At 40.7% G+C, this 72,089-nt stretch overlaps 1 protein-coding gene and 1 long non-coding RNA gene across 6 annotated transcripts; both read right to left on the bottom strand.

Moving 5' to 3' along the window:
• Positions 1–40,070: 40,070 nt before the first annotated feature.
• Positions 40,071–41,602, bottom strand: sox1b (SRY-box transcription factor 1b). The gene has a single exon (XM_044047818.1). It carries the CDS (start codon positions 41,241–41,243, stop codon positions 40,188–40,190), a length of 1,056 nt encoding a protein of 351 aa, XP_043903753.1. The 5' UTR covers positions 41,244–41,602; the 3' UTR covers positions 40,071–40,187.
• Positions 41,603–46,250: 4,648 nt separating this feature from the next.
• Positions 46,251–61,806, bottom strand: LOC122765621. 5 transcript variants are annotated; one of them, XR_006359983.1, is made up of 4 exons: positions 61,309–61,806; positions 47,758–48,089; positions 47,119–47,607; positions 46,251–47,054 (listed from the first exon to the last, which is right to left on the bottom strand). It is a non-coding gene; the product is annotated as an uncharacterized LOC122765621 (long non-coding RNA). The 5 variants fall into 5 exon arrangements; XR_006359986.1 differs by having other exon boundaries at positions 47,475–47,607; XR_006359984.1 differs by having other exon boundaries at positions 47,758–48,007.
• Between the last annotated feature and the right edge of the window lie 10,283 nt (positions 61,807–72,089).

Raw genomic sequence — 72,089 nt, 5'->3', positions numbered from 1 at the left:
CACTTGCCACTATGACCAACCAAGGGCGCCAGAGCCGATGAACCGTCTTTAAAAAAAGAAGAAAAAAGTCAGAATACTGCAAACTGATAATTGCCACATTGGTCTGATGACAGGAAATATACCTATGATTGATTATTCTTTGGAAAAATTTATATCAATTGCAAACTGTAACAACCATTTCAGGCACATGAGTAACGGTTTCAGAAAGGTTATATCCATTAAAAAGGCAGTTTTCAGAAGGACCTTCATCAGACAAGCATCAAGAATCAATTGAAAATTACACAAGTAGTACACTAAGCTCAGCGCTATTGTATGTTACAGAGGTGGTTGAAATAACTTTGAGGCCTATTGGATGACTGTAAGAGGAGTTACATTACATGTCATTTCACAGATACTTTTATCCAAAGTGACTTACAAGGGAACTGAGTACAACCTGCAAGGGGTGGAGTCGGACCAGTGACCATGATGTCTCTGCACCCAGGGTACCAGTCCGGTCTTAACCACTGAGCTACCCCACCACTATGTTTCCACTCTATATTGTGCAAAAAACTATTGATAATCAGATGTACAAAATCACGCTCAAAACAGTTTAATTGTGTGTCACAGAAAACATGAGGTCATCCTATCATTAATCCATGTCATTTAAAATGGATTAAACTGTTTGACTGGAAACATAGAACAGTGCTCCAAATTCAGACCTCTTGGGGAAGGGAATCAAGGTTGCAGATCAAGAAAGTTTCTTTACTTGTGCTTGTAATGGAGAGAATCTTTTAAATTCCAAAACAAAAGCATTCAGAAAAGTTGTGAGTTACTTCTTTGAATTATTTTGGAACTGTAAAGCTACTCCCATCTAATGCATTTAGAGGAATATTTGTCTTTCCAGTCTACCATTTTAATCCACTTGCTATCCCATAGATTAAAGAGGACATAGCCCAGAAGTGCCAATTAACGCTTCGTTTTTGTGTGTATCTGCGTCATTACCCGTTTATGAAGCCCTAAAAGTCCATAACAATCAGTTCAGCCACTGCTGAGAGCGCAGGGTTTGATTGTTTTCCTGAGCTCTAAAAAGCGGAACAGCACTTCCGTTGACTAGTTACATCACTGGCGAATTTCACCACTCTAAACAGCAGCGCCTCCTAGTCCGGGCACATCTGGTGACGTACTTTCAACCGTAGAAGAAGAAGAACTACTCTTGTTGTAGCTGCTGAGCTCCGTACAACCGATACGCTCAGCAGCTACAACAAGAGTAGTTCTTCTTCTTCTTTTACGGTTGAAAGTAGCAATATAAAGCAGGACACAGCACCAAACTTCACCTAAAGGAAGGAGAAGTGCCAACAATATCTATATTACAATTTTTACAAACCGTAAAACTGTCTTTGTGTGCTTGTTTTGTCATTTATGGCGAGGGGTCGTGACAACGGCATTACTCAATGTTTTGATAATTGTTAGCGGTGCATCCGACTTTCCAGAGGGGGAGCTGCGGGTGTGAGACCTGACGTGCCAATTATGTCACTTCCAGGTAACTGGCCAATCACAAGACAGTCCTTTTTCTGCGGGTGTGGTTTTGGTTCGAAACAGCACGGCTGACGAGAGTGTCAGTGATGAGACATTTACATCGGCTTGTTGTAGCAACTAGGACGTTTCTGACCATTAAAGCGACTTCATGTTTGTAAGTACACCTCCATATCTCACATGTAAGTGAGATAGGACCATGCTATGGCCTCTTTAATGATAGGATAACCTGATGTTTTCTCTGACACTGAAGTTTCTTTTACAAAATTGGATTCTTGTTTTGAGCATGATTTTGTCAGTCTCATTGTAGATATTTTTTTTTGTGTATGAGCCCGTTTGTCTTGGGCACATTTCCTATGAAATATAGAGTGGAATACAGAGTGTTAAATTAGATAGTATCTATATTTCCAGAAATATTTTTTAACTTCTTCTTAATCATTTTGATGGAAGTCTTCAGTACCAGAAGAATTATCTGCCAGCTTTTCAATTCTATTGCAGTAATGTCAGTTTAGTGTGAGCAAAACGTATTAATATAATGAATGAATGAATGAATGAATGAATTAAATAAAAATGATCTCACTGTTTTTCAATATGACGTGCCATTACACTGATAGAAATGGAATATGCACAAACACGTTATATCGTTAACTCATTGTCATTAGAAAATAAAGTACTTTCAAAGTGTAGGCCTGCACCAAAATACATACCAAGCAAAATAAGCTGAGAAGTTGCTGGTAGAGTGAAGTTTCTCTCAATGTCAACCTGAAAAGTTAAGAGAAAGTAGAACAAAATGGTAATGTTATTATATGTGTATAACAATAATTGATCAATACTCACATCAGTATAACAATAATAATAATAATAATACATTTTATCAAGCGCTTTTCTGAATACTCAAAGACACCTTACAGAACAGAAAAGCAGCTAAAACAACATAAAGCGGTAAAAAGACAATGGCAATTTTAAAAAGGTAAGTTTTTGTCAGTGACAAAATTGGACATTGGAAGGAGTGAGTTCCAGAGGGAAGGGTGTGGCAACAGAGAAGGCTCTGCCGCCCCAGGTTTGGTGCTTGGTCCTGGGAGGTGGAGTCAGTAGGTTAGCATTGGATGAGTGGAGGCTGTGGGATGGGTTGTGGCAGTGGAGCATGTCAGTGAGGTAGAAAGGGACCTGGTTATGGAGTGCTTTGTGAGTCCCACGTTGTGGGACCGGGAGCCAGTGGAGGTTCTGGAGGGCGGGGGTGATGTGGTCACGGGTGCGGGTGTGGGTGAGCAGACGGGCAGCAGCGTTCTGGATGTACTGGAGTTTATTTAAGGTTTTGGATGGTGAGCCGTACAGGATGCTGTTGGAGTAGTCGATTCTGGAGGTGATGAAGGCGTGGATGAGGGTGTCTGCAGCGGAAAAAGAGAGTGATGGGCGGAGTCGGGCGATGTTTTTGAGGTGAAAAAGGCAGTTTTGGTGATTTGTTTTATGTGGTGTTCAAAGGAGAAGTTATTGTCAAATATGACTCAGAGGTTGCGACTGTGAAGGGATGGAGACGGGTGGAGGTGTCGACAGTGAGGGAGAATCTGTGAATGGATTTGGTGATGGATTTGGGGTTTTGTCACAGTTAAGTTTGAGGAAGTTGGTGTGCATCCAGGATTTAATGTCAGTGAGGCAGTTGGAGAGAGTGGAGTGAGTGTCGGAGGTAATGGATGAGGTGGAGATGTAGAGCTGGACATCATTGGCATAGCAGTGAAAGTTGAGTCCATGGTGGTGAATGACGTCGCCAAGGTGAAGCAGGTACAGTATGAAGAGGAGAGGACCAAGCACCGGGCCCTGGGGTTAGAATCATAAGTCCATCTGGGCTTTCACTAAATGAGCCATGAGAAGCTGAACTACCTGGAGAGTCAAATCCCCATCCAAACCCTGGGAAAGAATGCCTTGGACATCATGGTTGTTCAATTTGGCCCTGAAGTACTCCACAATTGCTCGCCCACGTTCCTCCGTGGAAAGCTCAAAAATGTGAAGTACTTTGAAGTCTGTCAGCAGCTCAAAATGAGCATAGATGCCCCTCTGAGTGAAAATGTACGGCCATTTCATCCGTAGGCCCTCAATGGAGGATGCTGGCATTTCATTTATGTGGTTACGCTGAAGGCTGTATGTAGTCTCCATGAGATGTATCACCTCCGCCCTCTGTCCTCCATTCAAGCCATCCTGCTTGAAAATGTTTTCAATTTTATACCGTTTGTCTTCCAATGTGTCAGCTGTCTCCCCCCGACAAGTGCTATGGCTGCCAATACAGAAGAAAATCCCTATTCTTAATAACTATCTGTTGAAATGTAGCATCAATATTGGCATGCACCCTATGAAGCAATTATTCAACCTCATTAAATGAAAATAAATGTGTACACTATGTGATAAGTATTAATTACCTAATCTGAAGGCCTCCAGTAATTTTCTTTGCTGTATAACAGGTAGCAGGCCTTTGATTTCCTCCTGTTGGATATACTTCAGGTCATCCACAGACTCAACACCAAATGTCTGAAGCGTGGAAACAATCGCTAATTGTGTCTCCACAGAGAGACTGTGCAAAGTGTTGAGGATGATCCGTTTGATACTAACTTCCAGTGAAGACATTCTTCTAAAAGGTTGGGAGAGAATGATGAAGAACGATGAGTGACATTCCCCAAACACTGTATTCTGTCAATGGATAATAGTCAAGTAGCTTCTCATGAGCAACACAGCAATAGGCTCAGATGAATTCACATGAATAAGAGCCTGTTTAATTTTCCCAATAATAAGGCCATCATCATTATGAGCTATCTTCAACCTGTTTATTATAAGGCCTTTGAATTACACCAAAATCCCTTTTGTGCGTGTGAGAGTTTGGGTTGGTAGGGAACGTGAATTTGGTGAGCTATTGGCTTCAAACTAGCAGCTAACAGTAGTTGCGCGCATGTGTGTGTGTACACGCGTACGTGTACACGTGGATGAGAGAGAATGTTCTGCATGCATCTGATGAGTCCTTCGTTCAATTACAGATGGAATCTGTGATTAGATGGCAGCAGATGAATGACTGCATGTTGTCTTTGTGGAATAATACAGGTATGGAGATGCACTTTCATTATAATTAAAGTGTTTAATGGATTGGTTTATTAAAATATGAACAAGTTAAGAGCTAAAAGAAATGTTAAGAACTCATATTAATGTTTGTGATATTATTTTAATTGATTAGTTAGCGAGAATAGTTTCAACATAGCTGGAGATGGAATCTGTGATCAGATGGCAGCAGATGAATGATTGCATGTTGTTTTTGTGGAATAATACAGGATACAGACTGAGAAACCCAAGAATTGCATTCTGGTCTCCATTTCAACAAACACATTGCAGAGAAAATTTAAGACCGGTTACATATCACAACAAACAAACAAGTTGTATATTTGGAGGCACCGCTGGGATGTTTGGCTTGAAGACTATCCCTGACCTCGAAGTGGAATCCTCACGTCCATCATCCCTTAAAACAACCCAGGCATCAGAGAGAAGAGTCCGGCAAGGCAGTCTTCAGACATACTGGCAACTTGTATGAAGTGAGCAAAAGTGACCACTAGGGAGCAGCAAAAAGCCAATTAAGTCAGATAAACACTTACTTTACTGCTTGTGCTAACTCTTCTGACAGAAATGGAAGATCTGCAACTGGAGACTAAAGGAACATTGTACCAACTGACTGTCAAACAACTGATTAAAGTATGCAATGAACTTCAGATTTTGGGATCAGGAATAGAACACGGGGCTGGTAAAACTCGCCGTCAGTTAATTTCCCATGTAATAGAGTATCTTGAGCGGGAAGAATTGGCCAACCTGGAGGATGAGGGCATGTTAGACCTCCTTAATGCTCAGGACATAATAGGCAAAATTTATATGGCAACAAACCTAAGTGAATGTGAAAGTCAAACTCATGAACAGGAGAACCTCCAGAAAGAGGTAGAGGCGCTGAGGCTGTCACTGAAAGAAAAAGAGGATGCAATGCATGACCTAATGAAGTCAAGTATGAACACCCCTGCCAGTCCCAGCAGAGCAGCAAATAATATGGTCCCACCACCCTCCAAGGGTCCCATGTGGTGCAAAGATTTTAAGATTTCTGGTCAGATAGATGAGCCAGGGCAAAAAGATAGGCTAACCTTTTCTAGTTTAGCCGGACAAATTGAAAGTGGGCTCAGCAAAGACTATCCTGACTCAGTTACCTTGAAGGGAAAGACAAACTTACCCTGCCTGCCCTTCGCAGGATTCTCAGATCCCATTACCAGGAGAAAGGGGCCACAGAGTTGTATAAACAACTCACCTCTGAGGTTCAAAACAGCAAGGAGACCCCTCAGAATTTCCTGATAAGAACAATGGACCTGAGACAGAAGATCCTGTTTGCTTCTGAAGCTGATTCAAGTCTAAAATACGACCCACCATTAGTCCAGAGACTATTTATGCACACTGTCCTAACTGGCCTTCAGAGTGATAATATTAAGAGTGACCTGAAGCCTTACCTCCTGCAAGTAAATACTTAAGATGAGCTGCTACTGGAGAAACTGAAACTGAAAAAGAGAGGCAGGACAAAAAGAAACATACTGTTCCATCACGTGTAACTAATGTGAATACAGTTCAGTCAAGTGAACCTCCAGTGGAAAAGAAAAACACCATTCCACAACGCACCATTACACTTCCTCCGGATCTACTTTCTGAGATAAAAGAAATGTGCTCTGACATGGTGCTGTTGAGAGCTGAGGTCTCCTAGATCAGGGAAACCATCCAAAGACCCATACCTGCACCCCCACAATATCCCCAACCAAGCAGAGAACCAGCACATATGACTGCCCCATATCCAGTGTTCTTGCCCCCACATTGTAACAGTGAATCAGATTATATGCCCTTTTACCAACAGAAGTCACCTACAGCATTGCAGGAGTACCAACCAGCGTTCGGTCCTGGGCGAATGGGGGAGACAACTCAGTTTCAGCAAAGGTTTGCACCTCAGTGGTTCTACCCAGCACCACGCTCTCGCCCAAGGTGTTTCTCTTCTCAGGTGAAGAGAACTGTCAGCATTGCTTTAAATGTGGAAGCAGTGAACACTTCAGAGCAGGTTGTAAAGCACAGAGACCAGTAGGGCCAGCTAGGAGTCCTTTAAACAAGAAGGGTTACTCCCACGGGACATCGAGTAATCAGTAACATAGATAAGTCCCAAGTTTGCACAGGTTGTCAAGAAGAAAAAAAAGTGAGGAACTAAAATGTTGTTCAGTTTGTAAAAGCACACTGTATTGCTCAAGAGAGTGCCAGGGAACCCATTGGCCGGCACACAAAAGACACTGTAAGCCTTATGCATGTTCAAGTATTAAGAAAAATACAGCACAGTCACGTCAGAAAAGTAAATGCAAAGAAAATGGTGCTCTGGAGAAAACACCTACTGTAAGAGAGCTAGTAGGGAAAAAGTGTTTAATCAGGTGTTTCCTGCACAAACAAAAGGTTCAGGCACTTTGGGACACAGGTTCACAGATTTGTGCTATAGACGAACAATGGAAAAGAAGCCATTTACCTGAGGTGCCACTCAGAGATGTCGCAGAGCTAGTCGATCCACTTGATCCATTACAAATTGAAGCAGCCAATGGGACAGAAATGCCGTACATTGGCTGGCTTGAAGTGTCCTTTAAGCTCACTGCAAGTGATCATGATTTGCTAATACCTATGCTAGTGTTTAAAGGTAACCAACAACAGTGTCCCATTATTGGTTTTAATGTAATTGAACACCTTGTCCTAGATAGCTTACAAGATCAGACAAAGCAAGGAGACAAAGAAACTTGTAAAGGCTGTAAAAATGGCTTTTCCTCATTTCAGGAAAAACAAAGCTAAAACCCTTATTAATGCAGTGAGTGTAGGACAAGCATGTGATTATAATGTAAGGACAGGAAATGAAAGAATCAGTGTGCTTAAACAGAGCTCCATCCAAATTGAGTGTCGAGTACAGGCCTCACCTTTCAGAGAAGACAACATTTTTATTTTCGAACCTCATGAGAACCCACAGTGGCCTGAAGGACTTGACATTTGTGATACCGTTGTGTCGGTGAAGGCAGGCATGACCCCAAAAATTGTTGTTAGTGTGCAAAACCCTACAGGTCATGACATTACACTGCCAGGAAGGACTGTTATTGGAACTGTACAGTCAGTGAGGTCAGTGTATCCTGCCAATATATTTAAAACAGATCATCTAAAAACTGCATTCATTCACCATGTCCAGGCACAGAGCTCCAGTGAAAGCATCCCTGCACATGAGCCGTGGAATCCTCCTGTTGATTTGAGTCACTTGGAGGAACATCAGAGACAAATAGTCAGTGAGATGTTAAGAGAAGAATCTGAGTCATTTTCCAGGTCTGATGATGACATAGGTTGTGTCGAAAACCTACAAATGGACATATCACTAAAAGATGTTGAGCCAGTGTCAAAAGCGTATCCCTCTGTTCCAAAGCCTTTGTACAAGGAGATGAAAGACTACTTATGGGACCTGATAGAACAAGGGTGGGTTGAAAAATCTACCTCTTCCTACTCATCCCCAGTTGTCTGTGTAAGAAAGAAAGACGGTACTCTGCGTTTATATATTGACTACAGGGAGCTCAATAGGAAAACGCACCCAGACCGCCACCCCATCCCCAGAGTACAGGACATTATGGACACACACCCTCTTTTCACTGCTGGACCAGGGTAAGGCATACCATCAGGGGTTCATGTCAAAGGACAGTAGACACTTAAAAGCTTTTGTAACCCCCTGGGGCCTGTATGAGTGGGTTTGAATCCCGTTTGGGCTCATGAAAGCACCTGCAGCATTCCAGCGCTGCATGGAACAGTGCTTAGATGGCTTAAGGGATGAAATATGTGTGCCTTATCTTGATGATGTTCTTGTGTTTAGCAAAACCTTTGAGGGTCATGTCAGTGATGTCAGAAGAGTGCTGCGACGACTGAGGGAACATGGGATAAAACTAAAATCCAGGAAATGTGACCTGTTTAAAGAGGAAGTTCGGTACCTTGGGAGGATTGTGTCTGCTGAGGGAAACAGGTTGGACTCTGCTGATACTGCTGCAGTAAGGGCCCTGAAAGACAAGCAGCCAGGTACTGTTGGTGAACTAAGAGCAATATTAGGACTGTTGAGTTATTACCGGCAGTATATCAAGGATTTTTCTCGTATTGCCTGCCCCTTGTATGACCTTCTAAAAAAACCTGCAGAGACTGAGACCTTGCAAAACAAAAAGAGGAAGTGGCAAACAAAACAAAACAGCAAAGGAATGTCTACAGTGACAATAATCCACTTACATATGTGCTGTCCACTGCTAAACTGAATGCAACAGGGTGCCGGTGGGTAGCAGAACGCGCAGATTACCATTTCACGATTAAATACCACCCTGGTAAAGAAAATATTGATGCAGACAGTCTGTCCAGAATGCCTTTGGATGTGGAGACATTCATGGAAGAGTGTTCAGAGGAAATGGCATATGAGCTACACAGGCAGTGGAAAATCAGGATGAATCCAACGTGTCCATGGGCGTTTCAGTTGAATGTGCGCCAGTCGCTACAGGCACATCCCTCATTCCACTAACAACAGGACAAATTGAACAAGACCAGAGGAATGATCCCACTGTTGGATCAGTGGTTCAATTCAAACTGGCTAACAAAAAGCCATCAAGTCAAGAACTAAAGCAACTTGGTCCACAGGTCACATGTCTTCTCAGAGAGTGGGACAAACTGAAAATGAATGAAAGTGGAGTGTTGTGCAGGAATACTGCAAACAGAAAACAGTTGGTGCTTCCTGAAAAATATAAAAGTACAGTGTTTAAGGAACTTCATGATAAGATGGGTCACCAAGGTGTAGACAGGACAACATCACTGATAAGAGACCGATTTTACTGGCCCTACATGCATCGAGAGATAGAGGATTGTGTCGCAAGAAGATGTGTGTGCCTCAAACACAAGAAGCCAAGTCATGAGACAAGAGCACCGCTGACAAGCATTGCCACCACTCAACCGTTTGAGCTTGTCTCAGTAGATTTCTTGCACCTTGATAAATGTAAGGGTGGTTATGAATACATTCTTGTAATCATTGACCATTTTACACGTTTCGCACAAGCTTACGCCACAACTTCCAAATCAGGCAAAACAGTGGCAGATAAAATATTCAATGACTATGCATTGGAATTTGGCTTCCCAACAAGGATACACCATGATCAGGGTGGTGAATTTGAAAATCAACTGTTCACACAACTGAAAAAGTACTGTGGAGTTGCTGGGTCGAGAACTACTCCCTACCACCCTCAAGGAACTGGACAGGTAGAGCGGTTTAACCGAACACTACTCCAGATGTTTAAGACCCTCACAGAGGGACAAAAGATTAACTGGAAAGATTCACTAAACAAATTGATGTACGCGTACAATTGTACTCACAGTGAAGTGACTGGTTTCTCGCCATTTTACCTGTTGTATGGGCGTTCCCCATGACTGCCAGTTGACATGTTGTTCAACTTGACCTCAGAACCAGGAAACTGTAGTCATCGTAACTACGTGGAGAAGTGGAAGCAAGGCATGGAAGAAGCCAGTGAGATCACAAGAGAAAATTCTTGTAAAGCTGCTGTAAGAAGTAAGAGACATTATGACAGTAAAGTGAAAAGCTCAGTACTACAGCCTGGTGATCGTGTCTTAATCAGGAATATGACACCTCGTGGTGGTCCGGGAAAACTGAGGAGCCACTGGGAGGATACTATCCACACAGTTGTGCGCCAAGTGAGTAAAGACATCCCTGTTTATGAACTGAGACCTGAGACAGGAAAAGCGAGATCAAGGGTCTTGCATCGCAATCTTCCGCTCCCATTTGACCACCTGCCACTGGAGACTTCAGTACAGCCACAAGCGCGGCAGAGAAATGTGGAGGAAATGGAGGAAACAGAACAGTCAGAGGAAGAAGACGATGAGTATTATCCAGTTCCACTACAGCACCAATCTGAATCGTGCCTGTCTGAAACTATCATTCCTATGCGTACTAGTACAATTCCCAAGCTTGAACGCATACAATCTGGGATCTTGGATCAAACAGAAAACTCACAGGAGAGAGAGGACAGTTATGTGGAGGACCTGCAATTGGAGGACGCTGCTCCTTCCCCTGTGCCAAGTGATCTCAGTGGTGAGGAGCGTCAGCGGCCTAGACATCAACACAGACAGCCCAAGATCTTCATATATGACCGGTTTGGCTCACATTACATTACATTACATGTCATTTAGCAGACGCTTTTATCCAAAGCGACTTACAAAAGTGCATTTAAACATTTGGGCACAAATAAGAGCTAGAAGTAAGTAAGAGCTTCAAGTAGATCAAACTATGGAGTGCTAGTCATAAGTGCGATGTACAAGTTTTTTTTTTTTGTTTTTTTTGTTGTCGTCATAGTTGAGGTAGAGCTCACCAACCTGTTACAACCTTAGAACCATACAGCAATACTGTATGGTGCCATGGACATCCCCTGTGCAGCCGTATCGCTTCTGGCACTTCCACCATTAGAGACGTGGAAGACAGAAACATTGCACACCACTGAACTAAGTTAGTACAAATACATTACACTCAAAATGGACTGTTGCACATGAGATGGACTGTGATTACACTCAACATATACATTTATATGATATTGTTGCAGTCAGTCAAATCACATTCATGGGCCTTAGTCAAAGGCACGTGCAATTACCTTGGATGTACTATGAGAACTGTAAACAAGGTAGCAATGAACTGTATATCTAAGTGGACACTGTAGGTCAGAACAAGTACCGACACTGAGGGTCACTGGGTGTTTGCCTGAGCATAAAGGAATGTTTGAAAAGAGTTCCAGTCTGTAATATTGCACTATATAAGTGAAAATGCAGCTAAATTGTCTAAAATAGTGGTGCTTTGTGTATCTATTAATGTTGTACTGTTTAACCCCTTGTTTGCGCTAAAGGTCAAAGGTTAGGATGTTGGGGACAACATCTATTTTGAGGGGGAGTAATGTGACAAGTTGTATATAACAATTTATTTTGAGGTGAACATAATGTTATCAGTTATTATAGTATCTATTTTCAGAAGATGTAATTTCATTTATAGTAGTTGTGAATGTCTGTGTGGTTTAATGATTCGTCGATCTGTTGGTAATGCCTCGGGGCTCCAGTAGGGGGATCACGCTCCTCTTCCTCATTCAATACAGACGAGTTAAGTAAAGAGCTGCATGTGTGTTTTCCTCATCCTTCCCCGTTACTATTTCCCTTTTTAAGGCAATTACCGTTTGCAATGAACACATGTTTTCTAAATGTTACTACTGGTTTAAAATGCATGGAAAAGACTTTTTTGGACTTATTTGTTGTTTAGTTTCTTGCTAACTCAGACGTGTAAGCTCGTAGTCTGATAACCCGTCGCCACGCCGTAGAGTCTGAATGTTGACATTGGTGTTTGTGCGTGTTACTGTTTCATTTATATTTTAATATATTTGTGTCTAGTTCATGTCATAACGACGAAAATTAATAAGTCAACATGTTAAAAAGTTTCCTCATCCTTCCCCGTTACTATTCCCCTTTTTAAGGGTACAACATATTCAGTCCCCTTTACTGACACATCATGGGTAACCAGAGTGTTCAGAGGATCAAAGTTGTAATGTGCAACTGATTTTCTGATGTTATCATTGTGGTCTTCCAAAACAAACTCTGTGCATCTTTCCACCACAACATCTGGTGGGAAATAGGGGCCAGCACCTTACAAAAGTTGATTTCTCTCTGCTAAGGTGCCACACAGGTTTTTAAAATGTTGCAATTTTCTTTTACATCCCTTGAAATATGTATGTTTACTTTCGAACCTTGTGCACAAGCGGATGAGCGGTCCAAAGTAAAAGATGAGTTCAGCGTAGTGGAGGATATAGTGGTGCTTGGGCTTAAGTGGGTGATCTAGAAAAGTTTGTTTCCTAGAATCCAAATACACCTCTATAAAGACACCTAAATAGGCTAACTGAAATACTAGAACTACTATAAATAGCTGGAGCAGTGATAAGGTCCACAATCTCCCTGAGCTGTAAAATTAGCTGCCACACTTCACTGTCACTTGGGTTTACTATTTTGTCACCCTGACCCTGAGAAAGCACCAGTTCTGAACTTCATGTCCAGACAATTTTTCCACTAACTGGTTCACCTCACAGGGTTTGTTGCTTCCATCACTACCAAGGTATTTCAACTAAGTAATGCGGCAATTCAAATCAAGATATGTGAATTGTTTCTCCACCATGGCAAGATGTTTAATGTAGAGTGCCAAATCAGAGGAAGCAATGCCCTCAAAAAGGTCATGGCAAAGGCAGGGAGGTAACCCAGGTTTCAGACATGAAAGTAAGTCAGGTCATTGAAAACTGAGTCAAATTTGCCCTTGTCAAGATGGTTTTCCAGAAATGCCTTACGGTCAATCTCATAATATCTACAGAAGTATAAACTCTTGCTGAAATTCTCAGTAAAGCCTCCCACAGTGTGAACCTAAGTTGTCACCGGCGATGGCATACACACTTCCTTTGTAAGTCTTACCATCAGGCATGGTGATGCTACTTTAAGATATTTTATCATAGAGCCAAACACTAGCTCTTGGCCAAAAAACTTTGAGTCTTGTTCTTTACATAGGAACACCAGCTGCATGTGGTCAATGTTTGACCTATTGTGGGGTGAAATATTATCAAGCGTACTGCAAGGACTTAATCTTTTTTTCTCCCTGACCCAAGCAGATTTACAACCTCAAAGGCATCCTGATAGAGAATAAAGCCTAGGAGTTTTCCACCTCAAACATCTTGTTGTTTTTAATGTTGGTGCCATCCCACACATCTCTGAACACTTGCTCTGAGCTAACAGTGGTGTTTGAATGCCAGTGTTCTAACACATTAGACTGCAGAAGAGATCCAACAGTCTCTTTGATGGGATGTATTGCGCAAAACACTCCTTGCCTGACTGGTTCTGGCCCAGACAAATGGGCTTTGGCTCAACATACTGAAAGTTAGTCTTGAAGACAGTTTTTCTCCTCTGGTCAGATTTCAATGTTTGGGTATTCAATTCTCTGAAAAGAGCTTCACATTTCAGAGAATCAATTATATTCTCTATGTCAGATTCTGCAAGACCAATATTTACAAGCTCCTACTTGAGTTTGAAAAATACATTTGACTGACTGATGTCATGCATCTGCTGATAGTCCTCTATGACAGTCTGAAACACAAAGGCTGGAAGGAGAAATGAAGATTGGACTTTAATTCTCTCATCACAGCTTCTGAAAGTGCATGCCACCTCTTTCCCCTCTCTGATATGAGCATTCAAATGTGAGAAAAAAGTCACATTTAGTACTGCACAAGCCAACATGACAAGTTAAATCAACAACAGCACACAATGTAGACCTAGCCTGGCCACAGTGACGGAAGCTGTGAGATTTAAATGTTCTGAACTTTTGGAAAGTTCTATGACATCCAGGAATCTGCACACCTAAAAGAAGCCTTTGGCGTACAACTCTATTTATTAAAGGCTATATTAATCAATTAATCGTTTAAGTTTAGAGGTTTTTTAAATGTGACTATTTCAAATTTCATTGCTCCATTTGACAAAGAAATCATTAAAACTCAAAAATACTGACACTAATACTCGATTTATCAAGAAAATAATCAACAGATTAATTGACCATCATCACAGCACTGGTACTCCAAAGGATGTGGGCAAATTCATGAGAGAACCCCTGGCTAATGTCTCTCACACGGTTTTAAAAAACAAGAAATGACTATGCCAGTAGGAAGCTTGCTTCAAATACGCCAAACTATTAACTATAAGTGCTAGTCATAAGTGAGATGTGCAAATAAGTGTAAAATGTACTACTATTTTTATTTTTTCCAATTTATGTGGGTTTCATGATTCAGAATACAGGAAAAAACAGACCACTGTTTCTTAAAATGTTTTATCCTCCACATCTCCATCATCATCATCATCTCAATTTTTAATTAAATGTTCAGTTTCAAACGAGGCACTTTACCTAAATCTATATCTCCAGGCTAACACATGAGCTAGAAATGATCGAGCTATCGTGCTAACACTTTTACAACATACCATGATGACTTTATCATCGTTTGTCTTCAATTTGTCATCAAGGCTGTCTGAGACACAGTTACTTATGGTAACACAAACTATGCATCAGTTATTTACTACCGAGGTTAACAGAACCAGTTAGCACAGCTGTTAAGCTAACATCGGTAGTCTACTTTTATTTTATAACATATTCGATTAGTTATAAACTATATCATGGCATTTGTATGCCAATGATATAATGATATAAGAAATGTATGCCTTTGTGATTCATTAAAGGACAGACAAAATATAAGAGGACCTAATATGGCTCTCTGTGGAACACCAGTGGAAAGAGAGAGGGAATCAGACTGAATGTAATGGATTGTTGGACAGTTTGAGATCAGTTGGAGAAATGTGATTCTACCCATTTAACAGCGTCATTATAAAACCTGACAGAGGCTAATTTTTTAACAAAAGAACACTGTAATTCACAGTGTCATATGGCTTTCTGAGATTCAGAAAAAAAAAACGCACCAGTACCACAGTTATCAAGCACTGATTTGATTTTTTTCAATAAAGAAATGATTATCTGTCTCAGTTGAGTGGTTGGATCGAAAGCCAAATTGCCTTCCATTGGGTGTTGTATTATTTGCTTCGCTATCCTTTTCTATGCTACTTTACACATAATAGGCAGGATGTTGATGTGTCTGTAATTACCAATCTAAGTGGGATTACCAGATTTAAAAATAGGCAATACAATTGCAGATTTCAACACACTTGAAAATATTGAAAAATTTATGATTTTGGTTAAGGGAGTGATGAGCTAAGATATTTAAGCAGGAGTGTGTCCATTCCACATCTCTTACTCTTGATGGTGAGATCTAATAAGGGGCATCACTAAAATTGAAGGGTGGCTCTGATAATTTTGTAGAACACACATTAACATACTCAGTTGAGCAGCCCTGTGCAATTTTTGCTACAGGCTCACAAAGTGCTGATTAAAAACTGCAGTTACTTCGACTTACTTAAACTGTTCCCGTATCATTTTAGAATTACCTCTTGCCTCATTAATTATATTCACAAAGACATCTGCTCTGGCATCATTGTTGTTACCTTATTTCTTAACAAAGTGATTTTTGTCATAAGACACTTTTGATCTAATCATCCTTTTTAATGCAAGATCATGTTCTTTCATTTGTTTTAAAATGTCTGTATTTATCCAGGGATAAATGTTTAAATTTAGTAAATACTGTGATAATGTGTTTATTATACTTGAAACTATCTGGCTGCACTCATTCATGTCATATTTGTGTCTTTATTAATTCCAGTTAATATTATGAAAGGAGCTTTAAAAGCATTCCTGCTCATTTTTGGGTATTCTAAAAGATTCATATTCTTGGACGGTAGTGTTATTATTTAGAATAAGGTTGTGGACGAATAACCCAGTGATCATATTAAAAGATTTCAGGATTCTCTCCAGTCTGTTCATGAAAACTAAGTCAGTCTGAATGCTGGTGGTCTGGGTTATTTTTGTTTGGCCTTTAATCAGCTGTGAGAGATCAAAACTCTCAGTTATTTGTTTGAGGTTCTTTCTGGCTAATATTTGAGTGTGCATGACTGATTAGATGATTATTTCTGAGTTTGAATACACCTTCTGCTGCTACTTGAACACGTCATCAGTGAAGTACCCGGGGTCATAGGGTGTTTCGGGTCTTTAATCTTCATACACCCTCGCCCGGGCGACCCAGCCAGGGGCAATGATTCCCCAGTTTGTATCCAAGTGGTGTGTTGTTCCACGGATCCCCCCTATTACATTACATTACATGTCATTTAGCAGACGCTGTTATCCAAAGCGACTTACAATAAGTGCATTTAAACATTTGGGTACAAATGCTGTGGCTGTGGACCCTATGGATCCACAGCCACCACGAGGCCCTCTCTGCAGCCTCTCGGATGTGTCTGATGGCTCTCTTTGATTGCAGTCCTTTCACTCCAAGGAGTTTGACGGTTGCATCGACACCTGACCTCGAGTGGCTCCAGCCGCTGTTCCCGCACTCTGTGCTGAGCTCTTGTGTTTGTGGGCCTCTTCTAGTACCAGGTCTGGGCGGAGAGAAGTGGTTGTGATGTTGGTTGGGAACTTCAGCTGTCTTCCGAGGTCGACTTGAAGCTTCCAGTGACGAGCAGTGGTGAGGAGCCCCCCTGTAGAGTTAGGCTGGTGATATTGTGCCTTCTACCCTGCTCTAATGAAGGTGATTTTTCAACAAAATAGGTCATTGAAATGGAGACTCTGTTGATAGTTGTTCAAGTAATCAACTTATGAGTAAACTCATGCCACACCACGCAAGATGTATTACCTTTCCCTTTTTATAGGCACATAATAAGATCATGGTAAACCCTAGACGGATAGATGAAGGAACGACAAGTGAAAGACAGAGAGCAGCACAGAGAGACACAGTGTAAGGTGGAGGGCAGACATGACAGGGGAAACCCTGAAAGTTCTGGAAACAAAGAAAACATGGAGAAATGTCTATGAGAGCCACTTAAAGTATAATTAATCAAAATAATATCACTATGATATCAATAGTTCTAGTGAATTTGCCTCTGTAGAGATAAAGAGTGAAGAATGGATAAACATAGAAATGTCAGAGAGAGAGAAATCTGGCTGCTTGTCAGCAGAGGAGGCTCAGGTTGCAGTCAACAGCTGTGGAGCAGGAGATTTAACAGCTTAGTTAGATGGAGAGAAAGTTAGATGGAGAGATTCCTGTAAGCCAACAAATGTTATGGTAATGGACTGTGAACTTTTTTTCCTGTCGATGGCAGCCTTTCACATCCCAGTATACAGCCAGCAGGAAATCTTCTTCCCATAATTTCCGGCAGGCTGTCCCAATCACATTTTGAATTTCTATAACACAGATCATTAGAAGAAGAAACATAATCAAACAGATGATGCCTGGGAAGTGGATCGCACCAAAAATAAACCATGAAAATCAGCAGTTTCGTCTGCCTGTTTCTCTTTTTTCTTTAATCTCGAGGAACCTGCCAGACTGTCACCCTGATGGATGTTTATACCACAGCATCACAGCAGAGAAGACTGCCTCCATGCTTCATTATGCAGCTTATTCTCATCATATTGCCCTCAGTTAACAGGCTGATGCAACAGTCAGCAAGCTCACTCCTTCACTCCTCTTTCTCCTTTATTCCATGGGGTGGCAAAGGGTGGCAGCTCCCCCTGGAAAAAAACATTTTGCCACCCCATATTTGTATGTACTAAAACACATTTTCGAAAGCCAATGATGGTTGCACAGAACCTCAGTCCTTCCCGTTTATCCCAACTCCACCATATAAAATAAACACACACACCCATCCTCTGAACTGGATGGTTTTACCCAACAAAATTTCATCAGGAGCCACATTTAGGCTCATTATGTCCCATCAATGCTGTCTGATGGCACATATAGTCTGTCACTCTCTGCAAGGTTTCAGGCGAAGTCTTCAAAATTCTTATTGTCTTGGTAACAGCCCTAGTGTGGTCTGATCCTTCAGGAAAGAGGTGATTAAATATCAAATTTTACTCCTGACACTGACACACCGGGTTGATGTTGCTTCATATGTGTGCTTAATATTGGGTCACAATGCTGAAACACTGTCTTTCACGAGTAAGTGTTACAGGGGACTGAAAACAATGCTGGATTCTGTTAACACCTGTCATTCTGCTGCAGCACGCTTGTTCAGTTTTTATCAAACACATGATGACACAAACCGATCACAACTAATCATTTCCTTTCAGATTAAATCACATCTGATCCACAGATCGCATAGCATGGCCTCATGAGGTGATTGTATTGTGATCTGTTGCACCACAGTGAAGTGTGTATTTACCCATCAAACATTTAAACATTTAGGTGTTCAATCAGAAGACTAAACCTAATGTAAACACAATTTATTCAAATTCAAACAACTGTATTTGTCCGAGGGGAATTAAAGGCACATAGAGTGTAATTCATGTGCATAAAAACTTAATTAATGCATGACATTAAGTCTTAAATTAAAGTATTTCTTGCAACAATGACCTCTGCCCCCCTTCTGAAACCTAATGGCACTTGGCACACCTTGCCACCACAAGAAATCTGTCATTGTTCCTACACTTTTCCTCAATTCTCTTCATCTCTACCCTCTATCACTCTTCTTTTCTGCGTCTCATTCCTTTGCTCTAACTCAGCCAGTCTAAAAAATGCTTGTCTCCTTTTCTCTGTTTATTTTATTTTACTCCTTTTACTCTGTCCCATCTTTAACTTTTTAATTTCCTCCCTTGCACTTATTTTTTTTCAGCTTCCACTGTTCTCCTTCTTGATTTATGTCTTTGTAATTTCTCCCCCCCACCACTATTTATGTCATTGCTTTGCATCCCTTAACTATTTCTTTCATCTTTTTTTTTCTTTACCACCCCTTTATTTTTTTTACTTTATTTTTGTCATACCTTCCTTTGGTCACTCATTCTTCTCTTCCTTTTAATTTTTCCTGTATCTCTCTCTTTCTGTCTACACTTTCATATGGAATGTGTGATGAGCCCGCAGCTAATCCCATCCCTAAAGCACCTTAGCAACGCTTACAGGGGAATTTGAAGGGAACTACAAAAAAGAAAAAAAAAATCAAACACACACATACACACACACACACCAAGGCCAACAAGCAGCCCCCTGTTGGCAGAAAGTGGATTCAGGATGCTCTAATACATCTTCAAATGTGCTTTTTAAAGCGTTTGGAAAGGTTCTGTCGTCAGGCGATAACTCCCCACCAGTTGAAGGATGGATGCTCCCGTTGTTTTAGCACAGCTTTTCCCTCCCTCTGTTTTTCCTCATCCTCGCACATCCCTCGACATCGCTCCGTCAACCCTTTGCCTCCTCCCCTCCAAACAAGTTGCGTCCTTTAACAAACAAGCAAAAGTTTGTGTGTTAAGCTGCTGCAGCTGCTTTGTGTAAAGTTTTCTCCTGAGGAGGATGTTTGACATGAGTGGAGCGTCTTCTGCTTCTGTTCAGTGCTTCAGAGCTTTTCACATTCGTCTGACATTTTATATTTTGGTCTTTTTCACTCGCTCGTTGCGGTCATTAAGGCCTGAAAATGCTTTCACTGACATTAAGGATTTTGGCAGCATTGATCAAAACTCTGATCTGAAAGAGCGAATAACACTTTTGCACTTACCTAAGGCTAGCGCTAGGGTGCTGCCCCACCGGTCTCACATGAAAAATTCACAAACTTGCATTAACTTTAACAACATCTTTATGATATTATACATACTAGTGCAGTGCCCTTGCATAATCTGTTTTTGTGTGTGTTTTTAGTAATTGTTGGTTTTGTGTGTTTGATGCTCATTGTTACTATTACACAGCAAAAGTTCAGTGACATTTTTATTTGTGTATGGTAGAAAGCAAATACTGATACTGACATAATGGCATATTATGAAAAATTAAACTACATGGTTGCATAACAGTTGGTTGGTTGTCACCGGGATGCAGAGCTAGAGTTCAGTACAGCTGCAGGAACCTGCTGGTTCGGGTGCAGAGAGACCTGTAACACCTCCTGGAGGGAAGTGGGGTAAACAGTCTGTGGTTGGGGGCACTGCGTTCGTCATCTGCCTCAGCTTCACGGCGCCTTGTCTCACTCCCAGTGCTGTGAGAGGGGGAGTGGCTACAGTAGAGCAGTGAAAGGCCAATGTGTGCTTCTTTTAGTGATATATTTAACATTATCTTTAGCATTACTTATCCAAACAACTTTAAAGTTGGCACTGCACTTTCCCGTTCCTGGAATTTATAGATAAATATATACTCTATAGATAATATATTATATATAATATATACTCACATTCCCACAGTCTATTGTCATACAGTACAAAGTTTAATGTCTTGTAAATGGAAAATGGTCTGTATTTATATAAAACTTTTCTCGTCTCGATGACCATTCAAAGCTGCTTTACACTACAGTTTTGCCATTCACACGGCACATCTATGTGCAGCACAATTTCTATCACATGATGCCGGCCCAGCCATCAGGAGCAACGTGGGGTTAAGTGTCTTGCCCAAGGACATATTGGTATGTAGACTAGTGGAGCTGGGAATCAAACCCACAACCTTCGAGTTGAAAGAGGTCTTACCGTCGCCCACTTATTGAGACTTTTTTTTTTTTTTCATTTACTTAAATATAAGCAAGTGCTGCTCACTGCTCCTGCACCCGGTTTGTGTGTGTTTACTTACTGGTGTATTAAAAAAATCAGATCTAAGTCACAGCAGACACAAATAGGTCCTCAATGGGTCTCTTCAGCCCAGGAAATCAGGTTACAATGGTTTTTAATTTGGTCCAATCGCAGTAAACATGTTAAGCTATAGGTGAAAAGGAATTTGTGTATGTGTGCGTGTTTGAATGGACTCTTAGACACTCAAATTGACTTCCTATTACATGTTTAATCTTAGTCCACACATATGGAAAGTGGATAGTGACACAGATAACCTGCCAGAGCAGAATATTGTGTCATGTCACATATGGATAGTTGTGTCGTTGATCTGTACATCGCCACATGAATGTGTGGATAGTTACATATACTTATACTGATACTTATTTATTGTTGCCCTTTTTTATGTACATAAACATTCATGGCATACGTTCCATACAAAAGACCAGAAAAGGTGCAGGTGCATTCAAAATCAAAGAACACAAAATAAACAAAATATGAAATGTTATATGAAATAACAAAAAAGTTGATAAAGTTGTGGAAAACTTGACAGCTGCACACAGCTTGTATTATGCCTTTAATGAATACTACTTTACCATTTAAAAGTATTCATTTGTGTTATTATGATACTATAAGAGTTACTATCAAATGCATACAAACCAGTGTGTCACTTTCATTTTAAGGTTGAGGTCATTTGAACTAGTGTTGGCAATTTAAATGTACAGCAATGCATGTGAGAAATCAAAGACACACTGGTGACGTCGCTAGTGACGAGGTACCTTTTTCAGACATACAAAGCATTTGAATATACTTTGCCGCTGGAAGGCGTTCCTTCCAGGCAGTTCCTCAACTCAAAAATCCACGCGTTCTGGCGGCAGTGGAGGGTTAGGCTCCATCTTCGTCTGGTAATCCTTGAATTGGCACTATCCACCCTTCATACACATGCATGCACGCACGCACACACATATATCCAGCATCCACAAATGATAACTAAACCATAACCAGGAAAAGCATTAAACTAAATATAGTATACAAAACACTGACTGATCTCTCTCTCACACGCACACAAGAGGGCCTAAGTGGATCAGGAAGGTGGGCGTGTGTAGGAATCTTCAGCCAGGCTATCACTAACAAGCACGCTCCTCTCCCTCTCTCTCTCTCCAGCAGCAAATCCCTCCACTCCACACCAGAGATTAGCATAGTGTTCTAATCAAATGCATGTACAGGCATAAAAGATATACAAGTCTTCTTGATTAAAGTTGTATTGTTTTATGTTTGTCTGAAGGCCTTGTTTAATAGAGTGGCCTATCAGGAGGATACATGGTGAGTTGCCGGCCTAACAGATGTGATCCAAACTGTGGCCCTAATATTCTTCTGTATACTCCGCTAAAACAGTGTTTCCAAAACTGTTGAATCACACTTAAAAGTGAACATGAGATGCATGTTTTGAAATGCCCATATTGAAATGTGTTGAGAATGTTGGCAGAATTTATTTATGATAATATACTATATACTAAATATAACTTATTTCAGCCTCAGGCCAAGGCAGGGCTCCTCTTTTGAATTCCACCAAAACAACAGATGAGCTGCACATCCTTGGATAGTACAGACTTATTTTGAGTGATTTGAGTAATTTTTGAAGGTGAGATTAATATTTTCACCAATACACATGTTGGTATTGCAGACTGAGTGAAGAGTTTTGGGGGTTAAAATCGACTCTGATCTGAAGTTCGATAACCAGATCTGGGGGGTATTCCAGAAAGCAGGTTCAACAAACTCTGAGTCTATCCCTGAACTCTGAGTTGACTTACTCTGAGTCGGGAAACTCTGAGTATCCGGTTCCAGAACAGCTGATCTGAGTTAGTTCAATCAACTCTGAGTATGTTAACCTCGAGGTACGCGCGTGCACAACCACTATAAAAAGCCATCATCAATGGAGCCCCGATACCACGAGTCACCATGACAACCGAGAAAAAAAAAAGATCAACTTATTTCAGTGCGAAGGAGTTTGAGAGCCTTATACTGGCCTATGGAGAATATGAGCACATATTTCGCTCAAGGAGAGAGAGACCGCATGGGAGAAAATTGCTGCCCGAGTCAACGCGTAAGTTTGAATGTACTATTCCATTGACGTAACATTTAACCGTAAGAACAAGTTGATTTTTTATTTATTTTTTTTAATTGACTTAGGCTATTAAACGTAACGTAAATATTAATTCAGATTGCAAACATTGAGTTCTGCTCAGCCAACAGAAAGAAGGCAGAGGCCCGAAAAACGGGTGGAGGACCACCTCTGTCAGAGGCTGAGGAGCTGGCTCTCAGCCAATACAGGGGTCGCCCTGTGGCTGAAGGCATCCCCGGGGGAAGCTCATCTGAGCCTGTCACCCTCCAGGACACAAGTGCCTACTTCAGATGCAAGTATACACTGATGTCTTTTTTTTTAAAATAAAACTTATATAAAAAAATAAAATATATATAGCCTACTTTTTAACAAATATATATGATGGAGGAGGAGGAGGAGACAGCCACAGGGAGAGATCCGGAGGGGCCTACTGAAGTGTGTCTTAATATTATGTATAGCTACTGGCACTGCTCGACCCATTCATATTCATTTACATTCTTGAGTGGAATTTGGAGTTTGACATGTACACTGAAGTGATGAGCATAGATAATGGACAAACTAGCACATTCTTGTCCTTCAACAGAACATGGCTGGGCATCACCAAGAGGAGGGTCCATCAAATTCTAGAGCACAGCTTGACACAGTGAGATTTTCGGTCAATACCATGTTAAATCTGTATGTAGAAATGCAGGAATTAAATGTCGTCCATATGTTTCCGAGTTGCCGGTAAAAGAGTTGTACAGGGTGCAACTCGAGAAAAACGAGAAAGAAATGGTGTACCTGGACCGGCAAATCAGAAAAACAGACTTGGAAATTCTATTAGTTGAACGCCAGTTGAAGTGGGTGCATTGTGAAACAGGTGAATATGTGAAATATGTTAATAGTTGGAACTATATAACAAATCCTGACTGTTGCTTTTGTACTTTTAGGGAATAAAGAAGAACCAAATCACATGTGAATTTGTCTTTTATTTTTAATCAAAACGTCTAATCTGGGTCGGAAGATTCTCTCACAAGGTTATGCATTTCTAATCAATGGGCAATCCATGTCTAACTGCTTTCTTCGTGTGGGAGGAGACGGGTAGAAACTCTGGGTTTCTTATAGTAAACCTGCCAGCGAGCAGGTTATGTTCACAGAGTAAGTTACCGCAGTAACAGACCCAGAGTTTAAGTTACCTCTCTTTCTGGAACGGATAACTCAGAGTTTCCCTCATCTCAGGGTTAACAAACTCAGAGTTCTCACATAACCCGCTTTCTGGAATACCCCCCAGGTCTGTTGTTAAATCAAACTTTTTTCAACTGAGGCAGCTGGCCAAAATAAAGCCAATTCTTTCAAGGCAGCATTTTGATATAGCCTTTGTCACCACTCGGCTGGATTACTGCAATTCACTTTATGTGGGGGTTAGTGTGTCCTCCATTGCCCGTCTTCAGATGGTATAAAATGCTGCCACACGTCTTTTTAATTTGAGCACATTTCCCCCATTTTAGCTTCACTCCACTGGCTGCCCATACACTTCAGGATCGATTTTAAAATTATTTTATTTGTTTTTAAATCCCTGAATGGTCTTGCCCCGCCCTACCTCCCTGAGCTTCGACATCCATACTCACGTATGGTCGTACAGATCGCGCTTTCGCTGTCGGAGCTCCAAAACTTTGGAATGATCTGCCCCTGCAGTAAGATAGGCCTTGTCCTTGTCTGTTTTTATTAATAATAATAATAATAATAATAATAATAATAATAATGATAATAATAGATTTTATTTGTATTGCACTTTACATTTGAACAACAAATCTGTGCTACATTTTAAAAACAAGATGATAAAAGAAATAAAATAAATTAAGTATGTATCACAGATTTACTGATTCAGAAATGGAGAAGACGTGTGTCACCAAGTGAACAACAGCTTATAATGGAAACATATGAAGAGATGAAACACTTGATATGTAAAAAAGACAATAGAGTCGCTTTTAACAAGATCAGAGAAAAAGTCTGACTGAACTGCGGACCGTTTTTAAACTTTTCTGTATTGTTCTATACTTACTGTATATGTACTGTAAACTGATTTCATGTCAAAAAAGCAGACGTGTCCTACAAAATAAAATAAAAAAACGAAAAATAAAACACTTTTTTGTTATTATTTTTTGCTTATTGGCTCCTTGCTTACCTCTGCTCCACTCTGTGTTCAGTGACCAATCACATGGCAGAAAACTGTAACACGAGTCAGTGACTGTAAGAGAACGTGATTTGTGAAATTACCAATAAATATTCTTATGGAGTGATTTGTGTGCTACAGCAGTTGTGTGCTACAGCAGTTTATGGCCATAGGCCCATGCTATAGGATGTTCTGCATACAGCTACTGAAGAGAGGTTGCCTGCATTAAATCCAGCTGAATGGAAGATACATTTTCTGCAGCCATGTATCGATATCAAGAGATCACAAGTGCAAAAACCTAACATCTGTGATGAGTTCACGGCTCTGTGATACTTAATTGTGGATACACCGGATAATTAATCAATATATCTCATGAAGTTCCTGTCAGAGGTTTGCCTGCGTATCAGAGTTTCATCATGAAAACATCCTTGTGACAGAAACAGAGATGACATGAATGAGTATATTATATAATTGTCCTCGTCACTGACTTGAATGAAACCACAAATTCAACCTCAGCTGTTTCTAATCATCTCAACAACTGCAATAATATCAACATAAAAAACGTTTCAATCAAACTGATCAGTCTTCATGAAATCACTCAAGACTTATCAGAATTAAAATAACATTGAACCACATGTTATCACTGTAATACTTTAATGCAGGTTTATAAAACGGATGTAAAAGAAATCCAGAAGATCCTGAATAACATTTATTTCTGATCAGAGTGACAGCTGACTGGACAGATTGAGCAGCAGCGTTAACATATCCTGCTGTCAGTCTAACCACAAAGAATAAATCGCCACGGTAACTTATACACCATTGCTTTTGTGCAACCGACTTGAGGCTAGGTTCAGCCAGGATAATCCGTTCTCCTAGTTTCATGCAACAGCAGAATCAACATCAATACAGTATTCATACACACACATATACACCCCCCTTATTTATCTCAACATCTCAGTCACATTACACAAAGTAGTCACACATAGACACACACTACATCTTTGTTTTTACATCGGCATATACTTCTAAACCAGAAAAACTCTTTTTTACATTTAGGAGGGTGTGACCATATCATTGGTTGCCCAATTACACAAAATCAGGTCTTATAGTTGACACATAGGTGAGCCTTTTTGACCATTTTTCTTCAAAAATATCAGCTTGCTTCCTTAATCTAAATGTGATCCTCTCCATCACCTCATTTTAGTCATTTTAGACTATATTAATCCATTCATTTATTATTGTTTTGTCTTTCTTAAGCCATTTTCTGGTCAAGGCCTTGTTTGCATCCCACTATCAACACTCCTAACAAGTATCTATCCTGATTTGCACATTCGAGTCAATTCAGATCACCAAGATGCACATGATTCAAAAAAGTAAATACATTTTTTTTTAAAGACTTCCAAGCCTCCAAGACCCCATGAATGTTTCTCCAAAATGGAGCCACAGAGGGGCAGCCCCAAATAATATGATAGTGATTTGCTAATGTGTTTCCACAGGAGTCTGATTCGAATCGTTAGTCTTTTACACCGGTGTACAAAAGAAAGGAATCACATTGTTCCAGCTGAATTCCCTCCAGGAAGGGGAGCTTATTGTCCTTGCCTCAATATCCCATGTATGGTCACCTTTTCGATTTGGAGAGCTAAATATAGTTAGAGTAAAGATAATACTTTTTGGAAATAAGCATTCTTGTAGGCTCTTCTTCACTCCCTGAGGTAATATTCGTTATAAGTTTTTTGTCCTGTCTCTGATATCTAGATATCGTAAGTGATCTTTAGACTAAATTCATTCTTGAGGTCCTGGAAGCTCAAAAAGCCATATGCCCATTCCCGATCCGATTTTAAACCTCTATCATAGTTATTGGACATAAATTCTGGATCATAGGTGAACGGGAGATTATTTTTAATTATTAACCCAACGCTACTTTGCGAACTGGCCCAACCTTTTTAAAGATCCTGTAAAGTGATCAAAAAGATCACTTCTGACTTTGTCACCACACAGGAAAATGTGTTATCAACCACCTTACCAAATTTGAGTGATTAAAATAGTCATCGAGTGTATATTTTCTGTTTATTTTCTTATTAGGTTTTAAATCATGTACAATTCAGCTTCATTCTCTGCTCTAAGGTGACAAGACAGAACAGCGAGGACTCAGACGCAGAGGCCTTTTAATTGTCTTTATTGGCACTCTTAACAAAACACAAGGCAGATCCTCTTACTGAGGGAAAACAAAGCATGGCTATGAAATTCTATAACCAACGGGGAGCGCAACACTCTTCAAAAGTAACGTTGCGGAACTATAAACGCGGAAACAAAAAAAAAATCACTCCAAAAGAGGGAACAAACTCAGACTATGGTTATCATGAAAAACTTAAACAGAAAACTCTCCAAACGGAGGAAAAACAAGGCTCTAAGCACTTCAAAAAGAAAACAAACTCAAAGCACAATCCTACTGACTGGCAATCTATAACTAACTAAGAACGAGGTCAAACACAAAACGCAATCTAAATGATTGGGATCTACTCAGTCTAACTAATAAAACATAAGTCACAATCCTAGTGATTGGAGTTTCCTAAAAAGCTGTGAAAATGAACAAACAGAAAATCTCTCCCAAGGAGGAAAACAAAAGGGGCTATAAATCTTAACTAAGATATTAACTTACAGGCTATGCTAAGAAAACTTACAAAGGAAAAGCGTCACTCACAAAGAGGATCAAAAACTTGTGGCATCTGTGGCTGTGACGAGGCGCTCAAGTGATCAGACATGGGCACACACTGGCGCTGACACAGGGGAAGAGAGAAGTCCACATGGCTTAATTGTCAGCAGGTGTGTGTAATCAGGGCCGGCAGGCCGGCAGAGGAGGGGGCGGGGCAAACTGCCAGAGTGACATAAGGCTGTGGTGGCGTTTCGTCAGTGTTTGCACGGAGTATTAACGTAAATGCTCTGATAACATGCAGAGAAGCGACATTTTCACCATTTTGGTGGTAGTTTAACGACATATTTCACATCAACAGAGCTAATTTAGCAGCAGTCCTCCACCCTCTCTCCCTCTTCCTCTTTATCAGCAGCACCTGCAGCCTCACAGCAGGAGTCTGCTCCTCTTTCTGTTCTTCTTCTCTTCTTCATTTCCTCATCTATAGAAATTTTAGATTAAGTGAATCTTAAGAGCTTTTCTCTGTGTTTTTATACACAGGGAGAGCCATCTCAGCTAGTTAGCATAACAAAGGCAGTAGTGTAGGGGCAGGTGCAATGACCAAACCATGGATGTATTATAAGAACTCGATAGAGCACCGCCCCCTTTGCCTTGCAGCCATTTTTTTCCTGGTGGCCACTTGTGGCACTGCAACAAGAAACACTGAAAGAAAGAAAAATAATTAAAGGGGACATATTATACAAAATCAACTTTTTAATCATTTCAATACTTATATTTGGGACTCTGGAGGGCCTACCAGTCGCCAAAGTGTGGAAAAAGAATACTCAGTCCTTTTTTCGTGGTCCCCCTTAGTGTAAGTATAGGCGATAAAACATGCGACGTTGAATTCCCTGCGCATTATGATGACAAAATGCGCATTTCACCTCAAATGTTACCACCCCACCAGTAAGTTTACTTCGAGAGCTCCACCTTAGCTCCACCTTGTCCCTGCGAGAGTGCAGGCAAGGGAGGAAGAGCGGTATTATGTCAACGCAGAGGGACAAGTGTGCTGTTGGTGGCTGCACAGTGGAGCACAGTGTTTTACACAAACTTCCAGCCTCAGAGGATTTTATATATGAAGCTAATGTGCCGGATAAAGTCAGCAAACGTGTGTTTGTGTGTTCGCACCACTTCACATCAGACTGCGGCCAGCGGTCGCCGTATTTAGTCAGGGGACGTATTTCACCGACGTACAAACACACACATTGTAAAGAAAAGGTCACACAGAGCTCATAACTGACCAGTCTGACACGTCCTAATTATAAAATATTTGTTCAGTACGTCCTCCATGACCAGAGCACAGACTCAGTCTGATACAGTCACATACTTCGGCAGTTTATGCAGCTCGCCGCTGGCGATCAGTGGTGCTGTCCCTAAGTGTTTTTAACTGATTTACAGTTCAGCAGTGTTCGGCCTGATCCTTGTGTCGGACGTCTCTTCCTGTGACGGCACTCTTGCTGTTTTCCGCGCACGCTGCCATGTTGATATTGTCAGAGAACTAGTGGAGGGAGGGGTAGAGGAGTGGAGTGGAGGGAACAGGAGCTGAGCGAGTGAGCGCAGCAAAAAGTACAAATCAGAAACCCCCTGGAAGAAGTGGGTGTGTGTTTGCCTGTGTCTCATTTGCATGTAAAAGGACCACGCACAAAACAGAGTGTTCTGAAAGGGGCGAGTTTAGCAGGGTTATTGAACTGCTATGGTGCTTCATCCTTATGGTATTTTGACCAAAGCATGTCACTGACATGTTCATTAGGACACCAGGGAACTATTTTTATTTGGGGAAATAGGGTATAATATGTCCCCTTTAAAGCAATTTTCCCATTGACCACAATAGTAAATGAGACACCTGTAAAACTGGAGACATGGACATAGGCATTTATATATTTATATTCTATATTTTAATAGTTTCATTTTCCTAAAGACCATAAAAAGCCCAGAAAAATTTTATTACCCAGAGTGACAGCTGTGCACGAGCACACCAAGGCATGAAATGTGGTGTCCCGGGATGGTGCTACTGTCAGGGAACTGTACAATATGAAAACGTCGTTGGAAATGTGAATAAAGTAAGGCACCGTTTTTTCTTTTACACCTTTCAAATTACTATAACAAAGCAGGTTATTTATTGGTCGCCCATTAGCATTTATTTCAAAACTTATTATCGATGTATTAACTAGTATTGAATTAAATTTTTGTCAATATTTTCAAACAACACTTTTTGAGAAGCAAATGAAATATCAATTTAATCATTAAAAAATGTTGTATTTTCTTATACACTTCTTCAGGGTTCTTTGCGCTCCCTGATTTGTTCTTTTTATATTTGTATAGCGCCAAATCGTAACATAAATTATCTCAAGGCACTACAACATCATGGGCAGCAGAGAAACCCAACAATTCACACAATGAGCAAACACTAGGCATCAGTGGAGAGATAAAACTCCCTTTTAACAGGAAGAAATCTCTGACAGAACCAGACTCAAAGATGTGCAGCCATCTGTCTCAAGGTCTGGGGTGAAAGGAAAAAAGAGGCGGGGAAGAGAAAGGAAAGAGGGAGGGTTAGAGACAGGAGAAAGTGACCCGGAACAGATATAAGTTAGATCAAGTTATACATTTATTCAGGACAGTTCTGAGTCAGTGATGACATGGTTATAGGACTACAATGTCATTTATATAAGCAGCAGCAGAAATCGTTGTTCAAAAATATACTAATATCAACTTTAATTATAGCATAATAATAATGGTGATGATATGTATGATAATAATAATAATCGAAACTGGATCTGGATCCTGCAACCTGCAAGATGAGGATACAGAGACAGAGAGAGAGAGAGAGAGAGAGAGAGAGAGAGAGAGAGAGGAAAGAAAAAGTTTATGACATATAATGAAGACATATTCATACCCTGACCTGGAGCACAGTATCCAGGATCAACCCATTGCACAAGCACAAGTTTTTAAATGACCCTGCCCTGTTCTTTACACATGTTGACTGTTTTTAGAAAAGCACAACAATGCCTCCATCTGCTAAGAAAACTGAGGGCTTTGAATGTCAGCACACATATTTTAACTCTGGTTTACACTCATTGAATCCGACATTTATCATTACATCCTGGTACAGTTCCCTCTCTACCAAAAATAAAACTAAACTTGGTCACTGTCGGTTCAAGTCCCCACCAGGTCGAAAGGGCTGGGGTACCCCTGAGCAAGGTACCCAACCCCCATTGCGCTACTCAGTGTGGCACCCCACTGCTCCTAATTCTAGGATGGGTCAAAATGTAGAGAATAATTTTCCTTAATAAAGTATCTAAAATTAAAAAAATCTATCTATCTAATGGCCACCTACAGTACATAGGGTGGCCATTTCTATAGCACTAAAAGGAAGGACACACAACTTCACTACAATACAATTTTGTCCATGATAACGATGGTATGATGATACAAGAATTCCTAGATACTCTGTTCATTGCAAGACTATTTAATTTACGATATATCATGATGTATGTATGTAACAAACCATCTGTTTCAAAAATTGACAACTGAGATCCGAAAATAATACCTTGCAAAGTGCACAGTCTTGACACTGATAGCCATAAAGAGTACAGGCAGCCCGAAACATGTTTTTCAATGGCGTGTTTTCCTTGAATACTTACATCAATGTCACAACAACAAATAGTGCAAAACCACAAAAGTTATCCTACCAATTGCATTGAATGGGTATTGTGTGGCATGACAGTTGCTTTCCACTGTTGCTGCGTGCGCTCAGTCACAGCAGCAACAGCACAGCTTCTTCTGTGCACAGTCAGCACGTGGATGCCTTGTTTATGTTTTTAACCAATGGTATATTTGATCGGCATAGCTTTCAGCCAATTATCTGTTAGACCATAGCTCTTAGGGCTTTGGAAGTTATGCTTGGCTAAAATCTTGGATGCCATCACTCGATAACCGTTGCTCCTAGAACAACACAACAAACAGTAGAGCTATCCAATTGTGCACATAGACATTTTCATTTACATCCGTTGGTCATGCCTCGAGTGGTTGGCGACCATTTTCAAGTAACACTAAAAATCTTCTTGTTGTACTTTTATCTGCTAAATAAAAGTATTCAAGAAGAATTTTGAAAACACTTACATATTGATATTTTAGGTACTGTTTTTTTTTTGTACAGTTTTGTACAGTAACATGTAGTGGAGATTGGTAGGAAAACACAACCGCTCATTTAGTCTGTGGCTTTCTCCTCTCTCTTTGGCACACACACACACACACACACACACTGACAGACAGACTTAGTAGTGTGACTAATGTGTCTCTGCCCTGTGCCTCGCCTTGGCTTCCATGGGTCAACATGTTTCAATGTGCGAATTAGCTTCCTGCAGAGAGACTGCACACACACACACACACACACACGTGAGCACACGTGAGCACACACTCACACTGTCAAGCCAATTTGGACTTGACTCTGGGTAAATTGGGCCTTTTTATTACTATAACATTTGGTTCATTGTTGTTGCTGAATGAACCACATGGCACTTTGAGGCTGACTATTTTTGATTTATGTAATTTGTTCTTCTTCGTTTTAATTTCTTTTTCATTTATGGAAGAAGAAGAATCTAAACTGTGCAGGCACTAAATTACTTGGACGTCATCCAAATATATTTGAAGACAGATAAAACCATTTTTATTGAAGAATAGTTTGTGTCTGATGTGATTTTCCATATTAAATCATGAAAATATATGCAGATGAAGAGAAGAGCCTTGTCAGCATGAAAAGCCAAGGTCAAACTTTGCATGGCCATGATGCTTTGATTTGGGGGTTTGTTTCATGGCCAACCTTGCTAATGTCCAAATGCAGCACAGTAATTGGTGGGTTTGTGTTGTGTAGAGGATTACATCACAAACATTCAATAATTTTTCTAATCTTTATGAATGTTTTTTTTTTTTGTCTGAACTTGTGGAGTTTAGAGAGGAGTGAATCCGATCACATTCACTCTGTAACTGTTCCTCTCCACAGTGGTGAAGGGAAGAGAGCGGCACACTCTGATCTGGCAGGAGACCTTTTAACTTTTAAAATGTTAGCATTTTTCTGTTCACTTCCCTTCCTCCTTTTCTTCTATATGAAGTGCTTGAGTCGTCCAGGAAAAGTACAATAGTGTTTAAGGTAGTTGGCTCAATATGACTGTTTTATTTGCAACTATAGGATTTGAGGTAAAAAACAGCACACTTTACCTGACCCTCTTTGTCTTAATTTGGGTTTTCATTCTCTTAGAGCACAAAACTTTCTATATGGGGACCCACTTTTTAAAGATGACAAACTATCCAAATTGCTATATAAATTATGACAAGAGCAACATTGTGACCAGCTTAAAGCCATATCTGTAACATGTAATATCATTTTGAATTGATATATGAATGAAATGTCCAGGAGATGTTTGGTAAATTAATTAAATGGATTACTTATTTAAAACTCTCAAATAAGGGTTGGGAAAATTCAGCAATTTCTACAACAATTTCAGTTTGCTTGAGGACCCCCCAAAAAACCTCCTCTGACCCATCTATGGGTCCCGACCCAGAATTTGGGACTCACTGATTTATGACAATAAACACCAAAGTAATAGTGTCATAATACAATTTTTAATGTTGTGATTACATTTTTGTTGTTTTTGTCATTTACACGCAACACATGCTTGAAGTGTATTTAGTCAGAGACTTTGTCAGTGACTTTACTGCCAAATTAAAGCCACACAATAAAGATATTAATAAATTAAAGACAACACATCCAGCATAAATACACATACAGTGGGTATGGAAAGTATTCAGACCCCTTTAAATTTGTCACTCTTTGTTTTATTTCAGCCATTTGCTAAAATCAAAAAAGTTCATTTTATTTCTCATTAATGTCCACATCTTGACAGAAAAAAAACCCAGAAATGTAGACATTTTTGCAAATTTATTAAAAAAGAAAAACTGAAATATCACATGGTCATAAGTATTCAGACCCTTTGCTGTGACACTCATATTTAACTCACATGCTGTCCATTTCTTCTGATTGTCCTTGAGATGGTTCTGCTCCTTCATTGGAGTCCAGCTGTGTTTAATTAAACTGATTGGACTTGATTAGGAAAGGCACACACCTGTCTATATAAGACCTTACAGCTCACAGTGCATGTCAGAGCAAATGAGAATCATGAGGTCGAAGGAACTGCCCAAGGAGCTCAGAGACAGAATTGTGGCCAGGCACAGATCAGGCCAAGGTTACAAAACAAATTCTGCAGCACTCAAGGTTCCTAAGAGCACAGTGGCCTCCATAATCCTTAAATGGAAGACGTTTGGGACGACCAGAACTCTTCCTAGACCTGGCCGTCCAGCTATACTGAGCAATCGTGGGAGAAGAGCCTTAGTGAGAGAGGTAAAGAAGAACCCAAAGATCACTGTGGATGAGCTCCAGAGATGCAGTAGGGAGATGGAAGAAAGTTCCACAAAGTCAACTATCACTGCAGCCCTCCACCTCCACAAGTGAGCTCCCTGGAAGAGATCAGCAAGACATATGAAAGCCTGCATAGAGTTTGCCAAAAAACACACGAAGGACTCCCAGACTATAAGAAATAAGATTCTCTGGTCTGATGAGACCAAGATTGAACTTTTTGGCGTTAATTCTAAGCGGTATGTGTGGAGAAAACCAGGCACTGCTCATCACCTGCCCAATACCCAACAGTCCTGAGCACTTCCAAAGTGCTCAGGACCTCAGACTGGGCCGAAGGTTCACCTTCCAACAAGACAATGACCCTAAGCACACAGCTAAAATAACAAAGGAGTGGCTTCGGATCAACTCTGTGACCATTCTTGACTGACCCGACCAGAGCCTTGACCTAAACCAATTGAGCATCTCTGGAGAGACCTGAAAATGTCTGGCCACCAACATACACCATCCAACCTGACAGAACTGGAGAGGATCTGCAAGGAAGAATGGCAGAGGATCCCCAAATCCAGGTGTGAAAAACTTGTTGCATCATTCCCAAGAAGACTCATGGCTGTACTAGCTCAAAATGGTGCTTCTACCCAATACTGAGCAAAGGGTCTGAATACTTATGACCATGTGATATTTAACTTTTTCTTTTTTAATAAATTTGCAAAAATGTCTACATTTCTGTTTTCTTTCTGTCAAGATGGGGTGCTGAGTGTACATTAATGAGAAATAAAATGAACTTTTAGAAAATGGCTGCAATGAAACAAAGAGTGAAAAATTTAAAGGGGTCTGAATACTTTCCGTACCCACTGTAAAAACACACACCCATTAAATCAACTATGTGTACACATCCATACATGAAAAAGTGGAATGACAAAACAGATCCAAACAACTGTAGCTCAGTTAAAAGTAGATCAGTTAACAATCCTAAAATCTCAATATTTAACAGAGGAATCTGGTGTATTTAGGGACAGCATCATAAACCTGTCACTACATTTCAAACCAGTGACTATATGTTGAGTAGGCAGCATAAACTGTTTAATGAAAATATGCACGAAATTGTGAAAAAAGAAGAAAAAAGAAAGAAAATGGAGAAAAATGCCTTGGTATAATACACACATGGCTCCCACTGCCTCTGTTATTTTGCTCTGATGTATTCTTGCTATTGATGGACATGGCTCCCCAGTGCCTGTCTGAGCAGAGTGTGTGTGATGATTATAGTCCCCTGGGGAGATCCAGGGGGTACTCCCTAATTGATTATCATGAAAGACTCTAATTGAATTAAAAAGCACAGTAAAATAACCCACCATGCAGTTTGTTTGAAGCCTGGTGACTCAGTTAAAAACTATGGGCAGTAGCTACATGGGTATTTATATTAAAAAATATTTTTTTCCACATATTATATCAACTTTTTTATATATTAACTTTAATATGCTACTGTAAAATATGATAAATATGATAAGATAAAAATGAGTGTTTCTCAAACTTTCTACAACTATCTTGCACATGCTTTTTTGAAGATGGCAAACTATCCTGGCCCAAATAACAAATCTGTGTCAACAGTAGGACTGAGAAACCCCACAAAACGACTCTAAATGCTGTAAGTACATATGCTAGGCCTGTATGTGGCACTGTAGCTGCTACAAAAATACACACAAAACCTACAAAAAAAAGTACATGATGTGCACTGTGAGTAAACCTTTTTAAATAAAGCTTTATTCGAATTACACATGTATACAATCACAGAAACAGAGACAGAGAGAGGTGGTTTTATCACGTCATTGTTTTCCCATAGTAGCACATTGGTTGTCTACACAAAAAAACGCAAAGGTGGTGTTTTGAGATTTCCACGCAGATACAATTAAAAAAAACATGGTTATATTGACATGATTATAATTTCATGCTCAAACTCTCGTAGACCCATGGCATGGCAAGACAGGCCTATTTTATTTTTTTTTATTTTTTTTTTGTAAAGAGAGAGAGGGGTATGACCAACATTTTTTATTTGTATCTATTGTTTTAAATGTTTACAGTGGCTGATAAACGGAGAAAAGAACTAGAAGCAGCAGAGTGATAGAGAGAGTCAGAGCAGATTCTCCTTCAGTCCCAATCGGTCTGCTTTTGGAGGGGTTGCGGGGGGGGGCGTGTTGCTCGGATTAAGAGGCTGAAAATGGTTAAAACGTGTCAACGTGTAATTGCATGATAAGGCCCCCTCGCGAGGAATCCGTTGGCCCCGTTGCTATTTTCTATGGCTGCCCCGGCTAATCTCCTCGCGCCACATTCGGTGTTGTGCAATCGGTCCCCGTAATCTCCCGTGACAGAATGTCGGAGGTGAGGGTTTTTATAGGAGTGGGAGAGGAGACATGCGGAGGCGTGATAAACTGACGCCAATTAGCCACGTTTGGGACACCGGGACGCACGCGGGATGGGAGACGCAGGGGCCCTGGAATTGCGGAAGAGCAAAGGAGTCCAAACATGTGCTAAACAGAACATGAGCAGCAGAGGACGATGGAGACAACCAAAACCACTGGTTTGGATTAGACTGAGCTGTGTCTGTTTTGGCAGAGGCTGCAGAGACATTTCAAGGGGCAGGAGCTCAAGTGAAAAAAAGGTCCCCCTTCAGTTCTTCTTCTTCCAATAATAATAATAATAATAATAATAATAATGTCAGTAGCAAATGTTGCACTTATTTACTGATTTATTTACACAGCTGGCATGTGGACTGGGGCGACATGACATGTACCCTTCCTGGCGGCTGTTCCGAAAGTGTCTGAATGGATATGAAAGATGAGTGTTGTTGAATATTTCACTTTTGGTGTTCCAATTTAATGGATTGTTGTTTTTCTTTTAAAAGAACAAATCCATTAAACTGGTTTACTTGTTTACAACAAAGTCTGCTGTATTTTGTTCAGTATCACCACATATACATTGTATATGAAAGTGCAAATGAATACTAGGCCACTTTTCTGATTTTACTGCCCTCTAAGCTTCATTTTGTAATATTTGTATCAATAATAGTGAAGCAGAGGTGACTACAACCTGGTGGTGGTAGAATATACAATTTTAAAAAGGGGCGCTCACCTGGTCAGAAGGCAAAATGACACCCAGGATCTGCGTTGATCAACAACTACCAATGTTCCTTCAAACAAACACTGGTTCTAATGGTTTTCATTCATTCTTACTCAGCATTTATTGAAGCCAAATGTGATGCTATCTTCGTATCACACCAGGATCTGATGATGCTGAATACTGATCATATCAAATTAATAATTGATGTTGTTGAACATGATTTGAGGGAATCTCAGCTCATGTGTTGCTGCAACAAAATGACATTTACCTGTTATGATATTGATTCCTATTGGTGAGAAATATTGGTAGCTGGGTGCTACTTAGTAATGTAATGTTAAAATCATAGAAAGTGATACAAAAGTGTGCACATGTATTGTCATTAGCCTTGCAGTAATGCAGCAAAATATTTCCCAAATCAGGAAAAACATTTATGAATTATTCATTTAAAATAAACCTTGCATGTTTATTTTCCAGTGCATTTATTTATTATGTTAAATCATAAACATGTAGTTTGATTTATCAAGTAACAGTAACAGTTTTCCAAAATAAAAGTTAAATTTGAATATTAAATTGAATTGAGGGAACATTGAGGATAGGTCTGTCTAATAAATAACTGACATCCCTGGAAACAACTTCATTTTACATGCATTTGCATACATGTTGGCCCCATGTTTTTAAGTCTAGACCCAAGTGGGAATTAGTCTGATAAAACCCGGGGTGTTGTTTGCCGGGCTTTTTGTCAGCAGTGACCCCCAGGCTGCCCCAGCTTACACCAAGACTAATCCCCATTCTCCTGCTACACAAAAACCTCCACTCCTCGCCTTCACCCTCCTCCCTCCTTCTCTTTGCTCTTTCAATCTTCCCTACTTATCATGGGAGCCCCAACCACTACGGCCAGTCAAATTAAAGAAGGAAATGATTTAACAACCTGCAAAATCACACACAGATGCAGTCTGACACTAGTGTTTTAGGATTAAGTGTTGGAGCCAAGGAGGCCAGTTGAAGAATTGAAATCCCTTTCTTTTAATTTGCTTTTTTCTTGAGCTGAAGCTTGGTGAAGTCATGGCCGGGCCGAAAGGTAACTTGGCCTGCAACTACACAAAAATAGATTTGAATCAACTGTAAACGTTAAAAGTTCATTTTAAGCAATTCCTTTATAGAATGTCATGGCATGTCAAACTTGTGGCACGTGGGCCACATGCAGCCCCACACTCGATTTTTTGTTGCCTGCCACTTGATATCAACGACCTTGTGTTGAAGCACAGCTATTTTCATAAACAGTGAGCAGAATTTATAGAACAATAATAATAAGGTTAAATGTTTCACAATTTTAAATGTATTTAGTTTAACCTGAAATGACAGAGCTGCTTTGGTGTTTTAATTACAGTTGTCCATTTTTGATTCCATTTCATTTTGCAGTACAAATTTGTTTGTTTTTTAAATGATAAAATATGTATTGTTCCATAATCATAACAACCACTTTTACTTTGAAATTCTGTAAAATGTCTTCATGAATATTGCATTATGATGACGGAATATGATTTTAATTTCCTATCACCCACCCTGACTAAACACTTTTTAAATTATTTGTTTATTTTTTACAAACTGTTCCTTTTTCACATGACCGGCCCCCTCATGACCAAATGCTCATTGGCCCCCGGGTCATTGAAAGAAAAGTAAAATTATATGAAAGAACGGCCTAAGAGAGGGAAGAAAATCTTAATGTAACAACAGGAAATTGGAATTATTATAAATATATTATTTTGACAATAAAGCAAGTTTTAAATAAAAATCAAGAAACTATTATTATTATCTGTCAGGCTGTAAAATAAAACCATATCAATAAACTTATTGAAACACTAACCTAATAATATTGGAGTCATTTTCCTGTTACTCACACATTAATGGTAAAATTACATTATAGTGTCCAACATGAATTTATAGTCAACACATATGACTTTTCTTATATCAGTTTAAAATTTAAGGTTATTAAAATAAAGCTTTAACAACATTTTCTGTTAAAGAACAAAAAAAATGTGACTTACAAATTACAAGATAAATAATAACAAAGACACATTTTAAAATAGCATCCTCTCATCAGAGATATTACTGAACGGAGACAAAATGTCTGTCAGTAATGTTTGTTTTCGGATTTAATTAAATTCGTAAGGACACAAAGGGCTTGACGGCTTTTTAAACCAGTAGAATAAAAGTAAATAAAAGCAGATGATGAGGGTGAACCTGAATAAATAAATAGTAACAATATTAACTTTCTCTGTGATGAAATTATGAAAATATTTAGCTCAGGGAATTATTCATTTTCTTTTATTGTTTGGACTTCAATCCGAAAAGCAACGGAACTTAGCATATTGTGTCAATTGTTATTAATACCTTTCATAAAAAAGCATTTTCAGTATTGACCCTATTTTATTCACAATTTACAAGAATTTACAACAATAAAAACGACTGACTCACGTGTTTACAAGCATGAAGAGTGGAAATCGATTAAGAAAAATTTTAAATGAATGCCAAGAATCTACATGAGTGACAAACACACGGCTGATGCTTTTAACTCCACAGAAAAAACAACAAAAAAATCCACTTCAAACTGCACCAGCCTTCACAGATGATCATTTAATAATAATCTTCTCCCGAGAGCAAGAGAAATTCATCACTGAATGAGAATAAAAATAATAACAATATAATAATAATAATAATAATAATAATAATAATAATAATAATAATAATAATAGTAATAATAAATTAAAAAAAAAAATCCTGTTTGTTCAAAGTCATTGCATTTTTATGGCCCGATAATGTACAGTTCTTCGGCAGCCTGAACCCATACTTTTTATATTTGGTAGTGACTCCATGGTGCAGGGAGAATTAAATATGAGTCAGAGGAACCGTCCCGTTTACCGGAGTGGAGCCGCTGCTCTGGTAGTGCTGCGGGTGGAGCACGTGGAGTCTGCTCTGAACGGAGGAGTCCCCGGCCACCGCCTCGCCGGTGGGTAGATACATGCTGATCATGTCCCGAAGGTCCCCGGTGTGGCACGGCTGAGGTGCGCGTGCGGCGGACACCGGCGGGCTTATGCTCGGCTCCGATTTCACCAGAGAGCCCAAGGTGCCACTGATGGCACCGGACACCGGGGACACACCGGAGCTCTGGTGCTGGTGAGTGTAGCCCGTGATGCCACCGTAGCCCGGCGGCGACGCGCTCATGTAGCTCTGAGAGTTCGATATGGGACTGTAAGATAAAGCGCTCATGTCGTACCTGTGCATATGCTGTGGGTTGTGTGCGTGATGGTGGTGATGCGGGTGATGGTGCGGGTGAGCCCCGGTGCCCGGGTGTTGCGTGTACGCCAGCTGCGCCTCCTGCATCATGGCGTGCGCGGCCGCAGCTGCAGCTGCCACCTGTCCAGAGTATGTGCCGTTCGCCCAGCCGTTCACATGCGCGGCGTAGCCCGCATTCGCCCCTGCGTGCCCCCCGCCGGGACTCTGTCTGCCGCCCATCCCTACGCCCGCAGAGGAACCGAGGAGCCCGCCAGCGAGAGAGTACTTGTCCTTCTTCAGCAGCGTCTTAGTCTTCCTCCGCGGCCGGTACTTGTAGTCCGGGTGTTCTTTCATGTGCATGGCCCGGAGCCGCTTTGCCTCGTCGATAAACGGTCTCTTCTCCGTCTCGGTCATCATCTTCCACTCAGCGCCCAGACGCTTGCTGATCTCTGAGTTGTGCATTTTCGGGTTTTCCTGTGCCATTTTCCTCCGCTGGCCCCGGGACCACACCATGAAAGCGTTCATGGGTCTTTTGATTCTCTCCTGGGGGACTTTACCCCCAGGGCCGCCTCCTCCTCCTCCTCCACCGCCTTGTCCCCCCGGGTTGGACGCGTTGGTCTGGGGGACCATGGAGGAATGCAAGTCCGTTTCCATCATGATGCTGTACATTCACCTGGTCTTTAAGGACTGAACTTCTCAGTCAAACACATTCAGACTGAAACCTCCGAGAGATAAAGAGAAGAAGGAGATGGGTGGGGGGTGGGGGGAGCTGCTTTGGTCTCAGGGTGAAAATTCACTCACAGGTAACTCTCCTCCTTATTCCCCCCCTCCGTCATCCGGCGCTGAGAAGAAAATAAAGTTGTTATTTGACTTTGGTTGAAGCTAGACTGGGAAAAGTTACCGGAGCGTGCCCAGGCCGCGCGCTCTGACAGCAGCTATGAGCGAGGGACGTCCAATGGAGAGGCTCGAGTAGAGACGTGATTCGCGTGCAGAGGCTCGAGGTTCTGGTGACGTCGGAGCGCGAGAACAAAAAACATGAGTCCCTCTGTCATCTGCGTGTGTGTGTGTGTGTGTGTGTGTGCTTATGACCTTGTGTCCTCACTAGGATATACAAACAAGTTTGTGTGTGAGTGTGTCTTTATGTTTAATTTCTATAGCACTTTTCACATATACAAATCACAAAGTGCTGCACAGCAAAAACATAAAACGGGATAATATGACACAAAAGTGCTTAGTATTTAAACATTTACATTTAAAACTTCCTTAGAAGTCAAATCTATATTTTAGTGGAATTTTGTTTTTCCTCTAACCAGCTCTATTCAAGAAACGCATAATACAAAAGTGCCAACTTCAGTGTTCTGAGCTCATCTCACAGATGAAGGAGGAAGTTGAACCATCACCACCCGCAAGCAATGCAATTTGTTTTTATGGAATCATAACTGAAGGCCCTGGTTTGATTTGATGATGAAGAGCAGCTGGAGAAAGTTGTGTCATTCCTGTTTGACATCATCAGTGCAACATATATATATATATATATATATATATATATGTATATATATATATATATATATATATATATATACATATGTATATATATATATATATATAACAATTAATAATTAATAAAAATAGTAATAATAAAAAGTTTGTCTACTTTCACACCAAGGGGTGCTGCTCTCAAGGTTCCCGTGGCAATCTACATCACTTCCATCATGCCACATGCCTGCAGACAGTCTCTGGGGCTGAAGTTTACCATACAGTATACTGTATATACATATATAAATAATATGTATATATTATGATCCATATAGCCCATCAAATCCTACATTTTCCAACTGTCCCTGCTTTTTGGTAAGACTAAAGGGCTGCATAGCTTTCCATTCCGAGCCACAGGTGCTTCTCTGTTGTGCCCGTTGCTAGGTAACAGATGACTGACGCCCAGAGCACGTGCCATTCGCCATTCAAAGTGCCCCTTTTGTTCATTTCCCCAACTCTGCTCTGTGTGGTGGGGACGAGAAAAAAAAACACAAAAAAACACAAAACAAAAAAACCCAGGGAGATTTAATCCTCATGCAGTAATCTTGTAAATAAATGACAGAAATATTATAGGTTTTAAAAGAGCACAGCGTGATAAAGTGTAATGCTGCCTCTGTACAGCAGCTGCAGGCCCTGCTGCTGTTACCTCCAAGCACCTGGCCTTATATGAGAAGGATCAAGGACAATTCACCTGAAATATATATATTTTTTTATCTGTATAAAGAAGGCTTTCACTACAAAAATGACTGTATGGTCACATGTACACACTGAAAAATAGACGTACAAGAACATTTCTCTGCCTGTGGCACACAGTTGGAGAATGTTTCCTCACAAGTACAATACTGTGCTTGGAGATGTATCTTTTGATTATTTTAGATGATTCATATCTTCTTCTTCTTTGTGTGAGACTGGTGGGGCGGTGCCCCAGCGCCCTCTATGGACAAGCCGCCACTGATTTCTAGGCAACTAAACTGGTATATTTTGATTAGGTACAAAAATAGACTTCTAGTAATGGGTACAGAATTGTCTTTGAAAAAGGTTACAGGCCAAGTGACAAGCATTTGTACCATTTTTAGATGATGTTGGTTCCTCTTTTTTGTGCTGCATTATCAAAATGACAATTTTGTTTCTAATGTTAAAAATAATTCACTTATAATTCATTTAGCTATGGCTTCATTTCATTACTGATTGATCTGCAACTTGTTGTCTTGCTTCATCTTTTTGTTTGTGAGTAAATAGTGAAATAAATACCTATCATAATTATGTGGCATTTATTCAAATAAATGTTATGTGAGTAAAAACAAACACAGACACAGTCTGTGAGAAACGCTTGGCGTTTTTGGTCCAAAAATAAAAGTTGTCAGCTTAAAGAGTCGTCCTCAAAGACTGGGAACCAATGCTTAATGTGCTTATGTTTTAAATAGAATTAAGTTGTAATTCATACTAAATACATCTTGAAAATCTAATTCAATTATATTAGTTGTAAATGTATTTATTTAATAGGGACAATGCAGTTTAACATATTCCAAGATGGAGCATGAAGCTGATGTTGAGTTTATAGCAATTGCTAATTTGCAACTGTGTACAGTAGTACATTATAAAAATTGCAAATGACAATGCAACACAATACATATACACTTTACAACAATTATTACATAAGTTTAGCGATATGAGTACAGCTCAGATTTAGTTTGAGCCAACGTTTGACCATCAAAGTGAATTTCACGTTTGTCACTACATTATACACTAATTTGCTCTTGTTATGATTTATATATTGTGATTTAGGTCACGATTGTTTGCCATCTTTGAAAAGTGGGTCCACATCTAGAAAGTTTAAGAAACACTGAGCTAAAAGATCCTTCAATAGCTATTTTAATGATGAGTGTAATATGTTGTCTCCTCCTGTCTGACTGGCTTTTCGTTTATGTGGAGGATCTTTTCAGCTCTCTGGGATTAAGCCCCTAAAAGTGCCATCTGTCAGGTGCTGCCCACCTTTCAATGGGCTGTTCAACCACTAGCCTGCTGGCATGGCTGGATTTCCCTCACACACCTGTATACCAGTCTGCTGTAATGCTGTTAAGTGGCTTGTATGATTTGTTTAGCATACACTGTGACTGTGCCTCTGCATCCAGCTCAGGGAAGAACAGGCGGAAATCAAATCAAAGAATTGACAGAAATTCTTCATATTGCATATTGACCATATAATCATATCTTGTCTGTTCATCTATTGATTTCATGGCAAACAGTAGTAACAAAGGCGTTTGTCACTTCTTATGGTTATAAAGAGAATCACACTTTGTAGAGGGATATTTTTTAGGGAAATCCTGAAAAGCAGTAATTCCCAGACGGGTCACAATAAATTTTTTGGGTACCCAAAAAATCTTTGCAGGGTTTCCAACACATAAAAAAAAGACGTACCGAGTGATGTACAAACAAAATATATTGAAGCAGACAGAACTGTACATATTCATTTCAGATGGACTTCAAGACAGCTGACACTGTCATGGGGTGGGAATCACACCATACCTCACAATACAATATATGGGACATTGTCCACAATACCAATAATATCAAGATAAACCGATTCTGTGATAATCAATATTTTGCAAGACAATCATATAGTAATACGTCACAATATCTGTCTAACTGAAGAAAACTAAACTTCTGTGAAACGTTGAAAGTGCAGGATTTCTCTTTTTATCCACAACATGAGAGAGAGAGCAACATGCATTAAAGGGGACATATTATACCCTATTTCCCCCATTAAAATAGTTCCCTGGTGTCCTAATGAACATGTCAGTGACATGCCTTGGTCAAAATCCCATAAGGATGAAGCATCATAGTAGCTCAATAACCCTGCTAAACCCGCCCCTTTCAGAACGCTCGGTTTTCGTGCATGGTCCTTTTATATGCAAATGAGACACAGGCAAACACACACCCACTTCTTCCAGGGGGTTTCTAATTTGTCCTCTTTACAGCGCTTTACAGCTCTCTTCGTCTCCCCCTCCCTCCACTAGTTCTCTGACAATATCAGCATGGCAGCGTGAGCAGAAAACAGCGAGAGTGCCGTCACAGGAAGAGGCGTCCTACATAAGGATCGAGCCAAACAGTGCAGAACTGTAAATCAGTTAAAAACACTTAGGGACAGCACCACTGATCGCCACTGCTGATCGCCAGCGGTGTGCAGCGAGCTGAATAAACTGCCGCTGTATGTTACTGTATCAGACCGGAGACTGTGCTCCGGAGACCTCGCCACCGCTGACCAGCTCTGGTGCTCCATAGAGCTGGCGATCAGCGGTGATGTCCCTAAGTATCCATGTGTCGGAAGTCTGTTCCGGTGACGGCACTCATACATACAGCGACAGTTTAGGCAGCCAGCGAGCTGGTGCCCCTAACTGATTTTCACAGAGAGTGCAGCACCGCTGATCGTCAGCGGCGAGCTGCATAAACTGCTGCTGTATGTGACTTTATCAGACTGAGTCTGTGCTCCGGTCATGGAGGACGTACTGAACAAATATTTTTAATTAGGACGTGTCAGAATGGTCAGTTATGAGCTCTGTGTGACCTTTTCTTAACAATGTGTGTGTTTGTACGTCGGTGAAATACGTCCCCTGACTAAATACGGCGACCGCTGGCCGCAGTCTGATGCAAAGTGGTGCGAACACACGTTTGCTGACACGTTTCCGACACATTAGCTTCATATATAAAATCCTCTGAGGCTGGAAGTTTGTGTAAAACACTGTGCTCCACTGTGCAGCCACCAACAGCACACTTGTCCCTCCGCGTTGACATAATATCGCTCTTCCTCCCTCGCCTGCACTCTCGCAGGGACAAGGTGGAGCTAAGGTGGAGCTCTCCAAGTAAATTTACTGGTGGGGTGGTAACATTCGCGGTGAAATGCGCATGCTGCCGTCATAAGTGCAGGGAATTCAACATCGAGTGTTTTATCGCCTATACTTACACTAAGGGGTACCACGAAAACATGACGGAGTATTCTTTTTCCACACTTCGGCGACTGGTAAGGCCTCCAGAGTCCCAAATATAAGTACTGAAATGGTTAAAAAGTTGATTTTGCATAATATGTCCCCTTTAAGTCTATGTATTGAATGTGGATGGGGCATCTCTTAACACAGCTTTCTCCGCCATTATCCCACTTTGAACTCCCTCTTCTTTGGCCAGGTAACTTCCGCCCATGTTTCCCTTATTTTTCTGAGCAGTGCCACCACAAGACATGAAGTATAACAATGCCTGGCAAGTGAAACTCACAGGGACTGTTTACTAGAGGGTATTCATTTGTGCCCAGTAATGGAAAAAACAGCAACAAGTCTCCAGAGGGCCATTTTGAGTTATTTACAGATTATGGAAGTTTCTTGTCTTTCCAGCAATGACAATAACACAAAGAAGATGTCCTCCTGGTCTAGCTGTCAGTGACAAATTCAAATAAGTTTATGATTTTAAGACCCCCAATACTGTGATTTAAAGTTTGAAATTTCAACTTGCATATTCTGTAAAAAATAAATAAAAAAGATTTTTCTTTGTTTACACGATTTGTGCTGGGCCGACTTGTTGCTGAATGTATTAATGACATATCATTCATCATATTGCACAAGGAAGGAAGGAAGATGATTTATCACCAAATCGATATTTTCACCCACCCTACACAGTCATGTAAAGACAGCAGGACAAAACAGAGTGGCTGGTTCTTTGATGTGTTTGCAGTTGAACCTGCAGTCATGGTGGAAATATCAGCATTCCGTTATTTGGGCCAGAATAACAGAAACTATGAAGGTTTAGTCGTTACTTTGTCTATGTCCATGTCCAGAGCTCAGATAATTCAGTGTCACATCAGTTGCTCCATTCGAGTCTCACTGTCCACTTTAGATCAATGCAGGGCACATTGTGTCCAGGTGTCCCAACGTGCATATGAAGCAGAGATGTCCAGATCTGCAACAAAGAAAGTAGTTTTTAATCAAACAGATAAATAAATTAATTTAAACCTACTATTCACCTGATTACTGGAGGCACTACTGGAGAAATGATTATGGGTGGAGCTTCAGGAACAGAAGTGGAAGCAGCAGTAGTTATTTCCAGTGGCAAAATATATGGTGGACAGCTGCATGGCTTCAAGCTGTTCCTGTAATGCATGAGCATCCTGCAGTTTGCAAATCACCCAATGTTGAAACAAACACCCAGGCTTGCACTGCAAAGCCCTCTGCAACTGGGTCCTGGACTTCCTGACAGACAGGCCACAGTCAGTGAGGATCCACGACATCTCCTCAACCTCCATCACCCTCAGCACTGGCTCCCCCCAGGGCTGCGTGCTGAGCCCTCTTCTATTCACCCTGCTCACTCATGACTGCTCACCTAAACATCCGAGCTGTCACATTGTGAAGTTTGCTGATGACACAGCAGTGGTTGGACGCATCAGCAACAACGATGAGTCCAGCTACAGGCAGGAAGTGGAACACCTGGAGGGTTGGTGCAGGGTAAACAACCTCTGCATCAACACAAAGAAAACAAAAGAGATGATCGTGGACTTCAGGAGGAGCAGACATCCCCCCCATTCTCCCCTGCACATCGGAGGAACAGCGGTGGAAGTGGTCTCCAGCTTCAGGTACCTGGGCGTGCATCTCAAGGACAACCTCACCTGGAGCAGCAACACTTCCAGCCTGGTCCGGAAGGCACACCAGCGCCTCTACTTCCTCAGGAGGGTGAGACGTGCTGGAAATGGGCCACCTGCATCATGAGAGATCCCACTCACCCAGCACACACACTGTTCACCCCCCTCCCCTCAGGCAGGAGGCTATGGAGCATCAAGAGCAGGACTACGAGACTGAGGAACAGCTTCTACCCTGGAGCTGTCAGACTCCTGAACTCTCTGTAGCCCCCATAGCCAACTGAATATCATTTCAGACACAGCATTGAAGGAGCGTGGCCAACAGACAGTAGATGAAAATCTCAGTACACAATTGGATAGACCTACAACCAATCACACCAATGAGAGCAATGAATCAACAAACATGCTTGGTCATTCCATCATTGCAGCAGAAGAAGCAGAAGTCATCCCAATTGTTCAGGGGGCATACCTATGTGAGTCACACCCCCTACTTTTCATGATCAGTGTTTTAATTTGGCACTAGTTCGCTCCGAACAGATGCAGATTTTGTTAATTCAAAATGCTGCAGCACGAGTTCTGATAGGAATGATAAAGAGAGACCATATAACTCCGAGATAGCTTCTCTACACTGGATCCCTGTACAGTTTAGAATTCAATTTAATATCCTCCTCCTCACGTACAAAGCACTTAATGGTCAGGCCCCTTCACACCTGAAAGACCTAGTCTTAACTTATCTCAATATCAGTATAATTTCTACTGTCCTGTATTAACTTTCAACTTGATAGAGTTGTTGTATATCTGCTCCTGGTCTCTACCTCATCTCCCGTTTGTCCTTTCTCTCCCCCACCTCTCCTCTGTCCCCCATTTTTCCTTTCACCCCAACCGGTCGAGGCAGATGCCTGCACATCTTTGCTCGGTTCTGTCAGAGATGTCTTCCTGTTAAAAGGGACTTTTTTCTCTCCAGTGATGCCTAGTGTTTGCTCATTGTGTGGATTGTTGGGTTTCTCTGCTCTCCTTGATAGTGTCCATGTACAGTGCCTTGAGATAATGTATGTTATGATTTGGGGCTATACAAATAAAATTTAATTGAATTAAATAAGAAAACTGATAGTCAAAAATCATACATCGGCCTGCATCTCTCTAATAAACAAGCATCTAAAGGGCATATCCAGTGCTGAAATGCCAATTCCTTAATAAATCTTAAATCCAAAATAAAGCAAAAATATATTGTCAGATGAGGGACTGGGGTAGTATAGATACACATTTATGCAGGGTCGTAAAAAAAGGGCATCATTGTCTATGGGAAAAACACATAAAGCTATGCCCAGGTATGGAAACAAATAACTTTTGATATACTGTTTCTTTGTTCACCCCATTGTGTATTTGCCTTTTTATTCTTTATGGAGGATGACATGCAGCAATGTTTATAATCTTTTCCGATCGAGTTCCTCATTGTCGCAACTGCTTTCTGAGGCCACAGAGGCATCTGTATTGAATTACAGTCTACAAAAAGCGGCAAGCACAATCATGTGACAGCCGCCTCGCCAGTCGTGAACAAAATCTGAATATGTCCAGAGAAAACTAGTGCTGAATTTAAGCGATGATCACAAAAAACTGAGGGATTAGAGGAGAGGAACGAGATGTTGGAACGAGATGAAAGGAAAAAGTGGTCCACCTTATGGCCTACATTCATTGATCATCAAAGCACTTTGACAAATAAAATTCAAAGCCATATTTGTCAGTGTGAATGCACTTTGAATGCAAATTGAGACAAACAATTCCATATCAGATGCTATGAACAATGGTGAATAAACAGATTTTCATGTGATTTCTAAATTTAAAGGGACAACAAGAGTTAGCAATCAGGAACTTTCCTAACACCTACAATGTCACCCAGTGACAGAGCAGAAGAGTGCTGAGAGATAAAATATGGAACATAAAGGCTGTGAACACACACACGCATACTGGCCTAATAGAATCAAACACATTTTTCCTGTGCAGCGGCTGATCCAGTGGGTTTGTTTAAGGCTCTTTCTCACAGCAAGCTGTCAGCACTACTAGTGCTCAGCAGCACTGACGGAGGAGACACCATATAAACACACATAATAGTAATGACTTTTTCACATGAAATGAGCTAAATAATCTCTCTTTTGAAATAGTTATTTTCTAAAAACCTGGTTTTCTCTCAATTTGGAATAACTTGGAAAAACATGAACATTGAAAAGAAGTGCCAGCAAATGCTCAAAATAAATGTATTTATTATTGTTATACAGTGTAGATGTGATATTAGAGGATGTACAATTGTAAAGTGTTGAATTAACTTTTGACAGATGATATTACAGTAGTTATGGCTCTCCACTCTATTCCATTATTCCCCACTCTTCCCACTCTGTGTGTAGTGTTATTATTAAACTGTGTATGACTTCCTGGTAACATTTTTAAATAAATATAACCTATTCAGATATATAGTAGAATGTGCATTTATCAATATTTGAGATGTCACAATCAAAAAGTACAAGTTTTGTACACATGTTTGTATTTGTCCACATCCAGGATCCAGGCTGAGGAAGCATCATCATCATCATAAACAGCCAAACACAGAGAGACACTGAGTGGAGAGAGCCAAACACGGAGGATTATCAGAACTCAAGAAGATGAGTGCAGCATCACAACTGAAACTTCTCTGCCCACAGTATCTGTCATTGACTGTTTATAAAAGTGGACGTTGTCTCCATCCATCCGGCCGTCAGTTTTTTTGAAAGTTCACAGCTGTCAATCACACCAGCGTCCAACCAAATTGACATCATGTTCAGTTGAAGAAGATTGCGATAGAAAATCGTGTAGTCTCCCCCTGGTGGCTGGTCAATAAATAGTTTCTTTCCTGCTTAGATTCACCCTACAAATCACACAAACTACATCCACTTTTTACACACGGTCTATGAACTGCATGCGAGCACCACCATTGTTTGTAAGCACTGTCAGCGTGTCTGTATCGTTCCTTAAGTTGTAATTTCCTTTTTTTCCCCCCAGCAGCTGATTCACTGTCTGTAGCTCCCTGTGATCTGTAAATGCTGTATATAATGTTTGTCAGTATTTATTAGTCGTGGCGTTTCTGTGTCTGGAAACTGGAAACATGATGCATGTGTACTTTTGTGTGCGCTCTGTGTATGACTTCCTGGTAACTTAGGTTAAATATAACCTATTCAGATATATAGTAGAATGTGCATTTATCAATATTTGAGATGTCACAATCAAAAAGTACATGTTTTCTATTTAGTTATACACACCCTCTGGTGGAGGATAAAGCGGTTCGATGATGACTGACTGACTGACTATTTATATATTATATGGCTTTACATAAAGTGATATACTGTATTTTTTTTTCAAGTTTAATTACTACAATACAACACTGTTGTACAATAGTAAAAGTCTTTACAGGTTTTACTTCCTTATAATCTCAAAACTAAATCAAATCAGTATCTTAGAAATATTCTGTGGTCTGCTAAGTTTTAAGAGTGTTTCACATTACTGGCTTCTGAGTCTAATAGGAGACAAAATAAAGCATGCCATATTTATTGAAATAATCTTGGAGAAACATTGCAGATCAAAATGTGCATTCCATCTGAACCACCGCAAACTTTGGGGTGGACAAACTAATAACAATACCATTCATATTGCTTAAAGACAGGAGAATTTCTCAATGTCTGTGTGGCAGTGGGGTGTGGCTAGAGCGCAGCTGCTAGAGGAGAGGGAGGAGTGGCTCAGCTGGTGATCAGACAGCTGGACAGAATCAGGTAATCAGTCAGCTATATAAGCACACTCGTAACCTGGTTTTGGTCTCTTGCAGTAGGCTGGGTCCAAAGAGAGAGAGAAGCAGAACGTGAGAGTAAAGCTGTAATGGGCCTTAAAAGTTAGGCCCGACAAGGCCCTCAGCGAGTGTTTGCTCTGTTCTGGGTTGTGATAAACAATACCAGACGCTCCACAAGCTCCTCACCAATGAGCAAAGAAAAGCTGAGTGGATATCTTTCATATTTGATGGGAATCTCCCTGCTACATTTCCCAAATACCTCCATGTATGTGGCAACCACTTCACAGAAGATTGTTACACAAACTTTGGGCAATATAAATCAGGACACAGCACCAAACTTCACCTAAAGGAAGGAGCAGTGCCAACAATACATATATTACAATATTTACAAACCGTAAAACTGTCTTTGTGTGCTTGCTCTGTCGTTTAGTGTTACTGTTCGCTCGTGTTTCATTTGCATGTATGTGTGTTTATCACCTCGGTAACCACAACGCTATCCAAGCTACAGGCATGAACCTGTCAAGAGACATGTTTGTCTTGACAATTCCTCCAGTAAGTATAATTTAACTATGATAACTGTGAGTACACCGAAACACTGTATATTTCCGTCACTCCACCACCATGGGTGGAGAATCTTTGATTTTTAAGGTTTCAAAATTCACTCCCTTTAATAACTTCTGTGAAATATTAACTTTTGGCAGACAAACAGTTTCAACCAGTTTCAGCTGTCTATATATAATCTTTTGTCCATCCATTTTCCCTCCCATTTGCACTCATCATTTAATCATCACACCTCATGCTTTGATTGATGCCTAATGAGTGACTGGGTTCTTGGTTTACAAGACGATTGCGAACAGAGCCTTGCTAATGGGTATTTCCTGTCTGCCAGACAGAGATGCCATCAGGGAATTATGCGGTTATAATGGAGCATATTTTTTAAATCTCATACATATAGGGGCATTGGGATGAAGTAATCTTTTCCCTGTGTATAAAAAATAGAAATGCAGCCTCAGGTTCATAGTTTAAAACAGACCAATTGTCATTTCCAACTGCATCACTATCCAAGTACTGTCACAATTAGTGGCCACACCACTCATTGCTAATAGGCCCTGGTCTGAAACAAGTGGGAGACAGTAGAGATGTTCCAGAGTGCTCCTGATCACTAATTTACCCCATATTTAATTGTATGTGGGGTCACACAGGGGTCAGTTTTATATTTGACTGCATGCAGGTCGCACTAACATCAGTCAAAAGAAAAATCTGGGCACATCCAGTGTACTCCTAATGGTGGTCCAAGTCCAGATAAATGGGAGGGTTGAGTCAGGAAGGGTATCCAGTGTCTCTCTACTGTAGTTGCCATGAACATAAAATATATTTTTGCTCTTTACTTGGACCAGGCGATGGCCATAACTGACTAGGTAAAGAAAATAAAAGATGATGAAACAAAAATACCAAACAATCTCCCAACATAAGAAAAGGAAGATGACAAACATAGTGACAGTGATAGCAAGCGCCCAAAGTAGTGTTTGGGTGCTTTGCACAGAGATCATTTGGAAAAAAGACTGATGATGTAAATGTAGCATCAATAATCAAAATCCTCCCCTTTCTCTTCTAGCTGAGCTCTTCTCATGAAACCTTTGTTTACCGTCATTCTTCCATATGCCAGCAGCACCAAGTGTTAACACGAGAGCTACATTTTATTTGTACATCCCTTCATCCCTCATCACATACACACCCCAATACACACAGAGAGGATTTAATTTAATTAGTGCATGTGCGGCCTCCCTCTCTGCCAGTATTGTGAAGGCGCTCTGAAGCCCAACGCTATCACTGATTGCCTCTAGATAAGAAGGAATATGATTAGACCATGTGTTTGAGTTTGTGTGTGTTCAGTGCAAATCTGATTGTGGCTTGGTTAGTGTTGAGAGTGATGTTTGGAAGGAAGGATATATGAGGAAGGATGGAAAGGTGGAGGAAGGAGGAATGAGCTCTGGATGAGGTCTCACTGGATGAAGGGAGAAACAGGTTACTGTTTTCTGTTCAAAATGAAAGGCTACAGTAACTAAACCAGTAAACCACTAAACTCCACCCAATGCCTGATTGTGAAAAATGCCAAGACGTGGGCTGAGGGAGAAAGAGAGGGTGGGAGAGTAGGGAGCAGTGTCAGTGGAATGGTACGGTGATTTTGACACAGTGAAAAAGGGGGAGGAGTCATGTGTACAAATGAAGGAAGAGTAGAGTGGTGTCATGGAACGCTGAGCTAGGTATGGTTTGCAGCTGAGTGTGAATCATCTGAGAAGAAGATCAGTAACATGGAGTTTTCTGGAAAAGGATGGAATGCCCTCTCTGATTTGAAGGGGAGCTTCTCGCCCAAGTTCAGGTATCTGGAGTCTTGTTCATGAGTGATGAACAATGAAATGTGCAGCAAGATGGGATGCAGTGATGTTGACATTGTATTCCATTGTGGTGTAGAAGTGTGTGCAATTACCGAAATGAGATTCCTCTACAGGGTGGCTGGGCTCAGCCTCAGAGAGAGGGGTGAGGAGCTCGGGGTAGTAAATACACCTAGTGAGGATGTCACTCTGACCCTTTCCTGGGGAGGTGGACCCAGGACACGCAGGAGACATCACATATCTCTCGTGGTCAGGGAACACCTTGTTATATTGCTCAAAGTAGGTGATGGATGTTGCTAAGGAGAGGAGAGGCTCGATTTTCCTTACCGATAAGCAGATGAAGGTGAATATGGAGATATAGGTTGCACTGAACACATTGAATTAAAGCCATCTTGAAGATATGATTTGACACTCAATGAAAGCATTTGTGATCAGCAGGATATAAATTTGACAAAAGTAGAGTTGTGTGTTCATATTATTGACTTATTGCCCCAAAACCCATGTGGGGTGTCTGCCTCTTGGGTTGGACCCCGTCTTCTTTGGTGACTCTAGATAACCTTGAGCCACACGTGGTGGAGACGTCCCATTCAAATGTCTGCCCTACCAATTTTCGTAGATACTTTCACTGCCAACCACTGTGATTACAGGTGAGGGTGAATCAGGGTCTGATTGTGGAGAATTACATCATATCATGTAATTATGTCATTTACTTCTCCGTATGTTGCAATGAAATCTTACTTTTGAGAGAGAGTTACATGCTGAAGCAATTTTTGTTTTCTTTCCAGTGTTTAAGTGAGATTTCAGACATAGATGCCATCAGTCAAATGCTTGAGTTGACTGTTCCAGGAGAGGCTAAACTTACTAGATAAAGTGAAAATTACAGCATTAAACTTACCCTAAACTTCACAAATGGTAAAGCTCACGTCTGCTCAGTTTTTTCTTTGAACACAGCCAAACACTATTTCCCTCTTGCATTCACATATAATGCAAGTTATAGGCCAATAACATACTGACTCCAGCTATGCATTTATGGTACAGATATGAAGTTTTTATCAGACTTCTCATTTCACTCTCCAAAAGAAAGCAATATGAGTAACAAATTATTTTTCAATTGATTTTATTGAAGCTGAAGAGGAGAACACGGTAGACGGGGAGTATAGATGGCAAAAAAAGATAAAAGATAAGGGGGGAGATCCCTGATCCCTCATTATTAGTTTGATTTTAAAATGGACAGGTAAATGTGAAAGCTTTGATTCTGTTTGTAATAAGATTAGGGTTATTAGAGGAAGAATGATAGATGGAGATGGAGGGGGAACTAAGAACAAGAGGGGAATAGGGTGAATGAGGGATGGGAGGGACCCCTGTGTAAATGAGAAAAATAAGAGAGGGAGGGAGAAGTGCACTGAAAGAGGGAGGCAGGGATGTAGTGACCTCGGCAAATACAGATTAGTCGACCATGAAGAGGATTAGCAGCAATGATAGTCCCACAGAGGGGCCAGAGGCAGTTCCTGCCAACACACGCACACTGATTTTGTTTATCAGTGAGGACACATCACTACTACTGCATAACCCTAACCTAAACCCATACCCATGTCTAAACTAAACCCTAAAACCAGGCATTAACCCTGAAAATGCCCTTTAAAATTGTGGGACCCAGACAGAATGTCCCCACATGGTCAACATTGCTATATCAAGCTGCTAAAATCTACCTTCCCCAATGCGGATGTCTATTTCCTGATAATACATTTTTCACCTAAGTTCACCCCGCCCAACAGAATAACCTCACAATAATCAATAATACTAGGTCCACCCACTTCCCCTTGCTCACCGAAATACCCCATGACACGTTCACCACAGAAAAAGACAATATTCACTGGACCCCGATGACGGCAAATCTCATTTTCGATAACTGGTGCGCACAGCTACATTTTTTTAGCTGAAGTCAACCCGCGACCAGACCTCACTGCCCCCCCTAACATATCAGACCCCTGCCACCAACCCAGACCTGTGGTGGAACTCCTCATCTAACATTTGTACTCTTCACCCCTTCACAGGTACAACTGGAGGTATAACATTTACTGGAGAGGGGACTATCTCTCATTCCACACCTGACAACATATGACTGGGAGGAACTTCAAAGGGACCTACACAAATACCACAGACAAATCAAGCTACTGGACTATTTCCACCGACATTCTGACTTCAGACCCTGACAATTCCACCCCTCACACTGGGAACCAGATTGGACCCCTCTTGATAAAAAAGCACTCATACAGACCAACAGAAACACTTTACGCCGCTTCCAGCCCCTGACAGACGTCTCAGACAATCCAAACACAAGGCTTTGATACAACTCAAACACAACCCAAACATTATAATAAAACCAGGAGATAAAGGTTCCAAAATCATGGACAGACAAAAGCCTACAAAGAACTCAACAACACAACCTACTACATACCCTTAGACAATACCATCCAACCCCAGACACAGACTAAACTCCAGACCATTATTCAGACTCTGTACATTAAAAAATAATAAAACAAAAATTCTATCAATTTGGACCTGAAAACTCTTGACCCCGCTACTTTTTCCTACTACCCAAAATCCAAAAGAACTTCAAACTTGGACCATTCCCTTTGAAGTTCCTCCCGGCAGACCCATCGTCGCTGATAGTAATAGCACCACCTATCAGGTGACAAAATATTTTGACAATTTTTTAGGCCCCCTCTCCACCACATACCTTAGCTTTATTAAGGACACCTATCACTTCCTCAATACAGTTAGATCCATGGCTGACCCCCACCATGCTTACCTTTTCACAATAGACATCAACAGTTTACAAACATCAACACCAACCTTGGTCATGAAGTAATCTCCACCATCTTTAACAGACACCCGGACAAGGACAACCCAACAAACACATACTACAACTACTAGAACTCTGCCTTAACAATAACGACTCATTCCATTTGTATCCTCATTCTCTCACAGAGTCACAGGACTTCACCGGACCATTAAACATAACTTCTCCAGTTTACAGCAGCAACCAGCCTTCCAGAACCATAGACCCATCTCAGCATACAGGAAGAATCAGAATTTACAGAGCATACTCACTCAGTCAATCCAAATGTTCCGATCACAGACCCCAACCTCACACAGAACTCTCCACTTACTACAGGAATAGAAAATTCATTCACAACCCACACAGCATCTCCCTCCCTCAACACTAGTAACGTCATAAACATCATTACATGCAAAACCTGCGCTAAACACTATATTGGTGAAACCAAACACTCACCTGGCTGAAACAACAATTCTACAACATTGGGGAGGGTAGACTTCAGACTCCTCTGGTCAACCACTTCCAACAACACTCCCCCACTCATCTTATGGTCTCTATCCTGGAGACCGACCACTGGACCTGCGGGCAGAGAAAGAGGGCAGAAGGGATTTCGATCCACAAGCTCGGGACCACCACGCCAAGAGGTCTAAATGCTGACTAGATGCCCCCTCCTGGCGTGGTTGTCACGTCTTGACCCACTTTTTGGCTGTTTGGTACCCTGGGACCCCCTCACTGGTAACTCCAACACATGATTTTATCATCATACCTCCCATTCCCTTTTCTTAGGCAAGGACGGCATCCACCCCCTACCCCCCGTTTTTTTAGCAATCATCCCTTTTATGACCGGCACTTTTATTGTAAGCACTCACTTGGTTGTAACTGCAACTACCTCCCCAACTCATTCCCAGAGATTGCCCCCCAAGGGCCACCTGTTTGTGAGTACAGCTAATCATTTACAATTTTCTATTCTAATTTAATTATCAAAACATATTTTAAAGATTTTAATCATTAAATCCCCTTTCTGCTTAATTTTACCTTCTACTGAATTATAATCCTTTATCTATTTTAACTATAGTCCTTCAAAAACGTCCCATAACTATTATTTTAAATATTTTTAGTACTGTCTTTGTATATTTTTTATCTCTTTTATTTCCCTTAGATTTTAATCCTCTTACTATTTTAATTGCCATAGGACTTATTTTATTTCCTTTATCTGTTTTATTCTGTATTTTTTCTCTTTGACGATTGTTTTTCCTCGCCCCTAAGATGCCGTCCTCTCCAGGGTCCCATGCGGCCGAGACTGGACTCAAACTCGGGTCGCCCACTCAACCATCCAACTGCCCACTCTACAATCCTTCTGCCAGACTTTTACTGAATAGACCCACATCACTAACCCTCCCACCCACCTGCCGGCGACCTGGCTTCAATACCAGATCTCCATATAACAGTTATTGAATTTCCAACATGCCTTATGCAATACTCGCCTGAACAAGACACCGTATCAAGAAGCAAATAATGACATACCAATGTCTTACTTCTTACTTACTCTTTGTGGTTATCTTGTAAGTGATAGGTAGCTGAGCCACCTGTTGCATTTGATTCGCCCATGCAGGAGATGCTTGACACTAAGTGAATGTGACCAGCCACGAGTTAACCAGCAACATGTCGGCCCAGCACAAATCAAGTAAACAAAGAAAAACTAAAAACGAAGTTGAAATTTTGAAGAAGCCACTTAATGTTTCAAATCACAGTACTGGGGGTCTTAAAACCATAAACGTTGTATATGAATTAGGGTTGTTTGATCGCTGTGAATCAATTTCTTACTGTTATTCCTGCTTCAAGAAGCTGTGTGTGTTTTCACCGTTGAATGAAGATGGTCGAGGAAAAACACATTGCAGAAGAACTAATTGTGGCTGTTACAGCACAAATCTTTGGCTGTACTTATTAACGAAGACAGAGGCTTCTGGTCATGCCATGCATATAACAACCCTATTTGAACGCAGCATATTTGATTTCATGAGCCTTTTGGGGGTGTCGGTGGCTCAGTGGTAAAGTAAGTTGTCTTTCAACTGGAAGGTCTACATGTCGATGTGTCCTTGGGTAACACCCATGTTGTTTGGGTATGAAAGATGTGTGATTGAAAAAGAATTGCATATGCCCAAACCCTACATGAATGTGTGAGTGAATGGCCGAATGGCAAAAATGATAATGTAAAGCAGCTTTGTGTTGTCATCGAAGACAAGAAAAGTATTTTATAAAAGTTTTCTGAAAGCTAACAGTTCAGGATGTCCTGATGTATATGTTGTAGTTGTGTATTCATTACTGTAGTTCCACTTGAACACTGAGGGCTGTATGCAACGTCCCAAAATGACTCGAAGCTAGCTCTTTCCCTATTGGACTCCAAAGTCACGATGCAAACATCGTGTTACATGTGTCTACTGGTGACCATCTAGAATATGTGTGATAACTTTTTGGCATTAATGGTCTGTATTTTGCCATTCATGCTTTCACTCACCCATTCATACAGCACATCTATGTACAGCACATTTTTTTATCACAAATCTTTCATACCCATTCACCTACTGCTGGCACAGCTGTAAGGAGCAACGTGGGAATAAGTGTCTTGCCCAAGGACCCATTGGCATATAGACTAGCAGTGCTGGGAATCAAACCACAACCATCCAGATGAAAGACAACTCACTCTACCAATGATCTACTGTTGCATTTGGGTTACAATTACTTTAATTTGATTGTTAAAATTGCATTGCTCTTTGTCACCATAAGAAAAACAAGTCCCCATAATGTGACTGTGTAAACAGATTTAGGTCCCCACACAGTAATATCTGCAACCGATCAGGAATCTGACCAATGATGAACCTTTGTGAGATTGTGGTGGGAAAATGAGAACATGGTGTTCTAATCAAACACCTCAAGTTCTGATCCAGCCTGCAACATTGAATCATACAGGAAAGGTCAAAATGTTTGATTACAAGCTCAAATCACATATCCAAATAAAACATCTAAGATCTAAGACACTGAAACCTCCCTTCTTGCTGACATTTCTCTCTGTCCAACTGAGGGACAGTTTTTATATCAGGACCCCCCTCAGCTTCCTTCTTCTCCTCTACTCATTCTAAATGAGAGCTTTTTCCTTGAATTTCGCTGCTGATGTTGGTGGGGGGGCATCAAGTGATAGGAAGAATGGAGACTTCCTGTGGAGGGCCTTCAAGTATAGGGCTGAAGAGCATCTCTCTCGCTCTCCCTTCCTACTTTACAGTTTCACTCTGGGTCTCTCGTTCACCTAAAATGGGGTCAAGCTCCCAGCCAGGACCTGCTGCTTTCAAAGACCCTAAAGAGCAACTCTCCTCCATTTGCCCTTTTCTTTCTGCCCCCATAAACCTTTTCTTCTTCTTAACTCCTTTTTGCCTTTTAATTCTGGTCCCTTTTTCCTCTCCCATTGCTCCCCTTTCCTTCCCTTTTTCCTAATATTTTATCCAAAAACACTGTTCCCATCTTCATCTGTCTGTCATCTTGAGGAGTAATTGGTATATCACCTTTGTCTGCTCTTGATTCCCTTCAGTAAGAAATCCAGCAGCTCTTTTTTTCCTGCTTGGTTTGTGGCTGTTTGTCTCAACAAGACCTTAAGCTTTGTATGAGAATAGACAGTGGGTATTGAAGAAACACCGGTTGCATGGACAGTGTTTACCAATAGTATATAAGCAGATAAGATGAAGCTACATTTGTGCAGTTTGTTAATAGAGAAGAGTGATTATCATTTCACACAATCATGATTATTTTCTAAATTTAGGCATGCATAAGTTGCCTATGTTTGCTGGTAACGGGTCAGAAGCTCTTTCCATTCAGTAATTGTAAACTGGTCCTGTACTGACAGGGGCAGTGTTTATGCTAGGAAAGACACACACACACACACACATACACATTCTTGCGCAGCATTTTTACTGAGGACACTATGCATTAGTGTAGACACAATGCATTCCCTAGCCCCTTACCTTAACCTTAATGATCACAACTAAATGCCTTACACAGATCTGAACCTAAACCTAATTATAACCTAACCTCTTTCAGAACCAGCGTATCTATCTATCCAAATTTAGCTGATTTCAGTAAAGCTGTGTGAGGAGTAAACACCACATGGACACAATTGCCCTTCCCTCAATCACCATTTAATACAAAATGGCCACCTAACTGTTGGGTTTCAGGTTTAGGTCCCTGCTTACTTTTTTGTGTGTCATGACACTGACATGATGAACACGTGTACCAACTTTCCTTCATGTGCGTGAAGCCTGTCGCCAGATTGCCTTATAGAAGCCTTTGAGGTCAGGAATTACAGCACCCACTCACACCGTGCCCCCATTCACTTCACAAACTTTCATCTGTAAATTTACACAGTGACAGATGTGTATGCAAAATTCAGATACAATGGAGTCCTCACACCATGGTGTGAGCGCAGACCCTAAAAAGAACTGTGGTCAAGTATTTCATTCATTATAATGATCTAGAATTTTTGTTCAACTTACTTGTTGTGAATTCCTTGATCTTTGATGTCAATATTTTTTTTCACCAGAAGCCTTAATATCTCATCAGTGACAGATATTCCAATTGCATCACATCCTCAGTCAGTTTCCTGCACCACCAACGGCAAACCTGAAGACGAGCAACAGTGCCAACTCTGTCTCTTTTTTCTCTCTCTTTGCCTTCCTTCCTTCCTTCCTTACTTCTTTAAATTTCCTCTGCTTTTGCCCTGTATCCTCCTCAGGCCTTCCTTCCTCTTCCTTACCTTTGTGATGTTTCCTCTCATACCTACTCCCCTGCCAATGGCCTGCGTGGCTGGGTTTTTATTTAATTTGACCGTGTGATAGACGTGAATGAGACCTGGTGGCACAAGCAGAGAAAGCAGCAGTGGAGAGAGGGAGGGAGGGCAGAAATGTGTGTCAAAAGAGAAACAATAAGGTGCCATTATTTTTGATTGGCTTCCCCTTTTTGAAATGACTCCTAAACTGTGATGTCCCATTATAGGAGCTGGATAATGCTGAACAATGCAGATGGGGGGCAGGGGGTGGTGGTCTTATATATCAAGGCTAATATTCAAGGGGATTTGGCCAGTGCAGCCTGGCCTCTACTGGATAACCCCACAAAGCAATGACCAGGCCTGGGTTTAGGCTCATAAAAGGAGGCATTAGGAGCCCTTTAGTGCCCATTGTGGTGGCTGTGTCAACAGTGAGGCCACTGGAAGCTACCTGGCATGTGCAGGAAAGAAAAGGCCCTTTATCCCTTATTTTAGAGAGAGAGACAGAGAGGGAGAGAGAGAGAGAGATGCACCATTTATTTATTTCCTTTCTCAATAGATAGGGTTTTTTGGTAGATTATGAAAAGGAACCTACATGTACTTTAGTTAATGTACTTATACAGAGCAGTGACTCTGACCACATGAAATTGATTTGACAGAAGGACGTGGTGGTGGTGAGATCAAACCTCAGAAATGGTGGCAGATTGTGGCAAATATGTGAGAGAGTCTCACACAATATGAGGTTTCACATAAATATTATTAAACTATTTACTACTATCTAGACCACATCAGTACTTGAATTGGGTATATACATAGTACTGGGATTTATTTATTTTACTATTTTGAGTACCAGTTTATATATTTTGGTCATCACAATCACCTGTCCAATCCAGCAGGCACAGCTTGATATTCACCTGTTCCTGTGAGAGTCTAGTGGTCACGTACGTACGGTATGTCGGTAAGCAAATATTTGATAAGCCAAAGGAGGGAGAAGAAAAGGAATTTCACAAAGCTGAAATGGACAACAATGTCCACTTCCAAAAACTGTTATAAAAACATTACAGATTGTTTTCCATAAATCTCTTAAACAACAAATTGTAACACTTTAAATGCCAGTTTGATTACTTGATGTCACTGATGTTCTTTATAAAAAAAAACACATTTCTTTTTCCCTCCACAAATTCTCAGGACATAATGAAGCCTGAGGGTTAAAGTCTCAACCAATTATCATCAAATGCATATTTACTGCCAAAATAATGGAGACAAGTGATCATAATAATTATTGTAATAATAATAATAATAATAAACTGCTAAAGTTTTAATACTCACACATACCACTGTTTGAGTGCTTGCATCTTCGGAAACATCAAATATGATTCAGACAGGGAGCAAGTATAAAACAGAAGTAAAAATAAAGTGCAGTAAACCCAGAGTTAAAAAGGATAGGGACACTGCCACCGTCTATTACCCAGGTGGCTATAGCAGGCCAATTTTTTTGAAGGCCAGTTAGTAAAATGAATAACCATTCACCTTTAAAGCAACAAAGCAGATACTTCATAAATGTACAGTAATAGTTCCATTGTAACAGAGTGAGCATAAAACTATATATAACTATATAAAACTGTTGTCCAACAAGGAATGAACGGAATGGGTCATAAACAGTACCTTGCATAGCTTGTTAGGCTAGTAACAATTCAATTCAATTCAAAAAACTTTATTGATCCCCAAGGGGAAATTCAAGGTCCAGTAGCTTAGACATAACATAAAAAATGAAAAAAACATGAATAAAATGGACAACAAAAAATACTAATATAATACTATAATTACTATATAATAATAGCAGTGTAAATTGAGTCCCAGGTCTGGAGTGAGGGGTTATGCATATGGCTAATATAACCAGTATACAGTTGTAGAGAGTGGGCCAGTGGACAGTAGGAGAGGGTGGAGATGCATACAGGCAGACAGACTATAACAGCCATACAAAGGCTGAGAAACTAACATTCCCATTAGCATGTTAGAATATACCTTATTTATAGTCCAAACAGCAAGTTGGGCTTTACCAGGTATTCTCCCATTGGCGCTGGGGTGACTACCTGTAGGAAGACCGTAGCTTCATGGCACATTACACACAGATGTAGATGCAGGATATATTTGATGCTGGCCTCACATAGCATACTTTCAAACAGAACAAATGTAGCCACTGTAGCTCAGTGGTAGAGTTGAGAGTCATCTTTCAACTCAAAGGTTGTAGATTTGATTCCCAACTCCCCTAGTCTATATGCTGATGTGTTCTTGGGCAAGACTGCTCCTGACAGCTGTGCTGGCAGTGTGTGGGTGTGTATGAAAGATGAGTGATAGAAAATCTGCTGCACATAGATGCACTCTATGAAGGTGTGAGTGAATAGGTATGAATTGCAAAACTGTAGTGAAAGCGGCTTTGAGTTGTCACGAAGACTAGAAAAGTGCTACATAAATACAGACAATGTTCTCGGCCAATTTGGAAAGTTAGGTATACCCTCTCTCTTGACAGGCATAGGATACGTTCTTTCATCTGGAATTGGTGCATTCTTATGATCATTGGCCGTGGTGGCTGTTTGTGTCTCGGCAGAGGAGCTAGTGAGCAATGGGCTCCATCTACAAGGGTTTGGCGAAGCTATCCTTTCCGAACCTCAACAAGAAGCCCTTCTTAATTTTTGGGTATGCCTAGTACACTGATATTGTTAGTCTTGAGCAGTTTTCAAAGTCACCTATCATTGTTGTTATCTTGGTGTTGGACTCAAGGTGACCACTCATGCACCCAAGTATCACAATGCAGACACTGGGGATCTAATATCATCTAGAAGCATCATAATGTCTGCAGATTTCAAGCTAACTTTGGATGTAGCACTGCTAGCATCCCCAGTAGTGCAATCAACAACATTTGGTTCTTGATTTTTCTTGGTGTTAAAGAAGATAAAGGGCAGATAATGTCGTAAGTATGTCATAATGTTGAGTCTGGTTGTCTTCAGTGGACAAGTCTGACCTAAAGTCTGCAAGTTTAAGACATGGTTGTACCAGCATAACATCTTGCTGTATTAGGTGATGATTTCTACTGTAGAAACCCTGCTGCTACTTCGAAGATGGCTGGGTCTGCCTCACAGCCTAACCAGTGCAAGCACTGTAAGGCAGGTGCAACAAGCTTTCACAAAAGAGAAACCCTAGTCTATCGTGACTCCAGAGTGGCATCAGCAGCCGTCATGGTGCAGGTAGGCAGGAAGTGGAGGGCACAGGGGGGTTAGAGGTAGCAGACTCTCAGTTGAGACACAAGGCACTGCAGGGTACTGTGGCAATTGGGTGAGCTGGATTAGGTGCGATTCCGCAGCGAAGGTATGACAAGGCTAGTGGAAAAGACAAATACCACCTGATCTTAGAAGAGGTTCAAGCAGGCATCAAGGAAGTGAGGACAAGCAAGATGGTGAGCATGCAGTGGCAAGGGGTGTGGACAAGGTGGGAAGGAGTACTGGAGAGGAAGCTGACCTGGAATGACATCTGGAAGGCAGAGCCTCATCACATTAAGTTCATGATTTAAGCTACCTATGATGTACCCAGCCGAGTCAACCTACACGTCTGGGGCAAGAGTGATGTTCCAACTTGTACACTCTGTCCAGGCAGGAGGACCCATCAGCCCCTGGAGATGGCCACTACCACTGGCGGCATGACCAGGTCCTGAAGACAGTGGTGGAAGCCATCTCCAGTGCAGTGGCCACTAACAAACATGATCAATGAGAGAGGAAGATTGCCCTTGTAAGGGCTTGAGTGAAGCCATGACCACAGCCATCACCATCAGCCAGCCTGCGCTCATCAGCACCAGACTGCAAACTCTGGGTTGACTTCCACCAACCTCCTTGAGACCAAATGTGCTGCTGACATCTGCATCTTCTGAACAAGTCCTTTTACTGGAACTGACAGTCCCTTGGGAGGACTGTATGGAAGAGGCCAGTGAGCACAAGTGGCTAAAATACCAGGAGCTCTTCAAGGAGTGCCAGCGGAGGGTCTGGAAAGCTTGCTGTGACCCAACTGAAGTGGGCAGAACTTTGCTGCCTGCTACCTGTGCAAAATATTCACTTTGCTCAGCAAGAGGAGAGTAATCAATTCCACCACAGACGCTGCAGAAAGAGCTTGGAGGTGGAGTTCAAAAAGTCTGAGAAGTGGGCTAACATCGCTGGGACACAAGTCGGGACCTGATCAACCCTGACTGGGTCACCTGAGGGAAGGTGTCTGATGTTGTGAAACCCAAAAAACCCAAGGACATCACTGAAGATCTGTCCCAGCGCATCCACAGATATATCTACACACCAAACTCACAAATATATAGTGGGTACGGAAAGTATTCAGACCCCTTTAAATTTTTCACTCTTTCTTAACGTCTTTAATTTCAAATGTGAGCTCTGATTTGTTTCTTAGTTTAATCTATAGCTTGCGTTGTTTTGAATTTTATATTATTCGGACAGTTTTTAATTTCAGCTCCCTCTGCAATTAATCCAATCCAACTTTATTTGTTAAGCACTTTAAACAAACCACAATGGACCAAAGTGCTGTACAGAATAAATAAAAGGCATAATAAATAAAAGGTTCAAAATTAGATAAAACAGCTTAAAATAAATTAGAATCATAAAATACAATACGAATTAGCAGCCATACAATAAAAAAACAATAAATTCTATTCAAATTAAAATATGTAAAATAAATAAAAAACAAATGTCTCACAGAACTGAGCCCTGTGGGACCCTGCAGGTGAGAGGAGCCAAGGAGGATGTCGAGTCACCGAGGCTGACACAGAAAGTTCGATCAGCCAAGTATGACCTTAACCACTCCAAAGCTGTGCCCCTGATGCCCACCTGCTTCTCCAGACGTGAGATCAGGATCTCGTGGTCCACTGTATCAAATGCAGCAGTTAAGTCTAAAAGCACAATAACTACACAGTCACCGGAGTCAGTAGTTAAAAATATATCATTAAAAACTCTTAAAAGTGCTGATTCGGTGCTGTGCAGTAATTTAAAACCGGACTGGAAAACCTCAAGGATATTATTTTCCTCTTAAAAAGCCATTACTTGACCATGGACTAGCTTTTCAAGAATTTTTGAGATAAAAGGCAGTTTGGAGATGGGCCTGAAATTTGCAGGAACTGCAGGGTCTAGACCAGGTGTTTTGATAAGAGGTTGCACTACTGCATGTTTAAAATTTTTGGGGACAGACTGCTATTTAAAACCAGAATAACAGATTGGCCTATAGTGTGGAAAACCTCTTTAAATGGTTAAGGAGGGACAGCATCATTTAGGGAACCTGAGGGCTTCAGCCTCCTGTAAAAAAGACAATGTCATGGATACAAACTGGTTAAAAACAGCAGTGCAGGGAACAGAGACAGAGGGGTCATATGCAGGAGGTGAGATAAGCGCCCTAACAGAAGAGACTTTGTCAATAAAAAAGTGCATAAAGTTCTCACAAACAGTGGTGTAGGCCTCCATACAGGCAGTCTGTGGGGCATTGAGAACCAAGTTAATGGTGTCAAACAAAACACGAGGCCTGTGACTGTTTGACAGGATAATGTCAGAGAAATGGTTTATTTTAGCATCTTTCACGGTTGTCTGATAGTGACGCCAGCAGTCCCTTAATGTTTGGAACGAAACATTCTTCCACTTGCGCTCTGCTCTACGGCACTCGCGTCTGACAGCATGAGTCCTTTCGCTCAGCCAGGGCTCAGACTTAATTTTAGGCTGCCTGGTTTTTAGTGGAGCCACAGCGTCCAAAACGGTTTGGCAGGTAGAGTGAAACCATGAGCTCAGCTCCTCTGTATCGCACACAGACCCGACCCAGGAGAAACACACTCCTGATTAAAAGCAGCCAAGAACTGAACAGTAGTGGAAGGGTTAAAAATACGACAGCTCCGAGGAGCAGTGCCGCCAGAGTTAACTGTGCTACAGGCAAGAGCAACCTCGAATAACACAGGCATGTGATAAAAAAACACTGCATCACAAATCTCCAAGTTAAAAACAGGCAAACCATATGACAAAACAAGATCAAGTGTGTGTCCACGAGTCGATGAGCTGCAGGAATTCCTTAGCCATTGGCTTTTCAGGACAACACACATGAACATTAAAATCTCCGACAATAAGGACACGGTCATATTAAGGCATTATTTCAGGCAAGAAATCAGCAAAGTCATTTAAAAAGTCCTTATTGTATCTGGGAGGGCGATAGACCACAGCACACAACACTGTTTGAGAACGACCCAGCTCAAATAAACTCTGTTCAAAGCTGGTAAACGATGGCTGATGGTGAAATCTTTTTACATTTAAAATGACTTTTAAAAACAGTCGCTATTCCTCCTTCTTGGCCCGACATCTGCGGGGAGTTGAAATAGCCGCAATCGTGGGGTAAAAGATCCGCGAAAGCACTGGACTCACCAACACTCAGCCAAGTCTCAGTCGCACAGAGAAAATCCAAACTTCGAAGTTCAGAAGAAATCCTTCAAGATAAAAGCCTTGTTCGCTAGCGATCTAGCATTTGCCAGGCCAATCCTGGTAGGAACCGGCAGGTCAACGTCACAAATCACAACATACATTATCTCAAAACACTTTACATAGTGAGACTTTACAATATTTTAGAGAGAGAAGAGAAACCCCAACTGTTCACACAATGAGTAATCACTAAGCATCACTGGAGATAAAGAAACACAATCAGACTCAAAGATATGCAGCATCTGCCTCGGGTGGTTGAGGTGAAAGAAAAAATGGGGGACAGAAAGGGGGAAAGATGGACAGATGATCACTTGCATGTATGCACACACACACACACACACACATACATAATGGTTGGTTTGTCAATATCAGTGTCGGCCCTTTCATTCATTCAGCTCCACCTGGGAAAGAGACAACATGTGTGTTTGCTCTACATTCTATTCCCCCAGCCAAACAAACACACACACACTATTGTACTTGTCTCGTGGCTGCTATGAGCCAACCTTGAGGAAGAAGATGAAGCTGAACAAATAGAGGAATGCAAACACACACACAAGCATAACACATGTATGTAAATACACATGCAGAGCAGCAGCAGCACCTAAACAAACAGGCCAAGCGATGGCAGCAGCACACGCCAAGCAGCTCTCATTACCAGTTTGCACAATAAGCTGATGTACACACACACACACACGCAGACACACACACTCCAAACCAGACGAGGAACTAGGTGATACTCATTGACACTCAATTACAATCCACATTCACTCACAGTTCAACTTAAACCACTAATTTGCTTGTTTTGCTATAACATACAGAAGGAAATTAACACTTTCTAAATGTTGCTGTACATTTGAAAAACTATGTGTTATTGGGAAATCAGTAGAAGAAATAAAAAATTAGAGTAATAGATACTTGCTAAATACACAGCATATAACTGCACTGAAAGATATAACGAGAAATTGGCTTCAAAAAACATGTCTACATTTGGAGAGACATGGTCCAACATATCAGATGGAGCACTTAACTTATACAATGACGGGGAATTGGACATTTAAAAGTGGTGTAAGTGGTCATATTACTATCAAATTTTAAAACAATAATGAATTGTCAACAGCCATTTAAGGGCTGTACCTCATACTGAATGAGGCATTATAGGATTTTTTTGTTTTTGTTTTTTTAGTTAAATAGCTTAAACACTGTTTAAGTGTTTAAGCTTAAATAAAATAAAATCTTAAACTGATTATCAAACAGAAGTTGGTTTTTGTTTCATTATTATGATTATTATTATTACCATTACTATTGTTATTATTGTCATTGCTATTACTAGCATTTTATTATTCTTATTTTCGAACAGATTTAAGATTGAATACAATGAAAGGTACAGCAATAAATAATGATTATATATAAATATATATGTATATGTATATACATATATATATATTTGCTTTTGTGTATGTTTTACATAATCTAGGTTGTTGTGTTTTGTTTTTTGTTTTTTAAACATCTCAGATATAAATGTCAACTGGGACCAGAGTGATGGATGATGACTGGGAGGATTCATGGACTGATCTAGATGCTGTTTGTTTACAACAACTGAAAACAGCGTCAGCAGTTACCTATTGGTGTATTGTTCGAGTGACATTGGCAAAGCGAGGGAGAGAGAGAGAGAGAGAGAGTGAGAGAGAGAGAGAGAGAGAGAGAACAAGTCAGCAAAGTAAAAGAAAGAAGGAAAAGCCTGGCAATGTTACACCATATATCGAGAAATAAGAGTTGTAACACTACAACAACAACACTACAAATGACTGTCACTTTGCCAAACATATACATTATTCCTGCTGTTTAAAAATGTACATTGTATATATGTAAATATGTTATACATACATATATATGTGTGTGCTTGTGTGCACTGCTCCACTTTATCTTCTGCTATAACATGTCACTGTCTACTGTCAATTTCAAAGTCATTGCTGCTGACATGTCTTTTTTACATTATATTTAAATGCTATACCTTTGCACATTTTTATAAAGTATTGCTTTCAAGCCGAGAGATACAACATTTCGTTATACACATATGACAATTAAGAATTCTTGAATATCTAGAATCTCTTCTATATATATTCATATTGATGTAATTATATATACATGTATATACATATATATAATTAATTATATTAATTAATAATTACATGCTCTGTGAATGTTATAAATATAAAAAAATATTTAAGTTTAAATTAATTGAGGCAAATTAATGATTCAATGAATAATCAACTTCATAAACTGTAAAGTTCAATGTCTTTTATTTGTTAAGATTATTTTAAGTTCATGAGCAACAATAGTCATAACAATGAACAATATGAGCAAATATATGCTAATTAAGTCGTGTCAAGAACGCTTCAGTGAGAAGTTAGTGAGTTGGTGAAGGGAGAAGAATCTGCTCAGAACAACAAATACAACAAAAGAACAACAAATAGTCAGTTTCCTGGTAATGTGTGCCATCTTACCATGGACAGCAGTGTGCTCTGACTACCACTTCAGTGGACACGCCTCCAAACTGGCACAGGGGTCTACCTTGTACCTCTCCACAGCATTGTCTACTGGTGTCTCCTTATCCGACTCTGACTTGGATCCCACCAGTAGGAAGGCTGCCTTCTCCGTAGGTGACTCAGGGTTCTGCTGAGCAGATTCTTCTCCCTTCACCAACTCACTAAGCTTTGGCCACACTGGCTCCCTTTCTGCTTTGGGCAGGCACCTGAGGTCCTTGAATTGTGGATCCAGAGCAGTTGCCACCTTTGATGAATGAAAAAAAAATATTTATTGATTGACGAAAATTTTACTTTCCAAATCCAACTTCCTTATTTTTTTATGACATATTCATCCATCAATTTATAAATTAACTGGCATAACAGTCTATAATGGTCAGACAATACAGTAATCAAATAGTCAGTCTGACGCCATTCCAGCCATTCCAGCCATTCAGCCATTCAGCCATTCCAGGTTTGTTTTCTCCCTCTACTGGTTGAGGTCCTGTGTGAAAGCAGCCTTGAATCACTCGATGTAGGCAGGATCATCATTTTTCATCAGAGATTTTCATCACTTGCTGGAGGTGGCACAGGGCAGGTAGAACCACGGAGCAGGATACATACTTTTCCCCACCAAGGAGCTCAGTGTTGTACCTATACAGAGAGAACGAGAGAGAGAGACACAGACAAAAAACAATAGAAATTAATAATTCATTTTCACTCAGATTACAGTATTTTCTGAATCATATTACAATTAAGGGCTTGCATTTCTTAAATACAAAGTGACTTTTACAAGAACTTGTAGGCCTATTCATGAACAAGCTATCTTTGTAGACCGTACCTGCATATACCTGCATGGCTCCAGGAGCTTCTCCAGCTTTGCCAGCTTCTCATATTCAGCATTTGTTGGTAGGATCATATTGTGTTTCTGCTGGGTCAACGTTGCGTGCAGTGGGTCCCTGTTGTATCTCACACGCTTGATCATCTCGAGGGTGGAATTCCAGCGTGTTGGCACTTCTTGCACGAGTGACTCCTGGCATTCAACTCGTCTGTGTTGGCCAGACTGTGCTTGAAATGTCCCACCACTTTGCAATGAGGTGTGCAGTAACACCGAGGTAGTTTTCGTTCTTGACTGCGACGTATTGGTCATTGATTATCCTCACGATGGTTCGCCTCAATGGTAGTTTAGTTTTAGCATTGAAATTGAATTTGCCCTGAAGCAAACCCGGCCTCACAGTGTCTGCCATGTTCAATGTCTTTCTTATTGTGCGATAAGAGTCTTGCATTAATGCAGCACGCTAACGCCGTTAATGGCCCAGCACCAATACATATATGTGTATATATATATATATATATATATATATATATGTATATATTTATATACATATATAGATTTCCTCTTTTACCTACTAAGTTATTTCTTTAAGTGCTTTATCCTACTTCCCCTCTGCACCATGATTCCCTCGCTCTGATAATTAAAGAACCTGATTATC

Source organism: Solea senegalensis, linkage group LG2, assembly GCF_019176455.1.
Source record: "Solea senegalensis isolate Sse05_10M linkage group LG2, IFAPA_SoseM_1, whole genome shotgun sequence".
Lineage (NCBI taxonomy): Eukaryota > Metazoa > Chordata > Actinopteri > Pleuronectiformes > Soleidae > Solea > Solea senegalensis.
This window is presented reverse-complemented; position numbering and strand designations above follow the sequence as displayed.

Excerpts from the sequence above, each read along its gene's own strand:
- sox1b (XM_044047818.1), bottom strand. The coding sequence starts at position 41,243 with ATGTACAGCATCATGATGGAAACGGACTTGCATTCCTCCATGGTCCCC.